Below are 72,089 nucleotides of genomic sequence, written 5' to 3' on the forward strand. Positions count from 1 at the left end.
CAGAACAACCATGCACACAGTCTTAGACCAAAGCTGCTTTGGCCAAGTCCAAGGCCCAGCCTAAGCCAAAGGGGAAACCCGAGGCAAAGGGAGTCAAGACACAGAAAAGAGGCAAAGGGAACATTCCCCCTACCTCCCCTACCACTGAAGTGTAGGCAGTTGACCAGGCTCTTGAGCCTGATGAGGAAGAAGGGCTCCCTGAAGTTCTCAACCCACATGAACATCCTGAATTGCAGAGTTTACTTGCAGGAGGGGGTACATGTAGGAAAGGGCTTTCTAAAGGCCAACCTGAGTGCCCATCTTCGGAAGGCCTAAGGAGACAGGCCTGTTCCCAGGTTGAAGGTGAACCTCCTAGGAAACAGAATTTAATGGGAAGGTGGGCTTCTGCACAGTGAGCCCACAGATTCCTCTGAAGTAGACCATATGAGGTTGGTGGTTCCCCTTCGTTTAGACCATTCCTTCTGCATTTGGCGCATGAAGGAGCCCTCTCAGGTCATCTTAGTTTAGTTTAGTTAATTATTTGTAGAGTGCATCTAACCCGGAGGTATCTGGGCCCTTCATAATAGATAAGTTGTTACAGTTACAATGCAGGGGAATGAACAATCGTGAGGACCAGGTTACAGAATGGTCAATGTGGCAACAGCAGACATGTGACATGGCATAAAGACCAGGTTACAGAATGGTCAGTATGACTACAACATGGCAGATGGTTACAGATAGTAGCATGACAATAGGAAGCGTAGTACTCCCCAGGCTGATAGGCAGTGGTAATAAAAATAGCAGTAGTTCAGGTACAGTTATTGAGGGGGTAGAATACTAATTTCACAATGGTCGTACAGTAAAGAGGCAGTTCGAATGTGATTGAGGGGTGAGCCAAAGTTGCTGAGTAAAAAGCAATTATTTCACTTTGGATCTAAAAGTCCAGAAGGATGGTTTGGCTCTAGTGTCTGTGGGGAGGGTGTTCCAGCACTTGGCTGCTAACACTGGGAAGCTCAACCCCCTGCTGTTTACAGTTTGTACTTGGGTATATTGAGGCAATGTAGGTAGGATGCTCTGGCAGGTCTGCAGGATCGGTACCCGAGAATTTGTCAGTCAGATATTGGGAGGGGCGGGGGGGCTGTATTAGACAAGCATTTGTATGTGATGACAAGTGTGCGTAGTTTAATTATGTTGCATACTGGTAACCAGTGTGAGTCCTGTTTAATGGTAGAGATGTGACTTGAACGCAGTATGTTCAAGGCGCATCGAAGGGCATTGTTCTGGAGAACTTGTAATCTATTCAAGTTGTGATCAGTAATCCAGTTTGGACAAAATCAAGGACTGGCTAGAGTGAGGCAGCTATTTGTAGACAGAAAGAGTTTGCAGGCGTTGATTAATTTGTTGGTGTATGCTGTGGTGGAGGCTGTGGAGTTTACTTGCTTTTTGAGGGAGAGAGTGGAGACTAGATAAACACCAAAGGTTTTAAGCTCTTTGGTGACTTTGATGATATTGCCATCAATGTTGAAGGATTTGTATTGAGGGTCAAGTTTGTTTAGACGGACTTGGGTGCCAACGATCAGAAGTTCCTTCTTGTCGTTGTTTAGACAGAGGCTATGTGTAGCCATCAAAGCCTGTATTTCAAGATAGATTTCGTTCAGCTTTATGGAGTCTCTTTCATAGCAACCAGTGGGTGTAATGAGGACCTGAGTGGCATCTGCATAGTTTGTGCAGGTGACACCCAAGTTATCAAGATGATCAAAGAGGAGCTTAGTAAAGATATTATAAAGCGTGGGTGAAAAACAGGACCGTTGGGGGACTCTGGAATGGATGGGTACTAGCTCAGCAGCTGTGGTAGGTGCGAAAACCCTAGTTGTTCTATTTGTGAGGAAGGATTGGATCCAACTGGTGGCATTCAGTGAAAATGCTGCAGCAGTGGAAAGGTGTTTAGTGAAGATTTGATGGTCGACAAGGTCAAATGCTTCTGATAAATCCAATAGGAGCAGGATGGCCAAAGCCTTTGGCTTTGTCTATTTGGATTTTTAAATCCAAGAGGGCTGTTTCAGTGCCATGCCTGGGTCTGAAGCCGGACTGTTGCAAGCCCAGAAGATTGTTGTCTTCCAAAGGTTTATGAATTTGGAGATAGGCTACTCTATCTAGTAAATTTAGGAGGAATGGGACTGTCGTTATGGGCCTTTAATTTGGTGGTATGTTTGGGTCTAGGTTGGGTTTTTTAAGGAGAGGTATGACCCATGCTTCTTTAAGATTGTTAGGGACTGAGCAGTTCTTAAAGGATGAATTAATCAAGGCAGTGATGAATGGTGCAAATTCTTTTTCACCTATCTTGATGACTGGAGCTGGGCAAGTGTCTCCCTGGCAGTTAAAAGTTTTGAGGCTCGAGATTAGCTTGGGATCAAGAAGATCAAGGAGAGGTTATTCATGCACTTCTACTGGCCTAAGATGGGAGCCCAGGTAGAAAGCCATTGCAGAAGTTGTGTCACTTGCCAAATTTCTGTGGTGCAAAAAGTACCACAGAACCCTTCCCTGTAGTGCATACTCCCTTTGAGAGGGCAGGGATTTACATTGTTGGTCCCCTTGACCTTCCTACATCCTCGGGCAGTAGGTTTATTCTGGTAGTAGTTGATCATGCTACCAGATATCCTGAGGAAGTCCCACTGATGACAGTAACTGTCAGGCCAGTTGCTAGGGCATTGCTTGGCATCTTTTCTAGGGTTGGCTTTCCTAAAGAGGTTGCATCTGACAAAGGCTGCAGCTTCATGTCCAAGTGCATGTAAGCCATGTGGAAGGAGTGTTGAATACCTATATCTATTCATCAGCTTATCATCCACAGACAAATTGCTTGGTTGAGAGATTAAACAGGAGTCTCAAAAGCATGACTGGAATTCTAGATGAGCCCCTGAGGAGAAAGTGGGATCTCCTTATTCCATGCCTACTATGGGCCTCATTACGAGGAAGGCGTTAGGGGGTTAACGGGGCCGGTTCTAAAGTGATATAAGTGAGAGATAAATTGGAGAGGAGAGTAAGGTGGTTGAAAGAAGTTCTAAGCTCTGATTGCCTGCTAACCAAGCCTCTTATTTCTCATACCACTCTCTTCATGACTCCTGCCTTAGATTAGCTAATCGTTCCTACTACTTTAACCTCCTCCAATCCTAATCCTCTCATCCTCGTCGTATCTTTCAGGCCCTATCTCGTCTTCTTTCCCCGCCTACTCCTGACCACTCTACTACCTCTCCCCTCTCTCCTTCCGATTTTGCTGACTTTTTCTCATCCAAGATACTCACTCTATGCCAAAACTTCTCCCCTGTTACTCCTTCTGAGGTTTCCTTCCTCCTGTCCAAAACTCACCCTACTGCTGCCCCCTCTGATCCTCTCTGTACCCTCTGATTTCTAAAATCTATCTTCTTCTTATTCCTTAGCTCACCTCCTTCTTCAACATCTATCTCTCCTCTGCCACCTTCCCTTCTGCCTTCAAACAAGCTACTATCATCCCTATACTGAAAAAACCCTCTGCTAACCCCCTCCTTGCTTCCAACTATCATCCAAGCTCTCTTCAACCATTCCTTTCTATGCTTCTTGTATGCTTAGTCTAATCTCAACTCTCAGCTTTTGTATCCAATCTCTCTCTTCTCCCCCTTCTCAATCTGGTTTCCACCCTAAACACTCCACTGAAACTGCCCTCACCTCCATTCTCAACTCCCTCCTTACTGTTCGATACTCTAAGCAATCCTCTGCCCTCGTCCTCCTTGATCTCTCTGCTGCCTTTGATACTGTTGATCACCCCTTACTCCTCAACACTCTTTCTTCCTTTGGTCTAAAAGTCTCTGTTCTCAATTGTATCTCATCCTACCTCTCCAACCGTTCTTTTGCTGTCTCTTGGGGCGGTCGTACGTCCCCTACTCTCCCTCTGGACTTTGGTGTCCCCCAAGGCGCTGTACTTGGCCCTTTCCTTTTCTCACTTTACACTTCCCTTCTTGCCCCGATCATCTCTTCCTTGTGTATCTCTCACCATTTTGATGCTGATGACACCCAGCTCTTTCTCTCTTTCTCTTCTTTCATTCCTGACATCCACCTGAATCTTTCTTCCCGTCTCTCTGCTATCAAAAACTTGATGTCATCCCACTTTCTCTCCCTCAACACTGATAAGATGGAAGTCTTATTCTTTCCCGCCAACACTCTTCTCCCTCCCTCTCCCCCTCCATTTATTCTCTTTTCCCCCTACTAATCTCCCCATCTCTGCCTATGCCTGCAATCTTGGCCTCCACTTCAACTCCACCCACTCCTTTACCCACCACATTTCTCTTACCTCTCACGCCTGTCGCTACCACCTCTTCAATGTTCGTAAAATCTGTTCCTCCCTCACCTTCCATGCTACTAAACTCTTAATCTCTTCCCTCATCTTCTCTCATCTTTTCTATTACTCTACTCTCCTCTTTGGCCTCCCCGCCTCTCATCTTGCTCCCCTCAAATCCCTTTATCCCTCTGCTATCCATACCCTTTTCCTCCTCTCTCCTCACAATTCCATTTCCTCTTCGCTTTCCTATATTGGCTGGCTTCCCTTTCATTCTCAACTTAAATTTAACTTCCTCTGTTTCATCTTTAAATCTCTTCATGATCTTGCCCCCTACCTTTCCTCTCTACTCTCTTTCTACGTTTCCTCATGCCCCTCCGATCTGCTAATCTCTTCCTACTTACTGTTCCTCCGTCTCATTGTGCCTCTTCTCATTTCAGCTCCTAGCACCCTTCACTGGAACTCTCTACCTCTCCCTATCCGCTCCATTTCCTCTTACTCCTCCTTCCGCTCCTCCTTGAAATCTCATCTTCTTCATCTCCTGTCCTGTTAACCCTCATTACTTCCATCTTATTCTTCCTCTGTTCTGTTTCTCTTTTATAGTCCTAGGTAAATGTTCTACATATTGTTTTCAATGGTTCGTCTCGTGTTTTGCAATTATGCTTCTAATTTATTCTAATGTATTCTTGTTGTTGTAATGTAAAGTGCTTCGGCGTAAAGCGTTATATAAAATTTAACAAATACAAATACAAATACAAGTGTGAAGAGAATCAAAAGGTGTTGAAGAACCAGAGAGAAGAAGAATTTATGGAGAATGAGGCTGGTAGATATCTAAGCAACCACAGGTGGAGGGATATTCCAAATGGTCTTACTGAGAAGAGATTGAGAAGGAGAAGGAGGAGGAGATGTGGTGCAGACAAAGGGGTGAGGGGGACGGAATATACGAGGATATACGATACACCTGGTGCAAAGGAGCTAAGGGGAAGAGGAGGGTTGAGTACATGCCAGAACATTTTGGAGCTGTCAGAGAAGTTAATACACAAATATAGTTGATAAACAAAGGTCATAGAATTAAGAAAGGGACCCTTGAATAGGACATTGTCCCAAATCATTGAATATGAAGATGTGGAGAGGGCATTAGAATCAGTGCAGGACCCTCAGTTGAGAAAGAGGTATGCAATACTCACCCCAATCTGCCAACTAGCCCAAATGGCCTAACCATGTTGAGAGATCTTTGACTTTAGCTTATTGGCTCCCAACCTCTTTGATGCCAGCCATAAAGCCATGTGTGCAAATGACTGGGATTATTGTAAAGGGGTCTTCCTGGAGTCCAACACACAAGGACAAAAAGAAGAAAAACGTATGAGCCAAGAAAGAATTATAATGCACTTTTTTTTTAGTTGGCCGAGGTTTGCCCGAATAAACCTACATTTATTCAAACCTCAGATTTTATTTGCACTTCTCTTTAATTCCGAATTGACTTCTGAGGTTTTCACTGCATATTGAAGGATGGACACACATTGTATCTCTCTCTTCTTCCATCTATGTTTTTTTTGCATTCACCTATCATACAATCTATTATTTAATTTAATATTGAATGTGATTTAGTTTTCAAAATAAACTTTACACATATATTATACAAATATAAAACAATACAATATCATACTAATATCATAATATCCATCAAATCCTAACATTCAAATCATAACATTCAAATAACAATAATAAATGTAAAGATCATTTAACCATCATGTTTCATAGAATCTCAACAGAATATAGTCTAATTAAAATAAATAAAATAAATCCTTCTCATCTTACTTTCCCCATGTACTCTTTACCTTAAGGGCCAATAATCTTAGAATAACACAAATAGATATAATGGAGATACAGTGCCTCATTGCGACCTGTGCGGAATGCGTTTAACAGCGCTGGTAATGGTGCCGGCACCGTTAAACCCATTTGTCACTATTACAAGGTTCCCTCGCGGGACCCGAAGTGGACGTATGGTTTTACCAGACGTCCAGTGTGGGTCCCACGAGGGGACCAGGGAGCTACCAACGGGCCGGTCATAATCGGCCCATTGTTAGCTCCTGCACCCATTCCCATTGAGCCCTATGGGGGCTCAAATGGGAATGGGGAAGGTCCGGGCCCGGGTTCCCTGAAGGAGGAATTACCAGGCCCTTCCAACTCGGAATGGCCTGGTAATTCCCCATTCAGGGAACCCGGATCTGGACCTGATTTTGGAGGCAGCCATGCCCTTAGGGCATGGCTACCTCCAAAGTCGTAATGAGGCCCACAGTCTTTTTGTCAGTCTTTGCTCAGGATGCCTCCGGGAATGATTGAGGGTAAAGATTGTATTCATAATTATTCTCTCAGACCCGACCCAACATCCATTTGATGTGGGAATATTGTCACAACCTTTCCTATTTTTCATATCATTGGACCCAACCTGGCTTCAATATTTATCCATATATTGTAAAGAGCAATTAGCAGGAGCATGTTAGCGGAATTAGTACACCAAAAGGACAATTCCCGAATGCTTTCCAGATTATGTACATGCCTACCAGTATGCAAATTAACAAGGGGGTCCTGGGAGTCCCTCTGCCAGGCATTAGTTCTGGTTATAAGAGACTTACCCAGAGTCTTTAGATCACTATCTTTCACAGAGAAGAAATATCCCAAACATATCAGTCTTTGTCCTGCCCTGGGGTAGTCCAGCACCGAAATTCTAGGCAATTCTCCTCTGAACAAGAGTACCAACAGATACCCCAGACACGTGTTTCGGTCTGGTTGGACCTCATCAGTAGGGTGGATCTGTGCCTCTCTAAGAATAGTGAGCAAGGGGTCCAAGTCTGGATTCCCCTAGTAACTTAGGGTGCGATCCAAAGTTAATTAAATATGCTAATTAACAAGTGGGTCCTGGGAGTCCCTCTGCCAGACATTAGTCCTGGTTATGAGAGACTTACCCAGAGTCTTTAGCTCACTATACCAGGAAAACGTCATCAAACCAAGAAAGTTTGGACTCCCTACTGCAGAGCCAGAAAAAGGTGGAGCAACAGATACATTTCAACAGGGCATGCACAAAGCAGGTAGCCACCCTGCAAAGTCAATTAGATAGAGAAAAAGAGAAGAGCAATACATTGATTTTGAACGACCTGGATACCCAGGCAGAGTTTGATGAAGAGCGCCAGAAAGCTGGTGCCCTTCAAAGGCAGAGGGACGACCTGGCAGCACAGAGGCAGGTTCTTGCAAAGGAAAGGGACACCTTATGCCAGGAAGTCTGTCACTTAAAAGGGAAACTGGAAGAAAATCACCTGGCCCTCCAGGGACTGGGTGACCTCCAAAAAGAGCATAATAGATTGTTAAAGCACACCAGGAGGGTTGAAGATGCTCTGGAAAGGAAGGGGCAGGCCAGTAGGGACAGGACTCAGGAGGTAACCCTCCTGCAGCAAAGACTGGCCCAGTACTCAAAGACAAACCAGGAAGCACAGAGAGAAAATGAGGCCCTCTGTCAGAACAATGATAGGCTCAACAGGCAGGTAGCCATGCAAGAGAGACTGATAGAGACTAGTAAGGCCTTGATTGAGGAACAGAAAGCTCAGCTTCTTGCATGGCAACAGGGAGCAGGGGCTGATAGAGATGAGGTTCGCTGGGAAAGGGAAACACCTGATAACCTCAGGAACTCTAGTACCAGAGGCCTTCATCTCTCCCAGTCCCTGGACTCTGCCACCCCCATGTCCACTGGCACACACGAGCACAGCGTCACGGGGATGGCAGATTTCAATCCAGTCAGAAGCATGGGTCTCATAGACCAGCAGCTCCCAGGAATGGATGGGCGGGCATCTGGGTATGGGTACCCAAGCACTGTGAAGTTTAGTGGGGAACCCCGTGAGAGTAGGCCCACTAAGGGCATCTTGAAAACCTCTGCCCAGCTAGGACAGTGGGGAGGTACCCATCAAATCATGGGAGCAAGGAGGAATCAGAAGACTCCTCTGAGCGCCCCAGGACACAGGGGCTAGGTCCTCACATTCTGCCAGCCATTCCCACCAGGCTCACAGAATCCGGGAAAACCTGGAAGACCAGACGGGCACCTCTGGGAGGAGTGCCTCTGAGTCAGCGGAGGATTGGACCAGAGTTACCCAAACCAAGAAGGCCAATAAGGCAAAAAGGACCTTGTTTAAGGACGCCTTAAAACAGATCAAGGCAATAAAGAGCGTCATCACACCTTATCATAAGAATGCTAAGTAGTCTGTTTGGGAACACTTAGAGCTCCTTGAGCAGATGATGGAAACTTTCCATCTGAAAGACAGCAGTAGCTGCATTCAGTATGTGAAATGGACCTTTTTAACCAGAATACTCCAGTTTCTTTGCGGGGCTGGAGGACCAAAATCATTCAAGATGGTCCGCATATAGGGTGGCCATCTTGAAGCATTTTTTTGTTCACAGAAATCCCCAAGAGGCTCGCAAGGCAGCCTACAACTTGCAATGTGGGGAGGATCAGGCCCCACGAGAATCTGTGCAGGAGTTAATGCGTGCCTTTGCGCAGACTACCAGAAGGGTGCGCACAGACAGCAAATAATTTGTCACTACTTTTTTCCATTCTCTACCAAAATACATCATGACCCAGCTAGTGAGAGATTTTCATGAGAAAAGATCACTAGACTGGGTCATTGAACAGGCCACCCGGATCTATGAGGTGCAAAAGCCCATAGAAAACTAGAATGCTCAGAAAAGCCCCAAACCAACCAACACGCCTGCTGCTGCTAAGGTGGCAGAGGTAAAGGATGCCCCCATTTTGGATTTGGAGATGGGGGGCCTAACACAGCAGAATCATTCCAAGCCCAGAAGGCCCTCGGGCCAGTCACAGACAGGGAGCCAATGAGGTAGTCCCACAAATGGTATCCCTCACTCCCTGACTATGTAAGTCCCTGATAGAAGGGGAACAGACCCATCCTGGGTTATGTGTGGACTCCTCCAGCCCAAGAGGGGGATCCAACCAAGCAGCCCCTAACCCAGGGAACTTCCCTGCTCACTTTACCAGGAGGGCAGAAATTCCCAAATCCTGGGCAGAACTTTTTCCCTAGGTATCCACAAAATTCTCAACCCCAGAATAATCCATCCTTCTTTCCCCACTTTCCTGAGCCCAGACAACCTAATCCAGGAGAGGGGAGGCCAAGGGTGGAGGGGTACCCAAATCTTCCTAACCTGGGGTATTACCAGAGAAGGGCTGGCTACCCTTCCGGGGATCAGCCCAGGGGAGAAATGAGAACCCTGTATCAGCCGGAGCGAGTGTCACAGTTATAGCGCCAGGTCCAAAATATGGCACAGGATTTGGGTCACAGGCTAAGGGCTCAACAGAACCTTCAGGTGGGCATGCCAGCACAGAATGCCCCAAACTCTGGACCTGGTGCTCCAGAACAATGACGGGGCAGCACACCGACAACCCACCGTTCCCCGGGAGGAGGCACACTGGGAAGGGGGGTGTAAAGCCTTGGAGGAAGATTCCTGCCCCACTTGTGAAAAGCCCCTGGAAATCCAGGAACCGGAACCAAAATCTCCTGCTGCTGAAAGTCTGACACCCAAGGAGCAGAGAGGGGGTAAGAGAAACAAAGGACCCAAACAGACCCATTTTGAAGAGGAGGTACAAGTCTTCCAATTTGAAGGGGAGGGATCCTCAGAGGATCTTCGGAAAAGGATCTTCTCCTTCAGAGATGGGGGATCTCCTCTCAAAGAAAAATGAGTCCCAAGGGATTCAAATCCAGACTGGGTAGATGTGGGGACTGAGCTAGCACCGCCCATCATCCCATCCCAGAACCAACAACACGTAAATCCCCTGGTTCAAACCCACCCTGGTGACTGCCTCCAAAAAGGGGGGGAGCGGCCCAGAACCGGAACCAGGGGAACTCAAAACTTCTCCCATCGCTAGTTGCCACCTTTTTCTTTCAGATTCCCAAGACTCCCCACAGAATTCTGCCCAAATCTCTTCTCTCTCAATGTCCAAATCTAAAAAACTAGCCCACCAGTTTTCCAAAAATGTGCATTATCTGTGCTCCCTTGCGTTGAAAGAGAGAAGATACTATACCCTGGTACAAATACAGGGGCAGGGTACAATTTTGGCACTGGTGGACACGGGATCCCAAGCTACCCTTCTGTCCAAAAAGGCCTTTGATTAACTAAATTCAGGAATGGGGGAGAATTACCAAATTCCTCTCACCTCACTTCCTGGACAACTTCAGAACTTTGACGGGAAGGAAATTCCAATCAAGGGGACTGCGGATTTGGACATTAAAATTGGGCGACACAAGATGAAGCACCCGGTCATAGTTGTGACCCCAGAGGGCACCCCTTGTTTACTAGGGAATTACCTCCTGCGAAGGCTGTCACCCTAATATACTGTGTAAACGAGGTCCTCTGGACCCAGACTAGCCGACCAATAAAATTAAAACAGAGTGTCAACCATGTTAGTTTAAACGGCACATGCCACATGGTTGAACAAAAATCTGACCAAGTAGAATTTCACTTCTAGAACAACCAAATTCCAGTTGTGACAGTAATAGCAGTAGGACAACAAACTGGTGGTGAGGGGTCCTCTCTATTTCTGAAAATCAACCTTCCATCCAGTCTAAGTTGGTATTCCACACTGGAAGGAAACACTCTGACATTCTTTACCTATCCACAATCAGACATTCCCACTTCTATAGTCCAGAAAGATGAGAAATCAGCTCAGAGCCTGGCTGATATTCAGCAAATTGGAGAGCAGTTGTTCATCCCTGTTCAGTTAAATGTAGGGAAAGACTCTGTTCTCGCCGGGTGTGTGTGAGCAACGGTAAGAGCTTCATGAGCGAAGCCATGTTCCGCCAACTCCCAGAGGATCCAGCCATTCCCACATTTAGAGTCATAGACACATGGGAAATGGATCTGGAAGCACCCAATTCCAAACATCTCGTGCCAAGCAGCTGTATGCTCAAAATCTCCATAGGCAACAAGAGCGTAGTCCATAATTGTTGGGTCGTGCGAGACGTCACTGCCGCCTTTTACTTAGGCAGTGACATTCTCAATCGCTTTGCCATTAGTTTGGACCTAATAAACTTCAAAGCTTGGTCCTGATTAGCGGATAATCCCATGGGCTTTGATGATCCTGAGAAAGAATTTAGGTCAGCTCAACTGCTGCCTTATGCAGCTGAAATTCAGATTGGAGAGGGAGTCACCGTCCCAGAAAGGACCCAACAATTTTCCCTGGAAGTGAAAGTTAAAAGAGGACAGAAATGGAAAAACCCTGATGCCTATATTCATCTAAATGCTTCTCTCCAACAGCAAGGGTTGGGGGTAAACCCAACACCGCTAGTCAACATAGAACATGACACCATTCCAATACAGGTGGATAACAGCGACCAATACTTGAAGGGGTGTCTTGTGTGTGCACAATTTCAGCCAACATTCCTCACACACCGTGCATCTTTCCAAAAGAGGGGGATGACACTGCCATGGTCAGATTTGCAAGTCGACTTTATCGGGCCTGTGATTCGCTCCTCTAGGGGAAACAAGTACATGTTGACCATGACATGATGTTTACTAAATGGGTGGAAAGTCTCCCGGCCCCAAACTGCAAGGCAAAAACAGCAGCTGCCCTGATGATCAAACACATCTTTTCGCATTTTGGACTACCCCAAAGGATTGAGTCAGACAGAGGTAGCCATTTCACCAGCGAAGTAATGACAAAGTTGTGGGAGATACTCAGGGTTAAAAGGAAGATACATATTGCTTACCGGCTAGCCTCTAGTGGTGCAGTAGAGAGATGTAATAGAACAATTGTGAGCATATTAAAAACGTTTGTTGCAGATTCTGGGCCAAGTTGGGATATTCGATTACCTCTTGTCCTAATGGCCATCAGATCTACCCCTTCATCTGCAACCAAAATGTCACAGTTTGAGCTGATGACTGGACGCAGGATGGTGCTTCCCCAGCATCTGCTCTACAGGACCCAAGAGCAGAAATTGATTAATGCCTCCACAACTCATGAGTATGTTGAAAATCTAAGAAAACACCTTCAACATGCTTTTGCCTATGCTCAGTGAAATCTAGTGAGATCTGCAGACAGCATGAAGACCCACTATGACTTAAAGACTACTAGAAAATAATACAATGTGGGAGACTGGGTCTACTTATACAATTTCCAAAGGAACTAAGCCAAACATTTTTTTTGCCTACCTGGAGGGGTCCTTTTGAAATTGTAGACAAATTCTCACCAGTCGCCTACAAAATCGGCATCCCCAAAGGCAGTTTTCCAGAAGGGGAAGATAAGTGGGTCCATATTAATCGACTAAAGTGTTGCCATCCTAGGCACACTCTGCAGCAACTGGAGGAGTCTTCTGGAACCCCAGAGGGGGCCACTCCAGTTCCATAAAATTCCAACTCTAAAAAATTCCATATATAGTCTATAAAATACAATAATACAAATGTGTCCTGATTTATCAAATGTATGTGTCCCCCCCACTACATTAATAGTGGTGGGGAAATGTCTACACATATGTGTTTGCTTTGTCATCCTAGGCTGACCTATAGTTGATTGGAAACCATGGAGACTAACCAAGGAGGACGACCCGGGGACCGGGAGCAAAGACCCGAGGGCCCTGGAGTTTCGCTCAATACTCACATCAGGACTGGCGAGGAGAACCGATCAATCCACCTTTGACGGAGGAAAAGACAATGAACTTTGCCATTTGTGGAATCAGAAGAGATGAAACTGACATCCCAGTCTTGCGAATTCCCATTGATGGAAGATCAATGCCAAATCGCAAGAGGGGGGGCTTGTGGGATGTTTCTACCCACTAGTCCAGGCCCTGCAACATTACTGTGCATTGCTTGCATCAGGAACATCAGAATGGCTGCCTGAAAGCATGCTGGTCGCTAAAAATCACCCAAAAGTGTGCAGTAAAAATCTGAAAAATAGGCCGCCATCCACTTTTGCCTATCTCAATGGTAACACAGGAGACCACTGCCAAAACCCATCATTTGGCTGCCCACAGAGCAAGGCTGATTGCAAAAGAAATACAGAGCTGTGTGAAAATCCGTTTTTCTTGGTTGTCAAATTTGCAAAAATCATGGCTCACAAACCACCCAAAAGATCCAACCTCCTTGTTGGGTGTTAAACATCATTCTACTTCAAGAATCCACATAAATACCATGTCCACAGAAGTACACTTATCAGAAGAAAATCCACATTGAAGATTGCTTGCTTGGAAAATTATGTCAAAAATGGGTGCAATACCGTTACTCGGCTCTGTCAGACGCTGGCGATCTCTAAATCTGACAGGTGAAACTTGTGTCTCAAAAACTAAATATGCCATCGAAATACTTTCTATCAGAAGCCTGAGAGGTGGATACAATTCAAAACTATATTTTAAAAAGGCTTGAATTAAGAAATTGGTTGATGTATTTGTTAAAAATGCAATTTATATCTTAGGGCAAGACAATTTCAGACATTGTGTTTAAAAGTTAAAGTTAGCCACACTGAGCTTCAAAGACATTCCACACCTTCTCCCAAACAAAGGAATCTTCCCCCTGCTCTCTGCTAAGAAACTGACAGGCAAGTGTGAAAGGAAATGGGAGGGGCACTCTTGCATGTTGCTCTGAGTGTAGACAAAGGACTCGTTTGAGCTGAATGAAAATGCTAATTCGGGTGTGACTGACATCAACTGCCCTGGCAGGAAGAAGCCATGTGACTCTTTGACTCAGCCGAGCCTTGGAGGTGGGCTAGACTGAAAATGTGGATTTGAAACTAAAGTAATTGTATGTTTTGGGAAAAGACTTATTAAATATTGTGCCGAACTGACAAAAATATGAAAATTAGAGGGTATTAAAATGAAAAATTCGCTCACAGTTTAAAACTAATCTGGAATCTGTGCGATGTTCTGAGACTGAACCACAACATTTTTAATATTGTAGCTATTGTTATTATGCTAGGAACATGACAAATTACAGGAATATGCCCAGAGGGTATGTGCATGTGTGAAAAAAATTGTACAGATCCGAAAATGTGTAACCAACCAAAAGCACGAAAAACTGTTATTTGTGAACCAAAACTCGTAGAAACATGAAACTTTGACAGAAACGTACCTTAGTCAATCTATCATGTAAATATGTATTATGAACAAGTTGTGCATATTGTAAATATCTATTTTATGAAAAATAAGATATACTGTACAGAGACAAAGGGAAGGTTTTCGCCCTAAACCATAAACATGACACATCATGACACATCATGCCACACTGTTCCTTTCCCCAATCAGGAGAGGGGGAATTCTCTGACCTATCAGATCCTTAGAGGGTTGGGCATAGACAATCAGCCTCCCCACCCACTTTGTAAAATGGATAAATAGGGGCTGTTGAGATTCACACACACTCACTCATCAACTGATCCACTGGCGAAGCACCCTGCAGGAAGATCCAGACTCCAGAACCAGACTCCAGAATCAGACTCCAGAACCCTGAAGCAGAGACCTAACCCAAAAAGCTGACCCCTTCTCAGTGGGCCTGTAAAAATCTTGCAATCTGATTTAACCCCTAAACTTCCACGGGGCCTAACCTAACTGATCCAACAGCCTGGCTGAGCTGTTTTGCTGCTTCTGGCTAAAAACTCTTGCTAGAACCCAAGATCCAGATCCTTCCAGCAGAGCTGTAACCCAGAACCCATCAGATCCAGTCCAAGAGGCCCTGCAGACCAGAGTGCCTTGCTGAGAGCAGAACCAAGTGCCTGAGACCTGTCCGGTGGCGAGCGAATCCCAGCCAAACCGTTGACCAGATCTTTGACAATCCCATTCCATTCCAAAGCCATATGAGTGAGTATTTAGCATTGAACTGTCCATAATTATCTCTTAGTTTAAAGAAATCCTATTCAATCCATTTCAACCTATCCAGAACTGCATTATAGAATCTTATGTCCATTCTGAATCCTTCTCATTATATAGTCTGTGATAATTGTTTTGATACTCATCTGTGGCTGATATTTTTTCTGAAGAAAGTCAAGTGTCCTGGCGGACAGAAGTCAGAGCGGAAGACTCCCTGTTCTGGTGACTGTCCCGTTGGGTATCTTGCACTTTCATAGCCCCTTAATATAAGTCCATCTTGGTTCCTAATCTTTAAAGCGCATCTTTCATTTTGGAATTTTGACTCTTCTGACTCCTCTGAGATAAATCACTCTTCACTAAAACCTCTGTAACTTTTGAACCGTACGTCCTAGAAATGAAAATTAAATGTCATTCTGAAGCTAACATCCTCAGCCTCCGAACTAACCCAACATGAAACCCTACCCCACGCAGAAAAGTTGCTGTGAATTTGAATTTGGCTCAATTTCACTCCATGTAAAATAGCTATTTCTTGCTTTCAACTTCTGAATTTTGTTTTCCATCTGCTAATCATTCTACAATCATTGCTAGTCTTGACCTGAACCAATCCAAAGCCACTCTCACTAGTTCTGAATCCATCTAGTGAATTAAGATCATTTTTAGCATTTTCCCACTCATTTCAAACCACAATTAAAAGCAATTGACCTGTTTAAAATCATGACTGTTCTCTCTAAGCTTGCTGGGAGGGAATCGAGATTGAAACTGCAATTGTTGATTGTTATTCCTGAAACCTGTGTGCCCTCATTCCATATCTTCATATTGCATATTGGGGGGAGTGAGTAGTGACAGGGGGAAAGAGTGATCACCTTGTCTTTGATTGAAGTCATATCAAGCCTTATTTCTGTGTTGCATTTTTCCTATCATTGCAATTTCTTGAACCCATATGAAGTATTCTCTGCTACATTATTCTTCCTATTCCTACTCCTAATTGATTAAAGAGATTGTTGATATTGCAATATTACCCATTGCTGATCATTGTTCATATTCATAAGTGTGATATTCAGATATCATTCATATTCATAAAAGTGTAATCTATATATTGTTCAATTCTTCAAATAAATCTTTTAACTTTGCAAAACAACCTTCTTCTTGGTTCAGTGAGACCGGTGGATTCAAAGAGAGGGGCATTATATAAGCGCACATCATCCAGAATCAAAAGAACTTTTGGCATAAAAATATATAAATAAGGGTTTCCATTGGGCATCCCATACTAGGAATTGACTTAGTTGGAGTGCTGGATTGAAATCACTTCTAGGACATGGGTATCACTATTAGTGGTGGTGTCAGGCTCAAGCTGTCAAAGAGGGCAATAGGGCAACATCGAATGGACCCATGCAAAATTTTACTGTACAGATTTTTAGGTCGAAGTGAGACAATTTGCTTCCCAAAGTGGCTAGTTGATGATTTACTTGACTAGTTTAGCAAATATGAATGACCAAATGCTTCATAATGCTCTATTTGCACAGATATGATCATAATCTCCCCCTCAGATAATACTCAAGCAAATGTCCCCTACAGTTAGTAATTGAAATTTGTCATTGTGCACAATTTTAATTTGCCCGGGCAAATATAATGTAGTAGTGTGACCCTCATGCGTGTGTGCTATCTTGTTGTGAGAGTACTCTTCTCCCTCTGGACTGGCATATGTCTTACCTGTGGTGGAAAACATTGTTATTAGTTGTGTTAATATCTCCTGAAATATTACACCACAGTTTACACAATCAGGGTCTTCTCTTAGCATATTATATGTAGCATAAGTCCCCACATGTAATGCTTGCAAAATATGGACCATGCCTTTTAAAAGTCAGTATACCATTTCAGATTTTGTGTAATTTTGAGTTTGCACAAGGATTCAGGAATTGGTGTATCAGTGTGGGACCTCCTCTGCATTGAGACCCATGGTGAGCATTGGGAACATGTCCTAAAGCATATGCGTGACAACACCTGTGTTTTGCCAAGCCAAGGATTGTGAGGCTCTGCACTGACACACACATTGTTGTAGATCATTTGGCAAAGCTGATACATTGCCAGCAGTAACTATAGATGACATATGATGGCTTGATGCTCATTCCCATTACACCCCTGAGGCCATCTTCCACTAGCTCGGGGCAATGCCTTGTCCCCTTTGTCAGCCCTTTAAATATTCACAGAATAAGGCAGTAGACTAAATCAAACCAATTGGATTGAAATCATAATTACATATTGGGGGTCATTCCTACCCCGTTGGTAAGGGGTTAACAGCGCTGGTAAAGGTGCCGGAGCCATCAACCTCTTACCACCTCATTACGAGTTCTGCTCACCGGACCCACTAAGGACGCCTGGTTTTACCAGGTGGCCTTAGTGTGTCCTGTGAGCAGCTCAGCATGCTAGCAATGGGCCTGTTATTAATGTGCCGTTGTTAGCATGCTAACCATTCCCATTGAGCCCTATGAGGGCTCAAATGGGATGGGGATTGGTTCCTTTAATGAGGAATTACCGGGCCCTGCAAGGTCAGAATGGCCCGGTAATTCCTCATTCAAGGAACCCGGACCTGGTACATGGTAAGGGGATAGCCATGCCATTAATAGTGGCATGGTTACCTCCTACCTCATAATGACTCCATTGTGTCATCTACCTTGTAATATGTGTAACTCATTCTCTTAAGAGAAGGTAATACTTAAAGATAAGAATGAAGCAATCTGTCATGAGGTTACCTGTACGGGAAATACAAATTTGAGTTTCTATCAAAGACTGGCTCAGAGATTATTGAGCAATCCCCTGGGGTGCCTTAAAGTATCTTGTATGGTGTCCAAGTATCTTATATGGTGTCCATTACTCCCATTGTTTCTGAATTTGTTTGCTATTTTTTTCATATTTGTCAGGAATATACAATCTCATAATGCAGAGTTACAAAACAAAATCCCTTTTTTAAAGATCTAGGATGGAAATACAACTTTGTAAATTTAAACAGCGGTGTGCTCTGCAATATTTCTAAATGAAAAGGTTGGGTAATTTGTTAAAACACCATAACATGATATTATTTACACAGAACAATCATTGTTTTGTTATTGGAGATTCATTCTCCCTGAAAACCCACAATACATCAATGTGACCAAAGTGTATTCTCGAAACAAACAGTAACCTGCATGCAATACAGTAAAGCAAGACAGATACATTTGTTATATATTGATGATATACTTTTGATATGGCAAGAGTTGGTGTTATTTTTAGAACAATTTCTTTCCTCATTTATCCACAAAGGACTAAGTCTGAAATGTACCAGTGTGTTGCTTACCATGTGATTCTAACAATATTTTCCAACCCTCGCAGGCAGGGTTTAGTGAAGGATTTTCTACGATGGACCACTGCTTTATTTTAAATGCTCTAATTGAAAAATATTGTAAGGTTAGACGGGTAGACTATATGTAACATTCCTGAACCTTAGAAAATATTGCGACTCTTTGGACAGTGAGGTTATGTGGAACAAGCTTAAAACCACGGAGGTTCCCAATGGTTTGCTGCATACGATAAACACGTAGGTTTTCGATCCAATCGGATCCCTGTGACCTGTGGAGTGCCTCCAAAGACTTCTCGGTCCTCATTTGTATCCCAGAAAGGTATGGGCTGGTTCCATTATTTCCTGCATCAACGTACTCAGCAGGTTAAACGCAGAGGCCTACAATTCAATTTGATCCCTGTGACCTGTGGGGTTCCTCAAGAGTCCTCTCTGTCCCCATTTCTCTTTATCATCTATATCCAGTCACTGATGTAAGTCTTGGTGTTTAGGCAGTGCGGCACTGACTTCATGGATTTCCCTTCGAGCTGCCACACATTTTTTCCTAAGCAACACATGTATTGGAAAGACGTGGTGAGTGTTAACCAAAAGGAGGCATTGAAATTGGGAGCACAAGCCCCATTGCCAACGTTATACAGTGTGTGGCGGTGACTGTTGGGACAATTCCCTTTAAACTGCAACTTGTTATATTGAGAAAGGTGTCACTATTGCTTTGCATGTGTGGAAACTCCAAAAGGTACAATTTAAGAATCATGGAACCAATAGAAAAAGAAGTTGTGCAAAACTTGAAGTTGAAGGGTAAGCATAGTGAGTAAGAAAATAACACCTCATTCTTTCAGAAATCTAACATAAAGACTTAAAGTCAAGCGTGGCAGATCATGTCGGAAGTATTAGTCAGCACAGAATGTCCTATGTCCCAGCCTGTAGTGGACACAGTAATTTTAGGAAAAATGAGTGGTATGAATGAGGGGATCAATATCTCAGGTCCAGTGCTTTGTGAGGTGGAAAGACATGCTAACACGTCCTTGATGGAAGTGTGCCTTAGCCTTGAATATGAAATACAAGCACTGGAGATACCATCTACACATTTAAATGTCTCACCATAGATGATTGAGTCTCTGGAGCGAGAGGAGGAGGAAGTTGAGGAGGTGTGTGTAGAATATGTATTCTGTGCACACATTATAGTAGGAGATTGCTCCTCTCTGCCATTGTCAGGAGAGGACACCTTTCAGCAAAAGCATTCAAAATTGCAAGGGATCTCACTGACTGTATTGAATGTGGTCCTCTAGTCGTTTGTAAGACTTTATGACACACTGGTCTTGGAGGTGAGGTAAAACACTTCTATATTAATCTAGCTGAGCAAGTTGATTATATTGGTTGATGAAGGTTGTAAAACAATACGAAATAAGGTTGCTTGTGAGGCTCCTAAAAGTCCTTGTGTTCATGTAGTGGATGGAAACATTGATTTGATCTCTGAGTTAAATCCTAGTACACAGACAGTTGTGATATCATACACTCAGTCCTGCCCACATCGTGAGTTCAAGGTGTAATAATCTGAAAGAACCAAAGAATATGAAAGGACAGGCTAAAGGAGCAAATAAAGAATCAAGAACATTTCAAAGGAACCTATTGAGTGCTACGCAACATAGAGCACAATACTCAGATGTAATAGTAATGACCCTAACACTAAAACAATACTAATTAGAGATAGTCAACAATGCTCCACGTCGAGCATGGCAGAGAATAAAGAATCACAAATGGAGAACATTGACATTGAATGCACAAATGCAGTCAATGAATAAATAAACTATTATATGAATACTCAAGCGGTAGTTTGGGGCAACAAGGCTGGGATTTGCTCTACAGATTTTAAGACTAACCGCATGGTAAAACAAGGATGTTCACTAGCCCTCCACATATTCATACTATTTTTAGCTGATTTTAACCCGACAGTATTGGGTTCCAAAGTTTGACCCCCGGTACTAGGAAAGGTGTCTTTTGCATCATTGCTATATGCTGATGAAGCTGTTTTAGTCGATTTGAAACCAGGAGGTCTGCAACAAAGCTTAAGCTATGCAGGACATTATTTTGACAGAAATAAGCTGAAGCTAAATATGAACAAAACAAAAGTTGTGGTTTTTGGAAAAGGGGAAAGAAAACTGCCTATACCTGGGCCTGAGATGGTGCTAAAATCGGGCTGGTGGATTCCTTTTGTTACCTAGGTGTTAAGTTTGCAAAAGATGGTAAATGGTCTAAACATCTAGATATGTTACATAAGAAATCTAAGATCAGGTCGGGGAGACTATTAAGATTTGACCAGAGATTTGGTGGTAGCACCTTGCACAAATGCCTACAGGTATATAGAATCAAGGTAGGGACCATTTTGCTATATGGGAGTGAAATGTGGGGGTACACTAATTGCGCAAGGCTGGAGGCTTTACAGAATAAAACTTTGAAACAACTGCTTGGCCTGCCACCAGGCATTGCAGACAGGGCATTGCGACTTGAACTGGGTGTGGCAAAAATTGAAACTCAGGCAAGGTTCAAGTTTAGTTCTTTCTTCATAAAAGTTTACATGGGGAAAGTGGTGAACCCAAATTGTAACTATGCACTTTCTGACTTTGCAAGGTCTCGCCTTTGTAAGAGGTATATGTGGTATGTGGTGCGATAAAAATAAAATATCATATCATATCATATTCCAAAGGCTTCAAATTGTTCGTGAAGTGGGGGTTATCTAATGATAACATGTTGATTCATTTTAATTTTACAGCCCAGAAGGCTAAACTGAGACTCAGAGTTTTTAGTGCTGACAGAGAGGAGGACTGGGAAATGGCATCTTCTTTGAGTCTGTTCTCCACTTTAAGACGAGAAAGTTTGGTGGGAGGAGAAGTATGTAAATTCCCATCACCGGAAACTCAGAGGACAATCATGATGATACAATTGAATATTCTCCCCCTGAATGCTCATATCAAATGGGGGTCGGGGCTTGGTTTGACATTTGTTCTTGTAATATGGCCACCCATGAAGATTTCTGTCATTTTCTATTGATTTGCAAGTGTTTTATGGACTCTGTGGTATATTCTGAATTGTAACAATTTTTGATTATATCCATAACATGTGCGATTATGTTAAGTGTGCCATGTAAGGTCATGCTAGAATTATGTATGTCTAGGAGGCTTTATAAGGTCTAGCAAAGATTAATTTAGGAATATGGCTGTGTAATTATTAGTATGTGTATAGATTGAGTGTTGAGCTTTTAGCAGTTGAGGATTGATTTTATTGTTTTTTATCCTGTATTGTGTCTATCACCGTTTTTATTGTTAATGGAGAAATCTGATTGAATAATACACTTAAGAAGCCGTGTGCATACAGCATTTCAAATTTAAAACACAATTCTTTATTTCACCCACCGTGAAGAAAACATAATGATATGTTCTAGTCTGTACAGCAAAGGGAGTATTGTATTTATTTATTGCTTCAAGATGGTGAATAGCACACCAGAAGATATAGAAAATAATTAGCTGAAAATGGTGTCCTCTTGGTCATTGACTTCTATCCCTTTAGTACAAACAACGGTATTCCTTTTCAATAATGTATTAGGCCACAAAGGTTATTCTCACAGAATAAGGATTTTTACAAAAAAGCTTTTGCAATGAAGGCTAGACGTCAGAGGCGAGCCTTCAGAATGTAAAGCACAATTCATGGGGCCTCATTATAAGGTTGCCGGTCCGGGAACTATGGTAATGGTAAGCATGCCGGTACCGTAGTTCACGGACCGTCAACTGCGAGTTCTGCTTGTGGGTGCCATTGCAACTGCCAGGACTGACCTGGTGGCCGTACCGGCACCCGTGAGCAGAGCATTTCGGATGCACAGGCACCGTAGATAACGGTGCCTGTGCATCCGGCTTCTGTATTCCCATTGAGCCCTATGGGGCTAAAATGGGAATGGGGAAGTATTTTTTCCGACGCCCAGAAATGGCCAAATACCAGGTCCGGCAACAGCGATCAGAGCATGTCGGATGCACTGGCACTGTTGATAACGGTGCCTGTGCATCCGGCTTCCCTTTTCCCATTGAGCCCTATGGGGCTAAAATGGGAATGGGGAAGAATATTTTCAGACGCCCAGAAATGGCCAAATACCAGGTCCAGCAACAGCGATCAGAGCATGTCGGATGCACTGTCACTGTTGATAACGATGCCTGTGCATCCGGCTTCCCATTTCCCACTGAGCCCTATGGGGCTCAAATGGAAATAGGGAAGAATTTTTTCCGGCGCCCAGAAATGGCCAAATACCGGGTCCGGCAAGACCATAATGACCCGGTCATTGCCCAATTCTGGGCACTGGAAAAAAATGAATACCACCGGTAGACGTGCCTGTTTTACAGGCACGGCTACGCCAAGGTTGTAATGACCCCCAGGGTGTTGATATGGTAGAAGCTCTCAAAACGGATGACTTAATTATTTGAAAACCTAAATCGGCCTACACTACGGATTGCATAATTCAATTTATTAGTAGATTGTGACATTGGCATGTTGATAGTCAGGTCAACAAATTATTAAAGTATCAAAGGCAGTACACAACAGCGGATCCTCATTTGAATAGATGTATTGATCAGAAACAAAAACAGTAATTTGTGCAAGAATTTTGAGTGCTATATTAAAATAAAGCGACTGATTCATGGCATTTTGTGCATGATTAAAATTGACTTTGCACTGCTGAAAAGTGATTTGGCACTGCTGACACAAACCCTGATTCACGGAACTGTGTATATTTGGAGTGCAAAGTCAGTGCAAAGTCATTTTGTACTGCATAAATGACTAAGCACTGACATTTCACTGTAAACATAGACTTTGCAGAGTTCATTGAATCAGGGTTTGTGTCGGCAATGCAAAGTCTCTTTTCAGCAGTGCAAAGTCCCTTTGAACCGTGCATAAAATGCCATGAATCGGGCCCTACGTTACTCTGATGTGAAACCTAGAGAATCAAATACCTGGTTATACAAAATAAAGTGATTATTCACCTGTCGGAAATTCAATATAGAATTAGATTAAAACAAACTTCGTCCAAGATAGGACGGACACATCACATTAATGATTTTAATTAATGCATGCCCTAAAAGGACCATACAACAAAATACATATTAGCAACAGTATTGCACATTGAAATGACAGATCTCAGAACATTACAGGCTAATAGAAAAAATCTGATCCTGAATACCCACTGAATGCTTAGTTTGAAGAATGTCACCAGTGTGTGAGTCTAAGCTAGTCTGAACTCATAAAAGACGAGTTAAAAGAAAGATGGCCTGGAGATAACTGGAGTCACAGCTGATTATGGATGTATTTTCGATGTAAAAATCCAGAGGCTGTAATGTAGCAGAAGGTCATCGGTTGTTCCTTTTGCTTTCATACTCTCAGATGTGTGCTTCTTTTGAAGCACTGGATATTTTACTGCAGCTGAGTTCGGTTATCTGACTGTGTTATAGACAGAAATGAAAATAGTGTTCCATTGATTTATTTGTTTATTTATTAACATTTATAAAGCGCACAGCAGCCCAGAGGCATCGTGGCGCTGTTGCAGGAAAAATACTGTTGCAGGTGATAAGAACAGCATCAAACATATCTGGTTACAGTGGAGCAAAATGCAGTAACATGCATGAGGCATTGCAGGTACAGTAACAGTCATTCAAGCATACTTAGTTACATTTGTACATTTGATTGGTTGTTAGTCAGAACCTACCTCTGTTGCGTGGTGCTATGTCACTGTACCTTTCTAAGGTTCCATTTTGAGGCGAGAATGTTCAGTACATTCATGTGTTTAACTCACAGATAATTAGCATTGGATTGATTAAGGATACAATATACAATTGCCAAATTAAGGCTTGTTACATTGTCCCCAAAAGTAGCTCCTAGCCTGCTTGACCACAATCAAGGTAGGGTTCATAATGTGTTTACAGATGAACGTGTTATCTGCTTTTGATTATGTATGACTCAGGTGCTTTATAGTTAATGCTGCTATCACATGGTGGATGAATAGGATAGTGTCCCTTTTAACGAGCTAAAGGAAGAGCTTGCCCAAGATTTTCTCCTTTGTGCACATGTATAAGGAAACACCTGGTTTGCACATCATGTATCCCCTTCTGTAATGGAATGGCAAGCTGAAAAACATAATGGTCAGGAGGTTTGCGCAGAGGAATGCCAGGCTTTATGGATAACTTAATAACCTTCCAGCCATCAATCATTGGTCTTACAATAGTCACCCTCGGTGCGATGAGTATGGCAATATGCTGGTCTCTAGCGTGCAGTTCCAAGTGATCCAATTTGCACCTCAATGATTATGCACAATGGTGCTTGTAGTCTCATGCAGAAGCTATCAGACCATGCCATATGGGCTGAATTGACCTTTTTAGAGAGAGATCAAATCTGACTTGCATAGGGTTGTTCCCCTTAAATAATGATATGACATTCTGAAAAACAATGATCTGGTGGGTTGCCCAGACCACGATAGTGCTTTTTAATTGTTTCAAAATGTTCTAGCCATCACTCTTCAGTGTTGCAGCGATCACCCTTTATGGGACGAATATGCCTAGATGTGGGTCCCAAGGGTGCAGTGCATGGAGACCCAGGAAGTACCTTACCAATGACACCCACTAAGGCAAAAGCAAATTTGGGATTGCTAATGGTCTAGTGCAAAAAATATGTAAAAAAAACAGTTTGGGCTGAACTGGTCATTTTGGATTACCACGCAGTTGCACATAGTCTTTCCCCTTTGCATAACATGCTGAAAAATAATGGAGGGTTGCCCACAGCAATGCCAGTGGTTTATTCTTCATTCCACTTCTTTGAGCCATTACTCAACATTATTGCAAAGTCACCCCCAGTTGGATGAGTATGCCCAGATGTAGGACACAAGGTTGCTGCTGTGCCTAGAGATCTAAGCTAAACCTCACTGATGAAATGCAATACGTCAGGTTTGTTTTTTGTCTATTGCAGAATTAAAGTAACCTAACATTTTAGGTTGGCTGACTGCACCTTTTGGTTCAGCACCAAATATGATTTCCATGCAGTCTTTCCCCCATGTCAAGCTGCAAAACAATAGTTTGTGGGGTTGTGGAGAGCAATTCCAGTGTTTGTGATTCATTCAGACCTTTCTAGCCATCTCTAATTAGTGCTGGGACACTCAGCCATTCCCCAGGCCCTAACAAGAAACCAAAAATGTGGCCCTGCCCAGTCTGCACATTGGAATGCCAAACAACCTAAAAATCCCCCAAAACAAAAATGGCCAATTATGCAAATTGGTCCATTGATCGTGTTACCTCAGTGACCCTCCACTGGCCCAGATTACAAGTTTTGAGCAACGTTTGTGCTTCTTAAGCAAGGGTAAGCATGTTGCCAGAATCTGGTTCATATTGCTTGCTGGCGGCAGAGTCAAGTACCAGGAATAAGGAAGTGATGCCAGCTCCTTAGATCCCACACTGGGACCTGAACCCCTGCACCAACTATTAGATTTTAAACGTACACAAACCCATCTTGATTATGGTCGTTATCCCCAAGCTCCAGTTCCCCACTCTTGTGCCTAGTGATCACTTTGCCCAATGCATGGTTTTCTGCCATGACTGAGGCCCTCCAAAGCTACCGTTGGTGTTTACTGTCCATATGACTGTGGCTAGCCCAATTGTTTACTTTTACTTGGGCAAGGCTATTTCAACCATGCCCCGCCCTCTTATGCCACCCATAGTGAGCACTGGCCAAGACCTGTGCCAATTCCCAATATTTACTCTGGCAAACACTAGACACCACCCAAGTCAGTCATAGTGGTCTCTGGCCATCGCTAGTGGTTGCTTTGCATAGCCTTCAGCTATGGTGTGGGCCTATGGACTGATTTATAATGGCCACTAACCATTGACTGCAGCCATGGTCAGTGGTACCCTTGTCTCCTGAATTGTCAATTGGCCCCTTGCCAAGTCATAGCCTTCAGGCCTTGTACTGGCCCTGACCAGCCTTCATAATTGGCATCTTGGACAGGCCTGCAGTCATGCCCAGTGGATACTTTTTCACATGGATGCCCGTAATGAATAGTAGCCCCATGGCTCACAGATGGCCACATGCCATATTTGAATCCTCGTTGTAGCCCAGTAGCTACCACTGACACACATCAGTATGAAATAATGCTTCTGTCTGCCCACTATACATGTGGCCTGTGGCCAAAACTGACTGCTTCGGTCCTTCTTGTGGCTGTATTGCACTCCTTCTGGTGCCCACGTCAGCAGGATGGGGGAAGGGGGAGGGTAAAGAATGTTTGTTTTTGTCAAGGGCTTGATGTACAAAGCTGCTCTTTTTAGTGGAAATATTCCACACATCTGGGGCCTACCCTCTCTAAGGTCCTGCACATGGCTGCATATGCCCCTTTCCACATCTGTGCAGCAAGTATTCTCAGACCGTAAAAAAAAGGTAACAAAAAAGGCAAAAAACGAGCACCAGACCAATATCGTTGGATGTTTTTATATCATCAAGATTGGTTGCACTTTAATAAAATGTTAGGTGGTCCCTGAAATCAAAATGGTCAGTAATTGACCTAACACGGCTCTTTGAGTCCACACATACTGCCAGAGAGCTCAAAATCACTAATAGGAATTTATCTCATTCTGGACATGTTTGCATCCATCCGCAAGATGCATGTGCACCAATTAACACAAGAATCACGAGTCATAATAAAGGCAAGGTCATTGATTAAGTTTGGCGTATTTGGCCTGTAGGTTATCATGTACAATGTATATTTTAAAATATTATTTTTGCATTTCGTTTTCCATAGATCACCAGCAAGTTTTTCTGACAATAAAAACAACATTGTCTGTGTCAATATTTTAAAGATTTTGTCACGTACCTTAAATTGCTACATGCTGAAAGAAATTGGAATTCACACTACCAGACTTGAAATGTTCAAGTTAAAAAGCATTGATATGCGATACTGTGTGTTGACAAAGTAATTGCAGATTGAGTTAGGGCAAAGCTCTGCACTGCCCTCCTTGTGGCACAAACTGAATCCTGCACTCAGGATTTCGACATCCTGCTACATCTTGCAGGATTCCCCGGAAGCCAAAATAGTGCTCAAGCCTGTTTTCTGGTTCAGTGGGAACGAGGTTCCCTCTGGTGGAATAATCAGAGCCACCATTTCTCCCACTGAGAGTCAGTTTTCTCTTGGGGGTTTAATGGCCTCTGGAAATGCCACCTCCTGTGAAGGATTGCCATCTGGCAAGTGTGTAGAAGCCCTAGCTTTTTTGATTTTTATTAATAATAAAATGATGTGTGTAATCCATCTCATAAAGGGTAGTCTGTTAAACAGACCCCCATTCAGAAAGGTCCCTTTTAAAAGCATCCTTTATACCATATCCCTGCTGCATTAGTCTACCTGATATGCAGCTTCTGCTCTACAGTGGCACAAGGTTGATTCACAGGTTGCCAGTGCCTTGTTTGACAACTGTTGTGAAAGCAAAGGTATTGGCTTGCTGAGAGCTTTAAAAGCAGTAGAGGGATTTCTGGGGAGTTTGGACCTATCACTAAATTCAAATAAATCAAAGGTACTTGTTTTAAAAGGGGGGGGGCTATAAACTCTACCCTGGTCTCTAGAAAATGGAAAGTTGGAGGTAGTGAACACATTTGTTTATTTAGGCCTCACAGTCTATGACAAAGCTCCAGGACCAGAACCGCAAGAAGACATGAAGGCTAGCTTTCTAGGGGCATTGTTGAACCTATGAGTGTTTGATGGCAAGTTTGGTAGATATTCCCTCTTACCTGCTTTGAAATTATATAAGCAGCAATTGGTTCCAAAACTAATTTATGGCGCCCAAACCAGGAGTCAGTTTGTAGACTGGTCAAAATTGGAGGGTGTCCTTTGGAGAAGTCCCTTGCAATTAACACAGTCTGTCCCTCTTGCGAGGATTTTGTTTGAGCTGGGACAGCTCCCTATCCACACTATGGTGGATTGGGCTAAGATCCAGCTTTTTACTAATATGATGAACCCTCCAACAGCTTCGGTTCTCGAGGAACTTAACCTGGTAAGGTTACAGGGTGGCTGCAGAGTCCTTAACAATTGGGTCCTAGGCTGCAAATTTATGCTCTTATACGCAGGAATCTCGCTTGAACAACTGGGCCTTACACCAAAAGGGGCCAAGTTAACATGGTGCAGGCATATCTGGTCAAGCCTGAGATCCACGATTATGGACGCTAAATGTTTTGGGGACCATTTTGTGTGGACTTGTAAGAGTTTCAATTTGCTTGCCCCCTACCTGAAAAAACATCCGTCGAAAAGCTTCAGGTGTCAATTACTAAGAATCAGGTTGAACTTGGTACTAACCAATGAAACAGTGGGTAGGTGCCTTAACATTCCGCGAGATCAAAGATTATGCCGCCACTGTAGATTGAGATTGAGACTTTGAAGCACTTATGTGCCGAGGGCCCTGATTTGACAAAGTTTAGGATTCAAGCTTTCGTTGGGAGAAGGTTTGCATCTGAAGAAGCATTGTGGAGGAGAATTTTAAACTGTAATGAATTGAGTTCGTGTATTCATGTTTTAGAATGTTTAAAGAACGCTGCAATTCTTTTTTAAGTCTTAGCCTCTCGGGATAACATCTTTTTATATCTATCTGATTGATTAAATGGGAATTTGGTACTGAATTGTATGATTTTACTATGTGTTTGTTGGTTCATGTACATTTTCTGTGTTAAAAGTACATTTGTACTGTGGAACACAATAACTAAATAAATAAATAAATAAAAGCACACTTATTGCAGACAAATGTTGCATTTATATATGCACATATGATCCAAATCCATTATATCTATGATGACCTTCACGGCTGGTGGCAGGGTAATATCTATCAATAAAGCCATACCTGGGTTATGATATGATGAATGGTAATTTTCACACTTATTAACGCCACATCTGATTTGCATCACACATATGTCAACACTTTGAGGCCATGTCAGCTATTGGCAGGCTAATGTGGATTCTAGCTTGAATACCTGTCTCTGATCATCCAGAAGGGCAATAGGCAGGAAAGCTGTGTCTCCTTTGATCCCTTGTTAGGTTGAGTTAAACCTCTTCACACCAGGACGCCCCCATAGGAGCCTCCTAGGAGCCAAGTTTCAAAGTGGCACACCCGCAAGAAAAGGGTCGACCTCACACCAGGGTGTTGTACCAAAAGGTCTTTGAAGCTCAAAGCTTAGGGTGGGGGACATGTTAGGACAGTCAGAGAGAGCTGAAGGACCAAAGGAAAGGTTCGTGCATCATAGTGTTCTCTGGGTTTCTCTTTCTTTCCTGTCCTCAACACTTCCTGCAGACCAAAGCACTGAGGGTATGAGTATACACAGCAAAGGTCACTTATCACCTTAACAGGTAGAGGACCCCTTAAAGAAGACCTGCTTTCATCTAATCCTTGGTGTATTCAATGAATCCGCTCAATGACAAATCGCACCAGCAAAGCAAGTCACTCGCTCAGGTCGAATATCAGCTCACGGCAGCGGACGACTTTCAACCACCACCTCTTGGAAAGATGCCTCAAACCACCAAGGTCACAGCATCGAACTGCACTGGACCTTGACTCAAACTGCTGGAAGAATCATGTTACTTGCCAACTCAACCCAGCAGTACCATCCTCTTGAACCGCCTTGACCTTCAGACCGTTTCTGGTAGGCTCAATGAACTGCATTGCACGACTGCTGCCTTCAAACCCCAAGGAGCTCTGATTCAGAATAACTTGATGCTGACTCTCTGGTCAAGCCAAACCTGGTTCGGCTCACAAAGATAGGATCTCTAAGCATGGGTTGATGCTGTTGAACCACATTAGAACACATTGAGGTATTATTGAGAGGTCCAGCCTGCATGGTCTGCTTTTTGTACACAAAAGACTAAGCCAGCTGTCCACTCTGTACTAATTGTTCAAAGCATATCCTGTAACTTCATCCAGACTTGCTATGTAACCCAAGTCAAGTGCTATATAACTTTTTATCTGTACCTGTTTGTAATATAACTAAGCTATGTAACCCAATTCAACTGCTATATAACTTTGTATCTGTAACTGTTAGTATTGTAAATCTGTAACTATGTACTTAAAGGATAAGCGCCTAGATACCTCAGGGTTAAGTGCGCTCTACAAATAAATAAACTAAACTGAACTAAATATGCACCTTTTTCTACCAATAAATATCTGTTAAGTGTGATTGTTGTCGATGTCTTCCTTTAAATCCTACATTACCTTGAGTGGTTGCTGCCTTTATTTTCTGCATATGTTGTGGTCTTTTAAGTTATTTTTTTGTAACTTACAAATAACATAACAAAAGTGCAGGAAAAGACAAATTAACAGTTATTTTTTGTTAGTGTTTTTCTTACAATTATATTGTTTATGGTGTGTTTAATTAAAATATATATACTTTTATAGAACCTTGATCAGGCATTCCCTTATTTTGGACTTTACTACTATTGCTGTTTTGGGTTGCTACATTTATCACATTCACCCCCCTATTAAGAGTATAGCCTGCCCTTGTCGCACACAAATTGAAGGGGGGTACATCTCTTGACTCTGCCTGCTTCACCTTTATTAATGGGGCACTGTTGGTTTATACTAGTGGGAGGACTGAGTAGGTGATTTTGCAAACGATGATCTATTGCCCCTTAATTACAACTGTGGTACTTTTACACTATGATCTCTAAACAAAATTAGAGCATGCAATATAGAGCATCGATTTTATGCAGAGTATCCCAGTAAATAATCTTTGTAATCTAATGATGCTTCTACAAAACACTCTGCAAATGTACATCGAACAATTAGCATTGCAGTTGTACTGTGCAGAATTCATGTAACAACAGGATCTTGATATATGTTGGTTGGTTTACAGCTAGAAGCCTTGCGGCATTCCATGTTCTTGTTACAATTGATTGATCAAACAGATACATTACACTGCTAGCAGACGAGGAGGATTTACAGCCATTTACAAATCTTGCTGGACTCTCCTTAATTTTGTGATTATGACTTGGGATATTTCATCCCAAATGTGTATGTTCACCCTATGCATATTCCCAGTCAGTTCTATTAGAATTCTGCATCCTGGCCCTAGTCACAACTTCTTGGGGAATCTAAATGATGTTCTAGCCTCCAGAGCTTTCAGCTATGCCAGACCTCTTCTAATTGTCGACATTTCAGTCAAAATTGATGTTATTAAACTAGCAGAAATACTTAAAGCACATGATACTTTTCCCCTGGTTTCACCATCCTCTGACCAGCATGGACATTGCTTACAATTAATTTTCTGCAGAGGTACAGTAGATGAGTACCTGGACACCATGCCCATTACTTGGTCTGATCAATTTTCAGGGTTGCTAGTTTTTTAACATGATCAGTCACCTTCTTTTTTCTCTGACTTAACTAACTAATCACGTTCTGTCATTTAGTACTAGGGATCTACTTAAAATTACCGGACAAGACCTAATTTAGGTCTTAGTATCCCCTGTCCTAGACACAGTGTAAACAATCCTTGTCTGCTGACATGAACAATTTATAAAGGTACAGCATTATGTTGCTCCTTTTGGAACCAAATGTATACATATTCATATATTTATCATAGTCCTTGGTATACTACTGCCTTCAGCTGCCTGAAGTAGGATTACTGCACTAAAGAAACTTTTTTGAGAAAACACAGAGATGCATCCTCCCTTCTTCCTCCTAAGGCGCAATTAAAAGGTTATACAAATGTTGTTTTCTTTGCTAAATGAGACTTTTTGCAAAGCCAAATTAACATTGCTAATAATAAACCAAATGAACTGTTCAATACTATACATGCATTCTGCAATCGTAACAACTAATGTGTCAAGAAATAATAAACTGACAAATAAGTTTAATAATTTATTTGTGGATTGAATCTAAACAATCCAAGAAGAACGTATTAAAGCAACAAACATCTTGCCTATGGAAATACCCATTTTTGTATCAGAGCTCATTAAGCTGCGTTTGACTTCTCTTCAGTACCTCTGGACTACATTCTATCTCATCTATGGGCCCCAGAGGCTATTCATCTAAATTATGGACTTCTTACTGTCAAGTAAAGCCTGTAGACATTCTCACTATCAAGCCGATTTTCTATAAAAAGATTGTTAAGTTATCCATCTAACAAGGTTTTTTTTCCAGGTGCCCTTAAAACCAACACTATCCTTCCTCTTCTAAAAAAAAAGCTTGCTTGATCTAGGGCTATTACTAATTTCCCAGCTGATATGAGGCCTGTCGTGTCCATCAAATATTTTAGAAAGAGAAGGTCACATTACAACTTCAGCATCACATGGACAAATATCAACTTTTAGATTCTTACGGATCTGGCTCTTGTCAGTTCCATGGAACAGAAACAGCTTTGGTAGTTGTGTGGGATGACATCCTGAAATATGCTGATGAAGGTGCTTGCACATTGCATGATATACTGAATATTCTGGCAGCAATTGACACTGTAGATCACAATATTCCATTATCTAGGTTGTCTGAGATTAAATACCCGTATCCCAGTGACGTCTGGGTTGGATCTATTCTTTCCTGCATCAATGTACTCAACAGGATAAACACAGAGGTTTTCGATCCAATCAGATCCCTGTGACCTGTGGAGTGCCTTCAGAGTCTTCTCTGTCCCCATCTGTATCCGGAAAGATATGGGCTGGTTCCATTCTTTCCTGCATCAACGTACTCAGCAGGTTAAATGCAGAGGTCTTCAATCCAATTTGATCCCTGTGACCTGTGGGGTGACTCAAGAGTCTTCTCTGTCCCCATTTCTCTTTATTATCTATATCCAGTCACTGATATAAGTCTTGGTGTTTAGGCAGTGCGGCAGTGACTGCAGGGATTTCCCTTTGAGCTGCCACACATTTTTGCCTGAGCAACACATGTATTGGAAAGACGTGGTGAGTGTTAACCAAAAGGAGGCATTGAAATTGGGAGCACAAGCCCCATTGCCAACATTATACAGTGTGATGGTGACTGCTGGGACAAGTCCCTTTAAACTGCCACTTGTTATATTGAGAATGGTGTCAATATTGAATTGCATGCGTGGAAACTCCAGAAGGTACAATTTATGAATCATGGAACCAGTGGAAAAAGAAGTTGTACAAAACTTGAAGTTGAAAGGTAAGCATGGTGAGTAAGGAAAGAACACCTCATTCTTTCAGAAATCTAACATAAAGACTTAAAGTCAAGTGTGGCAGATCATGTCGGAAGCAGTATTAGTTAGCACAGAATGTCCTATGTCCCAGCCTATGCCGGACACAGTAATTTTAGGAAAAATGAGTGGTATGAATGAGGGGATCAATATCTCAGGTCCAGTGCTTGGTGAGGTGGAAAGAAAAGCTAACACGTCCTTGATGGAAGTATTCCTTTATCCTTGAAGATGAAATACAAGCACTGGAGATTCCATCTACACATTTAAATGTCTCGCCATAGATGATTGAGTCTCTGGAGCGAGAGCAGGAGGAAGTTGAGGAGGTGTTTGTAGAAGATGTATTCTGTGCACACATCATAGCAGGAGATCGCTCATCTCTGCCATTCTCAGGAGAGGACACCTTTCAGCAAAAGCATTCACAATTGACTGTATTGAATTTTGTCCTCCAGTTGTTTACATGACTTTATGACACACTGGTTTTGGAGGTGAGGTCAGACACTTTTGTATTAATCGAGCTGAGTGAGTTGATGATGTTGGTTGATGAAGGTTGTAAAACAATAAGAAATAAGGTTGCTTGTGAGACTCCTAAATGTCCTTGTGTTCATATAGTGGATGGCAACATTGATGTGGTCTCAGAGTTAAATTATAGAACACAGATAGTTGTGATATCATACACTCAGATCTGCCCACATCATGAGTTCAAGGAGTAATAATCTGAAAGAACCAGGACAGACTAAAGTAGCAAATAAAGAATCAAGAACATTTTGAAGGAACTTTTTGAGTGCTACGCAACAATACTCAGATGTAAAAGTAATGACCCTAAAACTAAGACAATACTAATTAGAGATAGTCAACAATGCTTCACGTTGAGCATGGCAGAGAATAAAGAATCAAACATGGAGAACATGGACATTGAATGCACAAATGCAGTCAATGAAGAGGTACAAGTGGTTACCATTAATATTGGATGTGTGAACAAAAGAAAGAAAAGAAAAAAGGGAATGGGAAATCCCAGGAGAGATATGAGGAGCTTATTTCTCCCACTGAATGATAACTGTGATAAAGTGTAGGGTGGGGAGAGGGAAGGGTTAAGGGTGGAAATGAATTACAATGGCGAGTTAAATGGCAGTGGGGAGGTCGGTAAGAATTATAAAAAGGAGGCAATGATCATGCTTTGGTAATTTTGGTTGAAACCAGCCTAAATAAAACCGACAACCATAACCATGACCAAAAGCAAATTGAATCACCTGAAAGGGAGAAGGGCCACGGAAAGTAGACATGGCAATATCCAGTTCCCATTGATGACTCATTGATACTGGTATTTCAATCGATGTTCGAGGAAGATCGTGAGGAGCCTTTAAATCTAACAAGAATTCTGAATCTACTGACCGTGGTACCAACATTGGGTGTGTAGCAGTGTCTTCTGGCGGTCTGCTGTTCTGTCTTCTGGTGTTCTGGTGTTCCAGTGCATATGTAGTAGGAGGTTCCCCTCCTTGCCGAGTTTGCTAATCAGGTCCGGCTTGGTTTTGAGGGAATAATTCCTCCCATTTACAGCCCATACTTGGGGAGTTCGGTAAGATTGAATTTAGAAGAAAAAATACTCAAATTCGAAAGGGAATATCCATCCCGTGAGGGTGCCAAGCAAGATTGACCAGGTGGAACGGGGGTGCAAACTTGGCGTCAACTGAAACTTTAAGATTCGGCCCCCATGCAGTTGATATCCGAGTCAGAATCAGAAGTGAGACTGATTTCGATACTCTGCTCACAACAAAAGTTAAGAACAAAGATGACAGCTTAGTATATGTGACAACACATTCCAACCAAAGCAGAAAAATCAGGAACATCATTCATAAGAACTGGCCAATGTTGCAAATGGATCCTGAAATGCAATCTCTCTTCCAACAACCCCATATATTTGCATATGGAAACAGTAGGGCCCTCAGGAACAGCCTTGTTTGAGCCGAGACAAGAACGGAACAGCCAATGATCACACGACACAAAGGCACACAACCCTGTTACAATTGCCAGCACTGCAGCAACCTACTATTGGGTAACACTATCTCACATCCACATACAGGCAGACCTATCACACTTAAACATTCCTGTACGTGTGACTCAACTAACGTTGTGTATGCTCTCAAATGCCCCTGTGGTATCTATTATGTGGGGATCACTATGAGGAAATCCAAACTGCGATGGACCGAACATAAATCGAACATTCAAACTAAAAGTTTGAGATCACCAGTGTCAATGCACTTTTTAGAGGCAAGGCACTCGATTGCCCAATTAAGATGCATCATCTTGGAACAAGTACAAGTAGGCCCAAGAGGGGTGATGTGCATAAACGTTTGTCACAAAGAGAAATTTTCTGGATTGATCTATTGGACTGCTTAACCCTAAGAGGCATGAATTGTGAATTCAATTTAATGTGCTTTGTCTGATGTTATGTATTCGCTTTACATTCTGTTGAAAATGTTTCAAATTCAAGTTATTGATGGATTGATTTAGGCAATACTATCATGCCTTTTTACTGCATATTTGCTGCTTTTATTATGGCTAGGGGCTACACCATAGCCACCAATTAATTACGATGTTGTACACTATTGAGCCTCTACATCACCCAGCCCCATCGGGACGGTCAGAACACAGGCATGCCCCTGTTTTGGTTCTTTGACCATTCTGATTGAGCTTTATGAATCATGAGTGTGAGGGGGGCCCCACACAGCTTCCTGGCTGCGGTGGTGCCCCACCTCACACTCCCATATATACACTATCCCCATGCCGTCTACACCTCTGTGTGGGCATTGGCTATAGGCTTCATCAGACTTGCACAGCAACCAGGGTGAGACATGTACAACAGTGAATGCCGTTCACACCTGTGTGCCGTCCCGGCAGCAGGCTGAAGCACACATCTACAGGAGTCACAGTGAGGCTCAGATGTGTCCATATGGCACATCAAGGCTGCTTTCCCCTACTTTGAATGATCACCGGTGGCACGCCTCATTCCTGCAAGATGCTGGACTCTGCAGCGTCTTGTTTAGTAGCGTTGTTGCCATAGCAACCCACTCATTCCACGAGTTACCTATATGTCAGTTTAATCCTTACTTACTGAACCATTTTGCAATTGATCGGCACTCTCTACATATTCTGTAATGCGGCACAGGTATGTGTCTTGATAGGGACGTTGAGATCAGTATTATGTAACCGATCTCGTTTTGAATGCCCCCTTCAACATGGCGATATTCGCAGCGGTGCGCATGCACGCCGCTGCCATGACTACCACATAACAACCTGCAGTCACTGGCCGCGCATCTGGCTGATGGGCGTCTAAGTGAGCTGCGCCTGATTCGAGTAAAAAGGTAACTTGGTTTAGTCAGCTTTTTGAGTGTATGAGTTTTGTTTCTCAGAACAATATAATACATACTAGAGCGATTACACGTGAACGACACCAATATGCCGGTTAATGTATACGTCTGGTGGCGGCTTGGTTTTACCAGACCTGGACACTAAACTTGAGTGGAACTCTGTTGTTGAGATGTGTAACATCGTTTTAAACTCACTGGTAATTAGTATCTCCCCTGTGCGACCGGCTTCCCATCAGCCTACTCACACCCGGGGTGATTCCCTTTCGCCTCTGGATTGGGTGAGTGCTACCTTCTCTTTTCTTACTGTTCAGAGTGTAACAACCTAGAGTCCCCTTAGCTGATATTGGTTTTTCCGCTTACTATACAGGTTGAAGCGAGTGACTTATTACTTCAACTTCAAGGTTAGTGCCTTCCATTATTAAGTATAACTCCCACTTATCTCGAATTCTCCGAGAGCTAATTAGTCTATTTACATTTCCGTAGGAAAATTGCCTGAAGGAACTTTACATATCCTGCCCTGAAGATGGATTTATCGGAATCCGAAACGCGTTGGCACTTTATTACATCTAGGAGTGTTTAGGATAGAAGACAGAGCAGAAGGGATTTGATTACCCATACTGCTGTAGTACATACACACTGTTTGTTAAGACCGAATCTGAACCATTGTATGCTTTGTACACTTGCATCGAACTAAGAGTTTTGCTGCACATATGTATCCAAGTGGTCATTACATTGTTTTTTGATGTTTTTTGATGTGTTTTTTTTATGTGATTCTATAATTCTGAGTTTGATACCTTATCCAACTGTATTTATGAGACTTGGATTGGAATTGATTTACCACTCATCTATTTTTTGTAATGTGTTTGAATATCAGTTGCTATATAAAATATATATGTTGTGCACCTGTACTAGGAATGATCTTGGTGGCTCTTGATTATACTGTATTAGGTGGACATTCATTCACCTAAAGACACAGCTAACATATATTTTGAACATATACTAGGACTGGATTACCCTTTCTTTTGAAGAGTCTGACTTATACCACTGTGAAAGGTGTCTTCTTATTATTCGGAGATCCCATTTCACAACTAGTTACCAAAACACATTGGGGATTATATCAACATCTGGAGTGCAGCACAGAACTATCGGTTGGTAACACCCGGTGTTTGTTCTATGTTCACTGATTTCAATTTCCCCAGTTGCAAGCATTAAAACTATGATTAAGGAGACACTGCAAGGCCGGCAGCCTATGCACTCACTAATTAACTTGGATCTGATTGACATTGAGATCTTAGAAGTGGGGGAGAGAGTGCTCCCTCTGATACACTGTAATTTAAATTATGTACCCACCCTGCATCAACTGGGTAGTGAGGATCCCCTCAACAGCTCATTAAGGGAGGGCATAAACACCAAAAAGCGAGGGTTGTTCTATCTGAACTATCCTCAAGAAGTTGGAAACAAGATCCGACTCCTTGCCAGAATTTGGCCACGATGGAAGAGGGTGATCCCGCGTTGCCTGAAAGAAACCCAGTCTGGAAGGAGGGGACAAATGAAGGTGGCTCATGGAGTCAAGGACGCAACTTGGTACTTTGAGGCAGAGGATGGCTAACACAAGTGAGACCTCAGGCTTGGAAGGCCTTAAGGAAAGAAACAGGTGCATTCACCTTGAGTGTTTCAGAACAAGCCAAACTAGAGCCCCTTCATGCAAAAGAACTACGTGCAAGCCTACCCTGTCAAGCTAGACTATTAGAATTAAAGCAAGTGGGGGCGGGAGTTGATAAAGCATCTTGAATCCTGCAAGTACCCCCATTAGAAATGTCACAGATAACACAAAGTGAGACCTTTGACCTTTATTCGCCATCAACCGTGACTACTCCAAATGATTCTGTATTCTGTCCAGATATAAGTCTCTCAGACCAGCAACAGGCAGAAAACTCAATATTCCAAATGCAAAGCACTATCATGTCAGCACTTGCAATCTCACTGGATCCATTTCTAAAACTCTATTTATCAATAAATGAAAATTATAAGGATCAAGCCACCATGTTGCCAATGATGCATTCTAAACTGATCATCATAGAATCATTCAAATTGACTGTTTAAGCTAGGTTGGATTGCGAAGCAGAACAGTCAGTGCAATGGCAGGGACACTTGTGTGATGTAGAGAGGGGAGAGCTGGTAGAAAAAAGTACAATTATGGAAGCAATATTGGAATAGCAGAAATGGATGCAGTCAACTTATAATATTAATGGGATGTGTTGAAAACTGAACGAGAAAGATCTGGACCACCCAGGAAGGAGCCCTTAACAATGATAGAAGGGATGATTCAGAATAACACTTCGGGAGATGGCCATCAACAAAAACAATCGATAGGTGGTAAAGGCCCTGGCAAAAATGAAACAACAAAGAAAGCACCGGCTATTAAAAATCCTAATGCAACTCATCTGGAAATAGATGAGAACCCTACAGTGGAACTGGTCATGCAAGAAAAAGAGCTGTCTAGTGTACAATTGGGCACGAGTGGGAATATTGAACTATCAGATCAGAGAGGAAAGGTGAACTGTATTAATAAAAACTTGACTATCTTTGACAAACATCCTTAAGAGATCTTGCGAGAAGTTCCCTCACCAACAAAGAAATTGAAAAACATTGTGCAGGCAAAGAAATTGAGATCAAATGTTCTAGAAGATTCTTCTGTAATCTTAAAATACCTCTGGCTCTTCTTATTGACCCTCCTTCTTGAGGTAACGAAAAACAGAAGAAGAACCTCTCCGCGGCAGTTGCACACTCTCCCTTAAATCCGGTGAGTGATGTAGAGTTGGGACTTCAACATCAAGACTCACAAGTAAAAATACATTGGAATTCTCCTTGGAGTTCTCAATCTATTCCATTGAATCCATCAATGATGCCTTGGAAAGAGAGCAAGGGAGTCACTCCTGTGAATCACGGGTGGTAATCTACCTATTAGGTCGTGGATGAAAAACAATAACCCCAGGCTTCAAATGAGAGGAGGACTTTCAAACCCTTGCTCAAAAAAGGTCTGTGGCAGAGCAAAAATACAAAGGAAACATAGAGCATTTAAAGCCTTAGTTTATTCCGCAATTATACAAATGGTCTGTTAAAAATGGTCAGCATAAATAAAATAAAAAGGAGGGTATAACATTATCATTGGAATGTCTGTTCAATTCAAATGATAGACTTATTCTGAATTGAATTGAACTAATGTAATGAGTTTATTGCACCATATTCCAAACCTTTGGTCCATAAACTCTGATGACAATCTAGTGGAAGAATTTGTGCTGGAGTCAAGAATGGACTGGATGATACTATGGGCCTCATTCCGAGGTTGGCGTTAAGGGGTTAACGGCGCTGGTAAGGGTGCCGGTGCTGTTACCTCCTTACCACTGCATTACGAGGTCCTTTAGCGGGTCACGTTAAGGGTGGCTGGTTTTACCAGGCGCCCTTAGTGGGAGCTGCTAAAAGGCCAAGGAGATAATAACGGGCCCGTTATTAACAGGCCTGTTTTTAGCTCCCTTCCCATTCCCATTGAGCCCTATGGGGTCTTGAATGGGAATGGGGACGGGTTCCCTGAATGGGGAAATACTGGGTCCTCCAAGGTTGGAATGGCCCGGTATTTCCCCACTCAGGGAACCCGGACCCGGTATGCGGTATGGGGTAGCCATGGCACTAATAGCACCATGGCTACCTCCATACTCATAATGACTCCCTATGTCTGAAATCCAATCACATAAGGAAGACCATGTAGGAAGCCTCTTCAGAGCTACTGCCATTGGGCTGTGAACTAAAACATGATGCTCTGGATCTCCAAGCATTATCAAGCAGGAATAATAATACAAAGAATGCTGCACCTGAAAATAATTGGGCCCCAGATAAATCCCAGGCTACCATTGTAACTACACTGGGCACACAGTCTGTTAAAAATGCAGAAGCCCAGAAGAAAAGGTGGCTAAGAAAATCAGAAAGAAAGAGTGAGCCATTAAAAGTAACGTTCTCTTGCATAAAATCTTATGAAAGGGTGGTAGAAGAAACTCGAGATAGCTCTCTTTGGGAAATAAAATCAGAACACTGAGCCTGACTCCCGAGACCGCTTACAAGCTCAAAAAATAAATAGCATGAGATAGAGCAACACTCGAGTGAGGAGTGGATTGGATGCTGGAACACAAGGGGGTGTGTGCATTTGTTTAACAAGGAGGAGTGGGATTTTAAATGTTTTGATATTTTATGTTTTCAGGAATCCTGGATGAGAGCAGCTTCTATATGTGATGAGTTTATAAGCTGCTTAAATCCTGCCATAAAAGTCCCGAAAGGTAGACCCTATTCAGGTCCGCTAACACTAATCAAAACAGGTTGGATAATTTGAGTGATAAAAGATCAGAGCCCTAACCCATGGGTCCAGATGTTAATTTCGGAAATCGAGCAAGGGGCTCAGATACCAAAGAATGTTGGTCTATTGCTCAACCTGTACTTGAATCTGTCTAAAGTAATCAAGGAATCCTTTATGGGTTGTATAACAGACTTGATTGAGCAGGCCCACATAGAAAACCCCTATATTATACAATGCAGAGATTTGAACATAAAGTGTCTGGACAGGAAGGGGATCCCTATAAGATCTCCAGCAAATACTTCCTCCTCTATTGGAGTGAGAGTGGGGGTGTGATGCAGGAAATGGAGGCTACGGAACTCCACAAGCCAAACGAGCAGGGGCATCCGTGCTAAGGCTACTTGGTATAGTGGCAAACTGAAACCTTCACTCAACTGTTTTTGTTGTATCCTCTAATGTTTTGCGATGAATAGTTTTGCTGGAGGTCATTCAAATGGAATCCAGTGACCGCTGCCTCTTGAAGCTGAGAAGGAATGAAAAGGCAAACATTCTGAAATGGGGCGAACCAGTTGATTTATATATTTATCAAGGTAGAAATATATTATCCATCAAACAACAGAATTTCCTTGAATCTACAACAAAATTGAAGGAGTTTATGGGTGGGGACACAGCAATGCTGAACTATGTCCCTCTACTTGTGAATTTTGAAGTCATCTGTCCTTGACAGAGGAAGTCTGAATTCTGCCACAAACATAGATATAACCATGAATTGGTAGACGAGAGAAAGTACTTCAGGACTGATATGAGGACTGATATGAGAGAGATAAGTAGACTACCGAGTATTATAAGAGAAATTAGCACCAGGAAAAGAGAACAGAAATATAAAAATTGGCTATTGTCATTCAAAGCCCTAAGGCTCCAGCAGGAGGCGGAATACATGCCGAGGATATACAAATTCCTGCCTTGTCTGGGAACTCATAAATAATATTGGGACACCTCAAGAAGTTTTACAAACTACCTGTTACACTCACCTGGTATCCACAGGGACACCACCCAGTCGGGATGTGGCCTGTGGGGAAGGTTCTGCCTTGTTGTAGAATTAAGCGTGATCTCCATCCTGCCTTCTTGGCAGGGGCGCGTTGTCTTTCGTGGGCGTGTGCGGTCCAGTTACTTCACTGACGCCGGCCCATTTGATGTCTTTCGGGTAGGTCTTATTGCTGTTTTTTGGTTATGTGTTGTTATTCCTGCATGCCTTTCTTGGTTTAATAATGTCTCTTTTCTCCCTTAGATATGTGGAGCTTCAGCGTGGCGAATTGGCTGAGTTGGGCCTTGCCGGTAAATGATGGTGCGTAATGAGCGCTATGATGTGGTAAGTAAGCGCTAAGCGCAGCGCTGCAATGTCTTGCCTTTGCTAACCTGTTTTCCTTCTTTTCTCATAGGTGGCGGTGTTCTCCCAGCATGTGTGGAATTCTGGCGCGATGCCGGCCGAGAGGCGACCGGCTAGGTAAGCCGTTTTAGCAGTTCGTAGTTTTGTAATGTCTCTAATGCCTTCTTTAATGTTGTTGTTTCCTTCCTCTTTCAGGTCTTTCGGTCTGGGAGGCGTGTGGATCCAAAGGAAGCTGTTCACAGGAGCTGCGAGCGGATAAAGATGGAGATTGCAGGTAAGATGCTGCTGCTAACGATGTTCCTTTTTTGTCTCCTTGCAGGTTTTGTTTCGCCGAGACTCATGGGTATAGCTGGTCACGGTGAGCATCACGTTGCAGACTGCAAAGTAACGCGAAGCGTGTTGTCTATTTCGGGTGTGGTTTAAATAGCCTCAACAAAGTAGTCCAGGTAAAATAGTCTCTAGTCCACCACACCCAAAACACTATACCGCATAGCTTGATTCCTAGGAGGCAAGCTATGTGGATGCCTCCATGTTGGCTGAAAGCCTCAAATAAAGTAGTTCCCTGAACACATGTCTTTCACGGTGTATGAGCCTGGTGCCAAAGGCGCCAGGACTGGCCCCAAGAGGGCTTTGGAAGTGGATGCCAGGCTTTATTAGAGACCCGAGTACTGATACCACCTGGCCAATAGGCTTGCCAGTGGGGATCTGGGATGAGGGTCGTGACACTACTGCAGTACAAGAGGCCAATTGGGTTGAGACCTTTGGAACCCGAGTTACACCGATTATTTTCATTTATGATGGGGAGGGATTTGTACAAATAAATAAATAAATATATACCATGGACTTAAACAAGGTTGCCCACTAGCTCTGGCTCTGCTCAATCTGTATCTGTCTGATTTGGGCAGTGACCAAGAGAAAACAATTGCTTTCCCGCCTATCATCAATGAAAAGTTTATACCATGGAACCTGTACATCGATGATTTAATCATTATTCATAAAATGCCCATAGGTCTCCAATGTAGGCTAAACTGCCTCCGGAAGTACATGATGGCTAATGATTTAAGCATCAATATAAAAAAATGGAAAGTAATGGTTCTAAATTCAGTTAAAGGGAACCCAAAGCCTAAATTTAAATGTTATAGGCCAGGATTGTTTAGAGCCTATAGACTCTATTATCTATCTTGGTGTGTGCATTAACCAAAGCTTAATTGAGACTCTGTGGGCACTAGATTTGAGATCAAGGAATGGCGCTCCATCAGAGGTTTGACAAGTTTATGATTGTCCCTGTCTTGACCTTTTATAATCTGAAAGTTGTGCCGATCCTTTCTTTTGGTGTAGAAGCAGGGCTAAATCTCCCCTGGCAGATTTGGGAAATACTGGAAAGAATTTTCTGGAAGAGGATATTGCGACTACCGAAGAGTTTACCACAGGCTCTTATTAGATTTGAACTGGGCCTTCAATTTTTATATTCGGCGAACCTGTGGAAGTCGCTGACGCAACTTCGAAAATCCCTCAGTGCTAAAACCTCACCCCCCTTGGAAATTTTAAAGATGAAAAGCAGTAAAGGGCTGACGAGGCTATTGGATTACTGGAAAGCTAAATGTACTGCTTGCATGAGAAATCTGAACGTAAAAGTGGAGCTTCCAGTATCTAACTCAATGGCCGTCAGGATTAAATTTCAACGCCAATATTGGATAACAACTGAGGAGAAAAAAAATCAATATGCACTGATGGAGGATTATACTGGTGCATGAAGGGCACTTAAATCTCTCCTGAAATATCTGGTTAAGTTTCCAAGTCCGTTAAATGGAGCCCAATACATGCAGGTGCGACTGAATCTATATTTAACTAAAGAGGTCTTAGGGCTCGGAAACAAATTGAGAAGCATGCAACGACGTTTAGATTTTGTTTGATGCAGGGAAGGGTAGAGACGCTGAAACATTTAATAGTGTCATGTGTTGGACTCACTCTATTAAGAACGCGCTATTTAGGCACTGTTATTGAAAGGACTGGTACGTTGTCAGCGTATGAATGGTGGAAGATGTTTCTATTGGGAGAAAAATCCTCTATGATTTTTGTGTCAGTGACATTTTTAAAAGACCTTTTTACCGATGAAGGTCCGATGCAAAATGGGAAAGAAAAAAAAAGAATCAGCTAATAGGGAGTTGGAGCAATAGGTAAAGATAATGGACTGAATTACATATGTCTATAGTAGGTTATCTTGGAGAGTGGTTTATTTATTTATTTCTGCATTTGCATAGCGCACCAAACCCACAGGCATCCAGGTGCTGTTGCAGACAGACATAGATTACAATAGGAGAATTACGATACATGGTCAAGGCGATTTACAGAGTTCAGTTACAGTGGAAAAAATCAAACAAGGTTACTGTATCCCGGTGCCAATCTCAGGAAGAGATATGCTAATGTTTAATTGTCTGGGGAGAACAGACAGGGCTTACATGTTTTTCAGAAGGACGAGTAGGCAGTATCAACTCTAAATTGGAAAGGTAGGGTAATCCAGTGTTGGGCTGCTACTAGACAAAATGTGCATCCTCCCATTTTTGAAGTTTCATTTTGAGGGTTAGAAGCATGGGAGGTTCTAGTTGGTCTTTCGCTTGTGTTCTCAAGAATTTCTTGGTGAGGTTTTTGGGGCAGTATTGGCTATGCATTTGTGTGTGATGGTGAGACTGTTGCAGGGCATTCTCTCTCTGATGGAGAACCAGTGGGCATTCATTGCTGGTGTTAGAGATGTGGTCTTTTTTCTGGATATTCGGTGCTGCTCTAAGAGCGTTATTTTGGATAGTGTGAAGTTACTTTAAATTACTGGAGGAAGTTCCAGCAAAGAGGGCATTGCAATAGTGGAGTCTTGATAAGATAAGGGCTCTGGCTTAAGGTCAGGCTGCTGTCAATGGGCAGGAAACATCTGCTGGCATTGATTAATTTAGTAGTGTAGTTGTTTCTCTTCCAATTGTTATGTAAAACAGTAGAGGATGAAGTTAATGAATGGAAGAGAGATGTTGTAGTGATTTATTTGTCTGATGTATTGTACTATGAGGTTACGTGGACATGTTAAAGGTTTGTAATAAACCAATAAAACAAAAAAACAAAAAAACACATTGGGCATCATTTCGACCCTGGCGGTAAGGCAACAACAGCGCCTGTGGTGCTACCGGTGCCGTTATTGCCTCACCGCCTCATTCCAAGTTCTGCTTGTAGGTCCGCCCTGTACTCCTGGTCAGACCAGACGTGCAGAGCGGCACCTACTAGCAGAACAGGATGCTAACAACGGTCCCATCATTAACGGGACCGTTGTTTGCATCCTCCCCATTCCCATTGAGCCCTATGGGGGCTCAAATGGGAATGGGGATGTACCAGGTCCGGGTCCCGCGAATGGGAATTACTGGGCCCGCAAAGGTCAGAACGGCCCGGTAATTCCCATTTTTTGGGACCCGGACCCGAGTTTGGGGGTAGCCATGCTGCTAAAAACTCGTAATGAGACCCATTGGGTGCTATTTCCAGCGCCGACCTGAAGTGTGTGCATTTGTTTGACGAGTCATGGAAGGTAAATGTGCAGATGTGCAGTTCATTTTCCTTCAATATGTATTAAAAGTTTGGTGTTGGCGGACTTTCTAATGAGAGGATTAGAAATATGCAATCCTATGCTATCTCCACATGGTAATAATGATTATCATGGTCCACACAGTGGTTTTTCCCCCCAAAAAAGACACTATGAACTATACAATTGACAATGATGGTCGCAGGTTAGATCAAGAGTCATTGAGTTGGACCTGACCTTGCTGGCTTCCAAACTCTCAACCTCTGTTGCAAACAAACCTGGGTTTGGGAAAGTAGGAACATTATTGTGTTGAGCAGGAACTCATGTGGTCATGACCTTTCTTTTAATAGTGAAGTTAGAAATGATTTGTCCCATCATGATATATTGTTGATTCAGGATACATGGTTAGATGTTGTGCCAACTTCAGATGAGTTTGTTCTGCAGGTAAAATTAGCTGAAAATGGTCAAAAGGAAAACCTTTTGTAGGACATCTAACAGCAGTAAAATATTATCAAGGGAGGATAGCTCAGCGGCAGCGTGCGCGTCTTGGAAGCAAGACGACACGAAGCAGCAACAGGTTCGATCCCTGGTCCGCGCTTAGAAACCTCCGGGTGTTTAAGCGCGTTATAAATACGTAACTAAGACAAAAAAACAAACCAAAAAAAAACGCAATTTCGCAACTAAGAAAAACAAACAATTCCTGTAACAGCGCCTCGATGCCTGCGGGCTGTGTGAGCGCTTTATAAATGTAAATAAATAAATAAACAATTCAAAAGATGAATGCTGTCTCTGAGGCACTGTTGGTAACTGGTGTTTTTGATCAATGTGGTGATGTAGTGATCAAAACACTAATGATAAACATTTATTATAATCCTTTGAGGGATCAGATTGATTATGGGATCAATGAGTTAGAGTTTAAACTGATTAAATGTTCTAACCTGGGTGTGAGTGCGATAATAGCAAGAGATTTTAATTGCACATGTCCAAGTATAGAAGTATCGTTTGAGGAGTTAGACGGTGTGAGAATGGGAGCTTGTGAAGTGGTAAAGAAGAATGCGGGGAAAGAAATGAAAGTTGTATGATCTGGGCAAGATTTCTTGCTCGATGGGGGATTAAACAACTCAGTCCATACTTTAACACTCACTCGACCCCTCAAACTATGTGCTTTGGGATGTCTGCCTCCTACACAATTTAGTATATTTTTCTGGCTAATGTGGATAAACTAGAAATGTGCAAATTATAGATAACACATACTAAAATTAGCGATCGTGCTATGTTAGAAATGAAATGATTTTCCGCAGCACAAACTTCATGCATTAATCTCGTCACTGATGTGGCTAATGATAGGTTAGCTCAGTTCAGCAAAAACTGTATCTAAGTAAATAGGAAATTGACTAAGTGCTGGCAGAACTTAACATAAGAGGAAAATAAATTTTACTGTTCCCCAAAGGAATTTACCAACACCCTTAATTTGTTTAAAGAAATACTAATAACTGTACCTAAGTGAAATCAAGAAATGTTTGCAGAGGGTAAAAGAAAACCATTTGATAAAATGATAAACATTAGGAAACAAAAATAAGAAGGCATATTAGGACAGTTAAAAAAGACATCTCTACTGAGAAAAGAAAGGAAAATACATATTTTAAGGCAAAGTCATAAAACTGGCTACAGAATCACACAGAGTTCAGACATATATTAAAGGGAACCAGGACTTCTTATTGGAAATAGTAAATGAAGATGCTAGAACTATCTGGGGGAAACTAAATAGAAAATATCAGATAAAGTGTAAATCTCAGTCATCATGCGTCTCAGAAAGGGACTGGATGGAACAACTTTTAAGGGGTTTTGATACTTGTGTGGTGGACTCAGAATATGAGAAATCCTTGCATAGGTCTGTTGAACAATGGAAATGTGGGTTGACAGAGATGATATTAAAATGATCATTCATAAGTCTATGAGCTCTCTGTCATGTGGTCCTGATGGAATGTCAATCTGCCTACTGAAAAACAATATTGACATATGATATACTGTCCAATCTTTTTCCACAGACTGTTATATGTTTCACTATCCCTGCAACATGGAAACAAGCGATTATGGTCCCAATGTATAAAAAGGGGAGTAGGGAGTGGCTAACGAGTTAGCAACTTATCTCACTCTTCATCTTCAAAGATATTAGCCAACTTAATTCTGAAAGATCTAATGAAGTGGGCAAAAATCATACAAACATTTAACCCCCTGCACAAAGGGTATAAGGAGGGGATAGGGACGGTGATAGTGAGTTGGCACTTTCCTCCTGCCTGGTTCAGACGGGTGGGGCAACAGGGAAGATGCTTTATGTAGCAAGCTTGGCCTTCAATTCTGTTGACAGAACGAGACTTTTGGGAAAACGTATTAGGTGGGGGATTGATCGAGGCTTGCTGCATATGCTGCAGTTATTGTACTCAGACAATGCTTTCAGAGTGAGATTGAATGTGGATGGAGAGCTCTCAAGTAGAGTCAAGGTAAACAGAGTAGTCTGTAAGGGTTGTGTTATTGTCCTGCCACTGTGCAATCTGTGCATTTCCGATCTTTGGTAGGACAATCTTGGATGGGGTGACTATCCTTCCAGATTTCATGCTCTTAGAGTGAACTGCATAGCGTATTCAGATGACCTTATTTTGCTTGATTTTACACCTGCAGGTCTACAGCGCTCGCTTGATGTGAATGCCTCCTTTCTAAGTGATAATAGCCTGGTTATTAATCCACAACTGCATATAACATAAGCGCTCATATTTTTGCAGTATATATTGTCAGAATAGCAGAAACCAAATATCCCCCATTCTTCCCAATGAACACACTCAATGCATTAGCAGATTGTAAACATTGTGATTTCAGTGCTATCCAGTGAGATTTCCAATTTAATTTCTCGTCTATTACTACTCCCAAGTACTTGTACTCAGTGACTTATTCTAAAGGCAGATTTTAATTTCCATACACATTTTTTGGGTTTTTTGATGTCACTGGGAATGTCATGGTTTTACTTTTTTCAATATTTATCGTAAAACCATTTACTGTGGCATAATTGGCTAATGTATCCAACATACTTTGGAGACCTGCAGGTGTATAGTCAAGAATCAGCAGATCATCTGCATTTGCAATTCACCCTAACATCGCAGTACTAATTTTAACTGGGTTAGCCTTTGTTTTTGCAAACTCATCTTGTATGTCGGCCAGATAGAGGTTGAAAAGGATGGGCACAACAATACAACCTTGTTTTACCCCACATCTAGTAGCCATCAAATTTGATAATTTCTCTCTTGCATTCAACCGCAATCTCACATATGTGTCTGAATATAATAGCATGTTCATCTAACAATCCGTGCGGGATATTCCAATCATTTAATTTCTGCCACAGTCGATTCCTGATCACAGTATCGAATGTGGCAGAATAGTCAATGAATGCGCCATATACATTCAGTTTTTGCCTCTTCCAAGCATGTTCGATCGCAGAAGTGACCTTTAATAGACCATGAACTGTGCTTGATTTCGCTCTAAATCCTATTTGGTTAGGGGGAACAATATTATTCTCAGTAATCCACATATTTACTTCTTTCAATAATACTCGTGCAAATATTGCGTAGCCAACATCTGAAAGTTAGCTGGATTTTCCCACAAGCATTTTTTATAAACCGTCAGTATGTGACTGATCTTCCATGATTGAGGGAGTTGACGTATTTCACCTATTTGTTTAAATAGCAGATGTAGAGCTACTGCCCAAAGTTCTGGACTCATTTTCAACAAGGCATTACACGTCTCCTTTGGGTCCAGAGGCACGTGAATTGTTTAAGTGCTCAATATTCACTATTATGTCAGATATGCGTTAGGGAGAATTCTCCAGAATGGCTAGTTCCCTTACCTTCTGAGTGCCTCAGCAGCTTTGCTGGATTTCTGGGATTTATTTTTTTCACCTGGTATGAGTGTGAGCCTTTTTTCCCACTCTTACATGTGTTTTGTTGTGTGTGCTTAACATTTTCATGTGTTCATAGACTGTGGAGCCTCACCTACTCCATATGCATAATCTTTTTACTGTGCTACACAGCACCCTCAGTGCAGTACACAGGGTTGTCTTTTCAACTTCCCAATCCGACTTCATTTTCTGGGACTGACTACTGTCTCCCAGAACATGTAAAGTTGCCATTGACTTAATTAGTCTCTTTTAAAACTGACAGACCCAGTATAAACTATCTTAAATAGAGTTCTGGAAAGGGTTAATACTTATCCCTTTTTGTCTCTTTCTCTAGGAGCATTGTTTTGCTCCCTTTTCATTAAGACTTGGCTGGTGGCAATGGTAACTACCAAATGTATCGTACCGCGGTTATCTTAAATAGCCTTGGTATTGTTTTAGGCTATCTTGGTAGCCTTGAACTTAAACCCGCTAGACCATATACGTTTTTAAACGGTTCCAGCTGGGTTTAGTTGCCATTTCTTTTTGTAAATGTCTTTTCTCGTGTTTTACTCTGCGCGCCAAACCAGGTTTGGTTCCTTTGTTCGCCGTCCTTTCGCAGGCTTCTGCACAGAAGCCCTCCTTAGGCAGTTGTAAGTCTGGGGGACAGGATTTGAGGGAGGGGTTTAGGACCCCCTGCACAGGGTCTCCTTGGTGACCCATGTCGCAATGTGATCTGATTGGCTGTGGTGACTGCCCCGGCGGGACAGCCACGTTGCTGTGTGATTGACAGCCAGGCTAAGTGAATGGGGGAAAACTGCATAAAAAGCCGGTCTCTGGGGCTGGAAAGGCAGAGTCGCCACTGGAACGAGGGAACCAAAGAGGAGCTGACAGAAGAAGACCCCTACCATGACTGAACCTCCCGGTGAAGCCCTGCTGCAGGTCTGAATCTTCATACTCCAACGACAGGGAAGATTGGCAAGGAATCTTCTCCCCTTGAGCTGGTGGGAACAAGCAGTTTACCAAACTGCTCGCCAGGCCTCCCATCTCTGATTGAACTTGCTGTACAGAGATACCGTGAACCAGATAGTGCAGGACCCTCCAGTCTTTGTACTTCATGTCAGTCCAACAGTCGCTTCAGGAACCGTGAGCCTTCAGGACCTACCAAGAACATACGCCTAAGCTACAGCCTTCTTCTCCATTTAAGGTACTGTTCAAATCCGGTTGTTCATTTATTCCAGCCACATTGAAGGTGTGTGAAACCTTTCGCCAATCCGAGGGCTTGTCCTTCTCCATTCTTTAAGCTAATTTGTTCATCCTAAACTCTTAGCAAAGACTTGACCACAAACTACTCTGAACTGTGTGATCTTGAGCAGCAGACTTTGACTCATTAAAATTGGGTGCCAACAAGGCAGAGGGCCTTGCAGGACAAATGAATAGGACCCTTCAAGGTTGTGGGCAAACTTGGAGAGGTGAACTATTTGATGGACTTAGGCAGGCCTAAGGAGGCTCCCAGTCTTTCTCATCAACCGTTTGAAGGCATATGTCCCGAGACCATATGCTTCTAGCTTCAGCTCAAGAGGAGGAGGAGAGTGAACCTCTACCTGACCTTTCATGCCCTCTGTGCATTTGTGCAAATGAGCAAGTGTTTCTGCACATTTAAAAGTGACTCACGAATTCATAAATGAGATGCACTTTTACATATGCAGAAATTGGAGTCTTCCCCCTGCACATGTAGGAAATGATATGATATGATATGGCATTTGTAACGCGCCTATAGACAAATGTTTCAAGGCGCAACGAGGCAGGGGGGGAACAAGGGGAGACAGACATGATCCTACTAGGCCAGGTGTCATTCAGATCGCGCAAGTGCAAGGGTAGAGGGGACTGGGAAAAAGTGCAAGGGGAAGGGACATGGGAAAGTGCAGTACAGGGTTAGTAGAACAACAAGATAAATACTAAGGGCCAGCTGGTGGCAAGGGCAAGGAAAAGTGCAGGACATGGTTAGTAGAATACAAGATAAATAATAGGGCCAGCTGGTGGCAAGTGCAAGGTAAGAGCCGGGAGAAGGGGCTGTAGGATACAGAGACAGTCCCGTAGTGCAGGTAGGCAGTTGAGGGAAGAGTGGCTGGGCCAGGACATGAGATCGGAGAGTGGCCCGGTAGCAGATTTCGCCCAGGAGCAGTAAGCAGCTAGCCAGTGCCATAGAAAACAGCCATAATGGTGAATGACATAACTGTACTAGTTGGCCCATTCTTCATTATGTAAAGTGGAAAAGAGACCCCGAAAATACATACAATATATATATTATTTTTTTAAATCACCAAAGCATTTTAAAAATGTGAAAAAGTGGCGAAGTTGCAGCAGCAAAAAATACATACTTACCAACAAACAGGCACAGGAGGACGTGCACATCATTGCAGGGTCATTTCTGACTCTGTCATGATTTGTATTTTAAGTTCGACTGCCCCGGTTTAACCCACGGCTGTCACACTTGCATTTCCATCCCTTTAACAGCCCATCTTGGTGAAATGCACTTCCATCAACCATGTGGTTGTTGGGAGCCTGCCATAAATAAGTGTTTTGGTGCGCTCCCTCGCGACACTAATTCATGCAAGCCGGCTGGACAGTGCATCTTTGCAGTATTGTCCAGCCCCTCCTGAAAGGCTCATATCACTCTTGAGAATAAAGTGACCTAGGCATTTCAGCAGTTATCACAAAAGAAATGAGTTCATTCTCTGGGCTTTTTTCCATTTGCATTCATGTATGTGAATCTGATCCACTAAATGTAATCGTGTCCTTCCTATAAAGAACTATAAAAAGTCCAAATGATTGTGCACACTCTTAGAGATAGATAATATAATCTCCTACCTGTCTCAAAATACCTAGAAGTTATGTTTATAAACTCATAATGGGGAATAGGTAGCTAAAAAAACTGGGAAGGGAGATTATGGCAACCACCCACATTTTAAAAGCATTTTGTTTGAATTAGATAAATTATTTTGGCCAAAAACTAGCAGAAAAAGCCCTGGCTATAGAATGAATTAGAACCGTTCTTCTGCTCACTGATAATAAATGGAATGTGTGATTATGACATGCATGTGGGATACTTAGATGATGTCATCCTAGTAATAGTAGCCACTAGAAGTTGACTCATGAGTTGCACACTGATTTACAGCTGCTGAAAATAATATTTGCCTGACTACAAAGAAATTCAAGACATTGGGCCTCATTACGACCCAGGCGGTAAGGGATTACCGGTACCGGTAAGGGCACTGGTGCCGGTAATCCCTTACCGCCCTAATCCGATGTCTCTTTGCGGGTTCTCCCTTCACACCTGGTTTTACCAGGCGTTAAGGACAGGACCCGCAAAGGGACTTTGGAGGTAATAACGGTACCGCAATTTGCAGTACCATTATTACCGCCTTCCCCATTCCCATTGAGCCCTATGGGGGCAAAAATGGGAATGGGGAAGGGCCATGGTGAATGGGGAATTACCACCCCCGCTAACCTTGGAATGGGGCAGTAATTGCTCCATTCACCATGGCGGAATCGGTAAGGTTCCAGCGGCAACCATGGCGCTAATAGCGCCATGGTTACCGCCTGGGTCGTAATGAGGTCCATTTTCTTTGAAAGGAAGAATTATTTTGTATTGCCATAAAATGATAGTGAACTCATTTACAACCCGTGAATGTAATCTCCTTACACTTCTAAAAAATGATATTATTAAATAAATTCAAGCAACAATTGTTTTGCCTAGGCACACATGAAAATGGTGGGTTCATGTAAACAGACTGACTGTAATCACCACTAGAATTCAAATGTTTCATAGAATATTTCTGTAGAGGAGCAGGTAGATGTTATCTTGCCAGTTTCCACCCCCTAACCGCAATCATACTCGAACCATTGGAGAAAAGTAATAAATGGGACCTCCTGCATTGTTCCCATACCGCATTGAGTGTATGAGAGACATTATGCACTCAGACAGCCATACAAAATGTACCCTCACACTGACAGTGTGGAAGGATGTCACAAAGAAGAATGCTACATGGAAGGATGTCATCCGCCAGAATGCATCATCAAATATCATGGACGGACGTTAAAGTGAAATCTGATGAGGACAAAGTGATGTCATTAAGAATATATATGGACCTATGCTAAAACGACATGAAAATACTTAGAAGTAACTATGTAATTGAAGCACTAAGTGTAACATGTATCTAAAGTTAAAGTAATCATGGATCTAAAGAACATGAAGTAACGTACTGACCAATAACTGTAAATACGCAGTAAAGCAAGGTACAAAGAAAACGTATAGAAGCTTGCTATAGAGCTATATATAACTTGGCAAGCGCAGACATAGTAGGAAAATAGACGCTGGCTCACGTTGTACTTCACCAAGATACCTCAGAGACAAACCGAGACTGTAGAATCAGGAGCCGCAGAATGAGAGCTCAGTGTGCAGAGCCGATGATGAGTCAAGGTTGGCCCAGAGTTAAGGATGCTATTTTTAAAGGATAAGCACAGAGCACAAAGGGAGTACGTTGGTTAACTCTGAGTATTGGGCATTCTTCATAGATGGAAGAAGAAGAAAACATATCTGAAACTGCTGGTCGATTAAAGGTATACAAAGTACATATGATACAGAGTGAGCAAGTCTCTAGAGGCCAAGAGGAGAAACAACACCCTGCATAATTAAATCAAATAGCAGTAAATAGAAGGCTGAAATTAACAATTTCATGGTCTCTTCACACGTGACTCAGACTCAGAAGTCGAAAACAACGGCTGTTCGTTAGAGTGTTAAGCTAAGATAGTGGTGTGCTCATGCTCCATTGAATGTTCCAGGACAGTGAACAGGCAACAAGGTCAACTACAAATGGAAGACTTTGGCTAGTGGGCTACCAATGAGATATGATGGAATCATTGGGAAAATGGGGAATAGTTTGATGGGATTCAACCACCTAAGTTTAGTTTCATGTATGTGCTGCCAAAGAGCCAAAAGTCCAAGGTTGGGATAGTATGACAACCCATCAGTGGGGTTGAGGGGCAACCTAATGTGCAATGTAGCATAGACCAATCCACTGTTGTTGTGTCCACTGTTAAGACTGATTTTCTATACTCTGGCATGGTGGACAGATGTATAGAACACCAACCTATATTGTGACAGGGACAACTCTGGGGAGCTGTAGCCAAACCAGTACACGGTACAAGGGATGAGAGGTCTAGGCCAAGTGTTAAGAGGTGGTGAGCTTGTAAAGGGTCCACAATGAGTACACGCAATGGTAATCACATATTACACTTAGTATGTGTAAAAAATATAGTTATTTATTATGGACAAATATCCCAACGAAGAATAGGTTGAAATATCACACAACAATAATAATACATATCATATATAGAGCCACTGAAGTAGGGCATAACACAAATCAAACCCCTGTAAAAGAAAGTGCAGATTAGGTTGTGTACTACAGGTCCACAGAGAATCTACCCTAACTTCAAAAGTTCTTCCCTTAGTTGTCTGGGGCCTTATGCCCAAACGTTCAGGAAAGTTCAGACACAGTTTGTGATGCAGGAAAACATGAAGGTAGGGTCTCTGGGGTCCAGTGACGGTTCCTTTTTTTGCCGTCTTTCGCAGGCTTCTGCACAGAAGCCCTCCTTAGGCGCCAGTATGTCTGGGGGGGACAGGATGTGAGGGAGGGGTTTAGGACTCACTGCACATGGTCTCCTTGGAGACCCATGCCGCACTCTGATCTGAATGGCTGTGGTGACTGTCCCAGTGGGACAGCCACCCTGCTGTGTGATTGACAGCGCTGTGTGAATGGGGGACAACTGCATAAAAAGCAGCTCTCTTGGGCTGGAAAGGCAGAGTCACCACTGGAACCAGAGGACTGAAGAGGAGCTGAAAGAAGAGGACCCCTACCATGTCTGTACCTCCCGGTGAAGCCCTGCTGCAGGTCTGAATCTTCATACTCCAACAACAGGGAAGATCTGCAAGGAATCTTCTCCCCTTGAGCTGGTGGGAACAACCAGTTTACCAAACTGCTCGCCAGGCCTCCCTTCTCTGGTCAAATTTGCTGTACAGAGCTAGAGTGAACCGGATAGCTAGGAGGAAGGGACCCTGCTTGCATTTTAAGGAGCGCACCTTTTATTTGTTGCTTTGCTCTGCTGCTGGTTTCTTCCCTGGGCAGTGCAGGACCCTCCATTCTTCCTACTTCATGTCAGTCTGACAGTCGCTTCAGGAACCGTGAGCCTGCAGGACCTGCCAGGAACGTCCACCTCAGCTAGAGCCTTCTTCTCCATTTAAGGTACTGTTCAAATCCGGTTGTTTGTTTCGTCCAGCCGTGGTGAAGGTATGTGAAACATTTCGCCAATCGGAGGGCTTGTCCTTCTCCATTCTTTAAGCTAACTTTTTGCTGACCAACTTCGTCCTGAACTCTTGGCAAAGACTTAACCACAAACTACTCTGAACTGTTTGGTCTTGAGCAACAGACTTTGACCCATTAACATTGCCCCAGGCCTATTGAATTTATTTCCACACTGTAGTTCCTTTTTCTAGATTGCCTTGCCTATTACTAGGTGGTACTGCTACAGTTTTTGATAACGTTGTCTTTCCCTCCCTTTTTGAATTACTGGAGTGCCATTTTGCTCACACTTCATTTTGAGCCTAACTTGGCCAGAATCTATTGGGTGTGGTGTAGTGTATTAAGAGTGTGATTTTTCAACTGCTTTAATTTAGTGAAACGTTTTACAACTGATGTGTAAATACATGTATATTCTTTTACTTAGAAACCTTGAGTCAGTGTTTGTTTGAATCATAGCAATTGCTGTCCTTTGTGTAACTATTGATACTGCTCACTTGCTCTTAGGTCTGGCTGCTCAGCCATCGCTACCACTTTACTGTGTAGTACAGGCTTGTACCAAAGGTGAATTTGTACTGTCACTTGTAGTCCTAATTGTGTGTGGTATTCCCAAAGGGTCATGCATATAATTCTGCCTAACAATATGGAAGCACTACATTCCCAGGTTACACTTGGTAGTCGGAATTCCCCATTGTGATGCTCTTTTCTCCCTAATGTTGCTAATATATGTTTACCCCATTTTGCTTCTGATATACAGTTTATTGTGAGTGCACGGTTTTTTTCTCACTACATAATAACTGCCATATGCCTAATGAGTTATTCATAAGGGCCAATTTAGCAAGCACATTGTTTTACTGCACTGAGTGCAGGTGGTGAAACGCTGTCCTTCTTTGCATTATAGTTGGGAGATCTTCTACACTTTAGACTTGCTCGAAGGCCAGGAATACATGTGCGCATTTATCCACAAAGGTGGTGGTGTCCCGGATATTGTTGTGGCTGCAACATGCGGATGCTTTGCACTTTGAGAAATGACATGCTGTCTTTGAATGACCCTGTACAAATTTGGAAGAACATCCTAGTCAGTCCTTCCTGTCTCTGTAGCACCTTGTTATGACAGGTTTCCAAAATGATGAATGGACTGGCCTCAGATGGGTCACAATATTTATCTTTGTTTTCTTTATCATTGCCATTATTATTTTCCTCAACCGCATCAATAGTGGATGTGGGAGTTGATGGAAAATTAGACGTTGATCATTCTATATTGTGAACCGCTGCACTGAGTGCTGTTTCTCCTGGCGTGTCAGTGGATACAATCTGCAGTTTCTCTCTACCTATAAACAAGTGCTTTGAACCTTATCCACATTCCCCACCTCTTTGCACTTTTTAATGATCCATGCATATTGCCACTCAAAATGGTCTTGCCTTTTACCAAAAGAAGAGGTCACCTTTAAAAGATCTAACTATTAAAGGGACTCCCTTGACTCTCTTTAAAGACTCCTGCTGCTTTCAAAGGTTTATACGACTTTTACCCTGCAACTAGTATTCTCTCTCACTGCAAAAATATTTTGCACTTCTCTATAGCGACTCAATATAATCCCCACCAGCCACCAATACAGCTAACTAAGAAAGCAAAAAAGGAATGTGTATCCCCACAAAAAGATGAGGGAATGATACATAGCCACTGAATGTAATCTTTCCTCCAAAGACTTATGACTTTGTTCTATACAAACACAAGTATTTTGACTGGTCTCATGAAAATGCAGACTGTGTTACAGACAGTTAACATAATCTCTTGCCTGCCCCCAAACACCTGTTATGAAAACGACGTAGTGTTGTGCGACAATGGTGCGTAGGAGACGCTGCCCGGTGATACGTAGAACTTTGCACTACGTTTACACACCCAAACATTAAGAACCAAGGATCAGACCCTCAGCGGCAAAGCCCTTTCAGGACAAGGCCACAGTGTTGTGCGATGCAGGTGTACAGGAGACACTGCCCCACAATACATAGCACATTGAGCTGCGTCCACGCATGCAAACGTTTAGGAACTGAGGATCAGAGCATTGCAGCAAAGCCCTCACAGGACAAGGCTGCTGTGTTTTTCGATGCAGGTGTGCAGAAGACGATGCCCAGTGAAAAGTAGCATGTTGTGCTACATCCACGCATCCAAACCTTTAAGAACCGAGGATCAGACCCTCTGTGGCAAAGCCTTCGCAGGACAAGGTTGAAGTGTTTTGCAACACAGGTGCGCAGGAGACACTGCCCGACAATATGTAGCACATTGCTCTACGTGCACGCATCCAACCTTTAGGAACTGAGGATGGACCCTATGTGGCAAAGCCCTCGCAGGACAAGGCTGCAGTCTTTTGCAACACAGGTGCGCAGGAGACGCTGCCCAGCAATACATAGCATGTTTGTGCTACATCCACTCATCCAAACCTTTAAGAACCGAGGATCAGACCCTCTGCTGCAAAGCCCTTGCAGGACAAAGACGCAGTGTTATGTGACGGAGGTGTTTGATGAAGAAGCAGTCGGAAAACAGAGTGCGAGCATGCAGCTCAGCCATATACCAGCAGCAACTGCAAGTAAACAAAGGTGCAGGCGGGTGGCGCAGCCATTACTGTGTCCTACTAAAATGCCCTTCCTTGTGCTTACTTCCATTTTAATGCAAATCTTACCCTGTACTGTCTCTACGTACCCATTAGGCTGTCCCTCATCCGGGTAGCTGTACTTTGTTTTTCTGTGCCTCTGCAACGGCTTCTCTCCAATTCTCTTGCATTGTCCACTTTATTATCTTCTAAGTGAATGTTTTTGGCCTCATTATTGTTCTTGCATTTCTCCTGCATTCTCTGCTTTTCTCCTCTAGGCGATTGTTCCTGTGTGTGCTTGTCCATGGCTTGCTGTGTCCACTAAGCCTTTCTCCTTTTCACTAGGATCCCTCTTACTTTGTGATCATTACTGTTGCCCTTGGGCCTTTTTCCTTTTTAGGTTGAGCTGAGCCTGCTCAGCTCCCACCACTGTTTCCACTCACTGCTTGTTGCTGTCCTTGTCTCTGTCTGCTCTCTGTTGTTGCCCATTGTTCCCTCTGTTAACCCCCACTTTTCTCCATAATCTGCACCTTGTGCACCATGTGTGGCTCTGTGCAGTGTTTCCTTCTCTTCTCCCTCTCTCTCCTGCCCTTTCCCCTCTTTCACACCCACTATGGTGCTCTCAATTCCCCCCATATTCTCTTATTGCTTTTCTATATCCTATACTACTCTTCTCACTTAGTCTGGAAGGAAGAAGTTTAAGAAGGACACTCTGGTCTCCAATCCGGGCCTTCCTATCACTGACAACTATGTGAGCACTTCCTCCAGACAGACTCTTAATTACATCCTCTTTGTTGTTCCTTCTGCCGACCTACGCACTTCTCTCTCCTTCCTCCACTTCCCCCATTGATGGTGGCACCTGGTGGGAGGTCCTATTGGCCTCCTTCCAGTCCTCCAGAGTCATCATTAATATCTCTCTAACTGGCACCATTATGGTCCAGGGCCCTCAGCCCTATCCCCTACGATTTGATTGGCACCTGCCTTGCCTCATTAACTTCCTTCCGCCTCCTGCTACTCCTTTTACTGCTTCTCTGGCTCCTCTGCCACCTCCTGCTTCAATTGCTTTGGCTCCTTGCCATCTACCACCTCTCTGGTTCCTCAGCCACCTCTTTCCTCCACCTCTCTGGCTCCCTTGCCACCAACTAGCTTTCTGGCTTATCTGCTCCCTCCACTTTCCACCTCTCTGGCTCATCTGCCCCTTCTGATGGGTACTCGTCTCCCCTGTACCACCTCTGGAAGTCTTGCTAAAGTAGAAACCTGCTCTGCATGGCGACTCTCACCTCTCACTCTGCTGTCACCTCTTTGAACTCCTTGACCTGGATGTTCTCGCTCTTACCAAGACATGGTTCAAGGCCAGCTCTGTCACACATTTTGACACACTCCTCCATGAGTCCTACAAGATCCTCTCCAGGCCCAGGCCCAACAGACCTGGAGGCAAAGTGGCCCTGATCTATCCTGAGTGGATCCCTGCTTCCATCATCCCTACTCATACCTATTCCTCCGTTGAATGCCTGGTCAGCAGGCTCTCTATCTCTCCTGGCCACTCTTTGACCTTGACCACCATCTACAGGTGACCTGGCCAGGTCACCCCCTTCCTCTTTGAATAGGCTGACCTAATTTCCTCTCTCCTTTCCACTACCTCCCAGCTTCTCCTTCTTGGGGATCTCAACATCCACCTGGATTCCCCAGACTCCTTTGGTCTTTTCCGCAACCTATGCAACTATCTTTCCCTCTCAGTTCTACCCTCTGGTCCGACTCACTCTGCCGGAAACACCTTGTATGTTCGCATCTCTGCAGACATCCACCTCTCTAATTCTCTCACTAATCCTCTCTCCTAGACTGACTACTTTTTTCTTTCTTCTCACTTGAAGCTTCCTGTCACCTTGGCAAAGGCCCACCCAGCACTGCCACCTTCCTTCCTGGCCATTCGACCTATGAAGTGAGTATCAGTGGCCGCCTTTACCTCCACTTTCACTCCCTCACCTACTCCGGCAGCTGAATCTCATCCTGACACAGCCCTTTCCAACCTCCACTTGTCCATCTTTAACACTCTGGATATCATTGCCCCTGTGATGAGGATCTGCCTGAAGCCTGCCACCAAGTATAACTCTTGGTATGTTTCTGATCTGGCCGCTCTGAAACGCAAGTGCAGAGTAGCTGAACTAACTTGGGGAGCTTCGGGTGCTCCCTCTGAAAAACTGGCCTGCTGCCTGCTCCAAAGGCAATACAGACTCTCTATCTTCTCTAAGATGAGGGTCCATATCCATACCTGCATCTCTGCAGCCTCTAAGAACACGAAATCTGCAAGTAGCTGTCCAATCCTACTGCAGTATCTACCTCTTATACACCTAACCAGGCCCTCTGCAAGGCGCTAACTTCTTATTTCACCACTAAAACCCAGGAAATACAGTTCACACTGTCCTCCTCTGCTCCTCTCTCTCCCTATACCTCTCTCAGGCCCTCCTTGACCGCCCCCGCCTCTCCTTCTGCCCCCCCCCCCTCCTGTAACAATTGATGATCTTTACAGACAGGCAGGGATTGCTCAGTGAAACTTCCACTGAGCTTGGAGATGCCTGATGTGTAGTGAATACTACTTTAGAGGTACATTGTAAGTGGTTGAAAATTGTGATACTTCTCAGAAGTAAACTTGGTCATATTGACAAAATGATAGAATTCATATTGATTCCAGCTTCAGATTTGTGTAAGATTCTTTTATTTAAAAATTCATTAGCAGAGGCCCAAGCCGATGCATTTCGGACCTTTAGTCCTTCCTCAGGGCGGGCTCTAAAATACATTGACAGAAATTAGGTTATCATCACCCCTATTTGCAAAAAGTTCAATAATACGTTACAACATTCAAAAAAAGACAGAACAAACATTTTTGTATCAAACAAACATTCTTGCGTTTGACACAAACGCTGCAAGCAGAACAAATTGCCTCCTTTGTCTCAGTCATAAAACTTTAAATACATTGCAGTCTAATTTTGAACAAACATCATTCTTCATTTACTTGACGGTTAGTTACCTTGTTCACTTTTACAACCACATGCCAAGCAAGCTGTTGCATTTAAGTGTGTAATTGTTAGAGCTTTGATTGCCGAGCTGTGTTGCATAAATCTTCATCTAGAAAATTGCTACGCTCTAAACTGTTGTTGGATGGTACGTTACTTAGCCATTTAGTACTAATTACTAAATCTGTCATAAAACAACGCTTAGTAGCTGACATTTCCATAAACGCTTATCTTATGTAAGCGTTCCAATAGTTTTGATCATGCACAATGCAACTGCCGCAGTAGGTGGTGTAAGGTGATCTAACGATTCGTGTGCCAGGTCCTCTGCCAAAGAGAGGCTCAAGTTAGGGATTAGCTGAACTAAAGTGGGGAGCTTCTGGTGCTCCCTCTGACAAACTGGCCTGCTGCCAGCTCCAAAGGCAATACAGCCTCGCCATCTTCTCTAAGAATAGGGTCCATATCCAAGCCAGCATCTCTGCAGCCTCTAACAACACGACGGCCATACTTTCAAAATCTGCATTAAGCTGTCCAATCCTACTGCAGTATCTACCTCTTATACAGCTACCCAGGCCTTCTGCAAGGCTCTAGATTCTTATTTCACCACTAAAACCCAGGAAATCCAGTCCACACTCTCCTCCTCTTCTCCTCTCTCTCCCTATACCTCTCTCAGGCCCTCCTTGACCCCCCACCCCCAGCCTCTCCTTCTCTCCACCCTCCCACCTGTAAAAACTGATGAGGTTTTCAAACAAGTCCGGTCTATGAAAGTCTCATCCAAACAGGTGACCCCCTGCTACTCCAGAACCATTAAGGACAATATTGTTTCTACAGCCTTGCCCGATTTCTGTAATCGCTCCTTCACCACTGGATCTTTCCCCTCTCTTCTCAAGCACTCTCTTATGCAACCGCTACTAAAAAAGCCTTCTGCCAACCCCTCCATTCCAGCAAACTAGTGCCTGATCTCTATCAGTCCTTTCTTGGGCAAGCTAACCCTGCACACTGAATCTGTTGGTTATGGCTGGTATTCTGGTCCGATAGCACAGCGAGTAGGGCGCTCGCTTTGACATCTGTGCAGAGCCTGCTGATGCAGGTTTGAATCGCGGCAGGGCCAAACTCAGCCTTTCATCCTTCCGAGGTTGATAAATGAACACCACACACCATGGTTAATAATAAGCAGCGCTCAGATACCTTAGGGTTTGTAGCGCTATATAAATGCTAAATTATTATTATTATTATTATTATAATCTCTATGACCATCAGTTTGGCTTCAAAGCAGCCAGAGGCACGGACACTGCACTCCAGAATACCCATGAAGATCTGCTCTCCAATCTTGACTCTAGCTCTCCCTCTCTCCTCATTCTCCTTGATCTTTCCTCTGCATTTGACATGGTCAACTACAGCATCCTGATTACTCGTCTCCATGAATCCCTGGGCATCATGGATCAGGCTCTGGCGTGGCTGACCTCCTTCCTCCTGGACTGACCTTTTTCAGCTTGACTGGGTCCTTTCTGTCCACCACCTCTCTCTCCACATATAGTGTTCCCCAGGGCTCTATCCTCTACCCATGCCTCTTCAATGTCTATTTGGCCCCTTTGGCCCTCCTGATCTCTACTTTTTCCTCTAACATTTAGTGTTATGCGGATGACATGCAGCTCTCTGCCAGGCTACCCTCTGCCTCCTCCTCCTCGCTCATCCATGACTTTCTTTCAACTATTCAGGAATGGCCTGCTTCTAATGATCTCTGCCTTAATGACAGTAAGACTGAGATCCTTCTCATTGGGACCCCTGCTCCCGCTTTTCCTCTCTCAACTCTGGCAGCCCTCCTTGGGCCCTCTGTCCTTGCCCTCTTGAGAGGCAAAAAAACCTTGGGGTAATCTGTGACTCCACTCTCTCCTTCTCTCCACACATCACAGACATTGCCAAGAAGGCCCATTTCCAGCTGCACCTCCTCATAGTTATTCTCCCTTTTCTCACCTTCCACAGAAGCTCACTGTCTCCAGAGTCCTGGTTCTCTCTTGGCTGGACTACTGTTACAGCCTCTTTCTCAATCTTCCTAACTCTACTCTTCATCCTCATCTAGAACAGGACCGTGAGACTTATCCTTGACCTCAAGTCCAGGGACCACATCTCTCTGGCCTTGAAATCCCTCCACTGTCTCCGGATGGCTGCAAGGATCAAGTTTAAGACCCTCTGCATCGTCCAAAATGTTTTCTGGGGCAGTGGCCCTCACTACCTTCAACTCTCTATTCCTAAGCACCTTCCTCCTAGAGCCCTCTGCTCATCTACTTCTAATTCTCTGTGGATGAGTCACTTCTCCAAGCGGAGAATGGGGGGTAGTTCTACCTCCTCTGCAGGTGCCTCCCTCTGTAATGGCCCCCCTGCCTCTCTCTGCCTTGAGCCAGATTTCCTTAGGTTCCGGAAGCTACTCAAGACCTCCCTTTTCTCCTCTTCTTTCTCTCTCCCCTCCCCTGCTAACCCTCCCTGCTCCTGCTCTGTCTACTGATGACTGGCTGCTCGGTGTCCTCTGAGTCGTAGAGGACACCAGCCCCCACACTGACCAGTTCCCCTGTACTTTCCGCCTGGCCCACCTTGCACTGCCGCCTGGCTAACCTTGCACTACCGGGCTGAGATTGGCCTCTGTAGTCGTAGTCCAAACCTTCCTTGCGCTTAGCTCCGAGCCCTGCTGCTATAGGTGCACTTCTCCCTGTGCCCTCTCCCTTGCACTTCTTGTTGCACACTTGCATAATGTAAATGACAGTAGGCCTAGTAAGATTGTTTGTCTTGATCTCCCTTTGTTCCCCTCCCCTGGCCTGGTTGTTCCTTGAAACAATTGTGTGTAGGTACATAATAAATGACAAATCAATCAATCAATCAATCAATCAATCTTACATGCCCTTCCTAGCCTTGAAAAGAAATGTCACATATAAATTTGACATGCGCGTTGGTCAATCACACCTCCCAAGTTCTAGTAGCCAGTGCTTCTAATTGTGGCAAATATGTTGTTTGATGATTTACGGTCAATTAATATATTCTTCTCCTTAATGCAAAGAAATCTAAATTGTTATCTCCTCACTTGCACTAAAAAAAGGAGCAGCCCAATTCTCAAATGACATCTGAATGAGAGGAAATCAGATACACTCATTGAGATGCCCTTTCATGCCCTCTGTGCATTTGTGCAAATGAGCAAGTGTTTAAATATGCAGAAATTGGAGTCTTCCCCCTGCACATGTTGGAAACAGGCACATGAGGACGTGCAAATCATTGCAGTGTCATTTCTGATTATGTCGTGATTTGTTTTTTTAAGTGTGACTGCCCCAGTTTAAACCACGGCTGTCACACTTACATTTCCATCCTTTTAACTGCCCATCTTGGTGAAATGCACTTCCATCAACCATGTGGTTGTTGGGAGCCTGCCATACATAAGTGTTTTGGCACACTCCCTCCCGACACTAATTTATGCAAGAGGGCTGGACAGTGCATCTTTGCAGTATAGTCCAGCCCCTCCTGAAAGGCTCATGTCGCTCTTGAGAATAAAGTGAACTAGGCATTTCAGCAGTTAGCACAAATGAAATGAGTTCATTCTCTGGGCTTTTTCCATTTGCATTCATGTATCTGAATCTGGTCCACTAAATGTAATCTTGTTCTTCCTATTTTTTTATTTTTTTTTATTTTTTTATTCTATATGGTTTACAAAAAACCTTTACAAATAAAACAAACTTTATAATTAAAAACAAAATAGTAAAAGAAAAGATAAACATTCATTGCATTGCATTTGCATTTAAAAAAAAAAAACAAAGAAAAAGAAAATGCCCGCTAAAGAAATACGAAATTACAGATTTACATAAGTTGCAAAAGTTTGCAAATTTTACAAAAAAGGACAGACAATAGATAATCAACCGGTTTCAGATTTAAAATTTGATTGTCTAAGATTAGTCAAGTCAATACAAAGTACTAGTTACAGAGAATAACAGATAGAATAAATGCAAGGTATAAAATATGAAATACATTGCTCATATTAAAAACACTGTGCTCATATAGTAAAAAATTCATAGTTCCAAGAATAGGAGCAAAAATCAGACCAAAGGGGCATATAGGTCAAGGGCTCTGATAAAGCCCGCCACAGCCAGACCAACCTTGATGTTCGAGATTGAGAGACATTGTGACCAAATCAAATTGTCTACCCCCAGTCGCCCCATAACATTAAAAATGCCTAGATATTTGTCCCTTAAAGAGGTCAAGGCCTTGCAGTCAAGAATGAGATGCCGAGAAGTTTCAGTGACCCCCAAAAGTTTGCAGAAACGACAGGTGGGATCCAAATCAGAGAGCTTCTTCCTTTTGCGTAGGACTTCCCGAGTGGGAAGAAGGTTCCATCTGAGTTTAATAAGAAGAGAGCGGTAATGTCTATTAGGAAATTGGATCAAAATAAAAGACATCACACCTCTCTTCTTATGATCAAATTGAAGATCACTCAGTGAGGAATAACCATGAAGTTTTTCGATAGTGTTGCTCCAATCATGGCTGAAGAGAGACTCCTTTACCTTATTAGGGTTTGTAAGTAATGTATCCCTGTCGGAGGATATGTCCATCAGGGTCTTATCGCAGAGAGTGGAGAAAAGCTGGAGATATATGTTATGGCCCGAGTGTGTCTGGGAGAAAATCATATGGCCCACATCAACATATAAAGTATCAGGTCTAGGGGAAAGCAAGGCTGAGAACAATGAGAGAACCCTCCAAAGAATCCTAGCTCGTAGAGAAACCAGACCTAACTCACATCTAATGGCAACAGTAGGAATTGAATTGGGCAGTTTTAAAACTTTCCTCCAGTAAATACCTTCAAGAGAGTCCCAGAAGGGCAAAAGTGTAAAGTAATGGAGTTCCATACCATACAGTAACTTTGGAATCACCTTACCCTTGAAAAAGTCTACCACGGGTTTGAGGGAGAACATACAATATTTATTCTCCAAAGTACGTGATTGGGAGATGAGAGGGAGCAGTTTCTGTCTAAGGAATCGTCTCAGTTCTGTCACCGATGGTTGGGCCAGGATCAAAAAGCCCAAATAGACGATTTTGTTAACTCGAGAAATGTTTGCTCCCCCCATTTTCCATACTTTGTTGTTTCGGGTTCTCCCCTTTGAGAATTCCATGATACGTGTTTTACCAGGATTGATCTTCAGCCCATTTAGCAGTGCGTACTGTTCAAATTTACACAGGAGCCTCTGCAGGCCCACTTTGGTCTGGTCGAACAAGAGAAAGTCATCGGCATATGCCAACCATGAGAATCTCAGGTCCCCAAGTTTAGCACTCACCATGCCTGCATTTTTCAGGAAGTTATCCACATCAGCCAAATAGAGGATAAATAGACAGGGAGCTAACGAGCAACCCTGTCTCACCCCAATACGCGTCCTAATCCTCCTAGAGAGAGTACCAGCCAAATCGAGCCTGATGTGTACCCCCGAGTTTTCATAGAGGGCCATAATGAGAGAAAGGAGGCCCGCCGGGATGCCCCATTTAGTTAATTTTTCCCATAATCTGGATCTAATGACCAGATCAAATGCATTAGATAAATCAATAGAGGCGACATACAGAGGACCATCAGATTTTCCCCAAGAGGAGGTCTGAAGGGCAGTTATAATAAGACCATTGAGATTGGTAGAGTGGCCGACCCTGAAGCCAGTTTGGTATTTGGGGAGAATATGATTGTCCCTAATCCATATGTTAAGATGGGAGAGGAGCAGAGAAGCAAAAAGCTTACAGTCCGCGTCTATAAGAGAGATCGGTCTATAATTCTTTACCTCCGAGCGTAAGCCTCTCTTAAAGATTGGGACAATATGGGCCGTATGCCAACTCATAGGGACCTTCCCGGAATTTACTACGTCCTGAAAAAGCAGGAAGAGTAGATTGGCCCAAATCTCGGGCTCGGCTTTGAATGTATTGTTCGTAAGGCCATTTGGGCCTGGTGCCCTAGATTTCTTAGCCTTAGAAATAAGACAGAACACTGTCTCAAGATCAAAAACTGGTTTCCATGCGTCTTTCGATGGGTAAATCATCAATACATCCGAAGCCAAGTCTTCCTCCCCAATATCAAAAAGTTTAGAGTAATAGTCAAACCATTTGGCCTCTGGGATTGCATTAAGCTGATCAGCCATCAATGCGTTATCTAGGCTGGAGACCGAAGCCCAGAAAGCCCTCACATCTCGTTTTATTAGTACTGCAAGCATATACTGTGCGTCATTTTGAATCATAGTAATTTTTCTATGCTTACAGTAGTTTTTGTATTTTTGGCGAATGGTTTTAATTTTTGTTGTTTTATCTGCCCAATCCGTATCTAGGGCTTGAACATCCCTAATAAGTTTCTTAGTAAGGGCCTTTACATCGGCCAATTGTTGGTCGAAACTATGGTTGTGAAGTTTTTTGAAGACTCCTTTCCTGAGCTGGCCATAAATACTACTCTGTAAGACATTGAGAAAACTATCAAAAGAAGAGGTGTTAAAGACTGCTATTTTCCAGCAGAGCGAGGTGTGGTTAAGGGAAGAGATCAGTTTGTTATTAAGAACACTGATGTTAAAAGGAGACCACCTTATCCCTGTCCCTTGACTAACAGTATAAAGCTGAGTGGGTCCACCCTCCGGCAGAAGCTTGGTAAAAAAGGGGCATAGAAATTGAACCCGGAGAATACCATGGTCACTCCATGAGTTGAAGGACACCTCGACATTAGAAGAAAATGGAATCAGGGAATGGTCGACAAAGACGTAGTCTAAGGTGGAAGATGAGGACGATCTACGCCAAGTTGGGCAGGAAGGATTAGTAGCATCATAATGGCTGTTAAGACAAGTTAGGCCAATTGAATCCAAAGCCAGATTCCAAGATCGGCCCCATGTAAGTTTTAGTCCTGTACGTGGATCGTCTTCCATAACCAAGCCCAGGTCATCATAATTGGATTCCAGACAGAGAGTACAGTCTGAATTTAGATCGCCCGCCAGAATGAGTTTGCCCATGGGATGCAGATATCTCCAGGCAAGGATTGTATCAGTTAGCTTCTCCAAAAACAATTCGAGAGGAGAGATTCCCATATGCCAGTAAACATTGACCAAGAGAAAGTAACAATTAGAATCCGGAAAAAACACCTCTAAGGCCATAAAGCCAAAAGGTGTATCCGAAAGCTCCTTGGCAACAAAACCAAAGGAGGTTCTTACCCCTATAATGAGTCCCCCTGATGCGCGGCCTCCCAAGCTAGGTTTGGCACATTGAGAGAAAATATCGAATCCATCAAGAACTGGAGTTGAAAGTAGCCAGGTTTCTTGGAGAAAAAAACAATGCGAAGCCTTAATCACGGCAACCGTTTCTAGGTTCGTGAACAAATGAGAATTACCTCTGGAGTTCCAAGAAAAAAAACCGAAGCTATATAGAGGGCGAGCCTTCGAAGAGAAATCTGATTTAGCGGGAATTAAATCATTTCCATAAGCCTGCGGTGACATGTGCCCAGCTCGCGAAGTGTCCATTAGATTTGGGCAAGAAATGCCTCCGTTGGGGTGGGGGAGTTCTTTCTGGATGGTAGACCATTGTAAGATTACCTCTATATTCAGCGCCCTCTCCTTTATTTTTGGCAAGTTGAGAAGAGTCCACTATTTTTGCTTCAAATCCTAGTTGCTTCAACCCTTCCATATGCCCCATGATCAAGTCTAAAACTACCTTCGATCTAAGAATAATGTTACTAACATCTACCCGATCATGGAAAGGGAATAAAATGCCATCTATGTCATAGCTAGAAATAAGCGAAAGCGAAGGAAGTTGGTGAAAGATTTTAAGTATGTTACCACGATTTAAACAGATTGGCATATCTTCGCCCCAAAGACTGGAAAGCTGTACAACATCACCAGAAACTTTTGTTGTTGCAGAGACAGGTAAGGACTCAGTAATTTTTTTGGTAAAGTGACCAAGGGGGTCAGCCGCCAGATCACAACCCCTCGCCCCTCTTAGTATAGTCCTATTATGGTTGACATTTGGCCCCAGTGGAAATCTTTCCCAAGATTTGGAAACGTTCTTATTATGGGCAAAGTCAAACCCAGAGGGGACCGCTTCTCGAACCGCAGACATGCGCATATTTGGGATGCTAAGAGAAGCATGGTTAAAAGGGGGGAGAGTCGATAAGACACTGTCTGATCGATCTGTCATATCTCCATCCCTCTTAATGCAGTCCATATTAACAAGGGGCTCCTCAGGAGCAGACAAGAATGCCGGATCAGAAGAAGAGAGCCGAGTAGTAGGAACCTCGTCTTGTGACAAGCTTACATTTGAATTAGACACTGTCACCTTGCTGATCTTGGGAACAAGTAGCGACTGAAATAAATGTTTAACCATATCAATGTTAACCATATTAACAGTCGGCGTAGTTAGAGAAGTGTCCGGATGATTCAGGCTTTTTCCAGAAATGGACTCCAGAGAAGTAGAAGGGAGAATTGCTTCTGGGGCAGAGTCCTTAGCCTCCGCTGCAACAGTATCGGTTGGCAGTGCTACAGGGTTAGTACTAGTGGATGCTGGTACGGTAAGAGGTGTTATCCGAATGCTAGAAGCTGCAATTTCACCAATACCACCAGTCCTTGGCCCCACATCTATAGAGGCAGAGGTGTTAATCAGCATACCCACCGCATCCGATGAAACAGATGCAGGTGGTAAAATAGGTGGAGCATTGGCGGTATCCGGAGTGGTCACATAGATGGGAGAGGGGATTGGTTCAACAGAGTTACCAGTCCCCTGTGGAACTGAAACAGTGGTTGAAGGGACTAAAGAGTTTGCCATAAAGAGGTTTTTGAAAAATTGATTAGTATACGAAGTAATCTTTTTGACATTCTTCTGATTTTTTGTTTTCTTCATTTGTTGGCTAATTTTCCTTTTCTTTCCTAGACAGGGGAGGACTTTTGGACAGGAAGTTTCCTCTGGGGGCTCAGAAGAAATTGCTGCGATCTCTGGAGTAAGGATAGTCATGTTTTCTCCTGAGGATGCGATATGGTCACCTTTGGAACGGACGGCCAACTCTGCAGTCCCACCTGCACATGAACGGTCTTGTATAGAGGGTTTGAGGGATACCCCTGGCAGATCCTCCTGTACTTTGTCCTCTCCTCTTTCCATAGAGAATACAGTCGGGACACTAGGAAGTATATCTGTAGGGCCGTCAACCTCTCGTAAACCATCAAAGGCAGCTCGGGGAGTCATAGAGGAAGAGCCCCGGGAATCAAGATCTGGAGGTTGGAGAACCAGAAGGCCCAGGGCCGCATTGGGGACCACCCCTAAAGTAGTTACCGTGGTCCCCGTAGGCCCCTGATGAAAATCGTGTGTAGGGGCCAAAGGTGGATTAAAAGAGGTAGGGTCAAGGCCTTGAGTGGTCAAAAATTGGTTTTCTTCTTTTATAATTTTTACTAAATCTTCAAATCTATCTAGGCCCTCCAGCCTAGAATATATTTTGGAAAGTATACGTGAATGGGATCTAACCTCTGACCAGATGTTATCATAGAGACTCACAAAGGAACTCAGAACCATATTCAACGCAGAGATAGTTGGATGGGAGAGTTTAATTCTATCATCAACATCTTTAAGGGTATGATGTAGAATAGACTCACTGGGCGGATCAGTTTTGAAGTCCGGAAGAAGACCTCTTTCTTTTAACCAGTTTTGTTTTTCAGTATACTCATCAATAAAGTTGGTGAGATCTGAAGGGGAACCTGCCAATGATTCATCACAAATTTGTTGTGTACATTATTTGTTTTGTTAAGATGGGAGTCCAAGTGGCTATCAGCAATTGCCTTATCTGCACATTCTATAATACTGATATCATCAATATCCTGGACTGAGGGATCTTCAATATCCAGTTTCTTAGCTACGTTAATTAAGTTAGTATGGGCCGGGGTATATACTG

The sequence above is a fragment of the Ambystoma mexicanum genome, chromosome 12 (genome assembly GCF_040938575.1).
Source record: "Ambystoma mexicanum isolate Mex_15411 chromosome 12, UKY_AmexF1_1, whole genome shotgun sequence".
NCBI classification, from domain to species: Eukaryota; Metazoa; Chordata; class Amphibia; order Caudata; family Ambystomatidae; genus Ambystoma; species Ambystoma mexicanum.